At 45.1% G+C, this 67,190-nt stretch overlaps 2 protein-coding genes and 1 pseudogene across 3 annotated transcripts in view; 2 read left to right on the forward strand and 1 right to left on the reverse strand.

The window, feature by feature from the left end:
• The first annotated feature begins 673 nt into the window (after positions 1-673).
• Aldh3a2 (aldehyde dehydrogenase 3 family member A2) lies at positions 674-28,946 on the forward strand. Of its 2 annotated transcripts, XM_052757402.1 has the most exons (11): positions 674-993; positions 2,515-2,746; positions 3,655-3,740; positions 5,747-5,955; positions 8,180-8,297; positions 10,280-10,421; positions 14,240-14,406; positions 19,755-19,854; positions 24,016-24,248; positions 25,073-25,185; positions 27,423-28,946. In XM_052757402.1, exons 1-10 carry the CDS (start codon positions 841-843, stop codon positions 25,151-25,153), a joined length of 1,521 nt encoding a protein of 506 aa, XP_052613362.1. In that variant the 5' UTR covers positions 674-840; the 3' UTR covers positions 25,154-25,185; positions 27,423-28,946. The 2 variants fall into 2 exon arrangements, with proteins under 2 accessions (XP_052613362.1, XP_052613363.1); XM_052757403.1 differs by lacking the exon at positions 25,073-25,185 and having other exon boundaries at positions 676-993.
• Positions 28,947-37,315: 8,369 nt separating this feature from the next.
• LOC128123544 (uncharacterized) lies at positions 37,316-37,427 on the forward strand (annotated as a pseudogene).
• A 25,825-nt stretch (positions 37,428-63,252) lies between these two features.
• Aldh3a1 (aldehyde dehydrogenase 3 family member A1) overlaps positions 63,253-67,190 on the reverse strand; it is a 5,920-nt gene continuing 1,982 nt past the window's right edge. Inside the window, exons 3-10 of the mRNA XM_052758221.1 lie at positions 66,976-67,061; positions 66,491-66,699; positions 65,587-65,704; positions 65,167-65,308; positions 64,317-64,483; positions 63,768-63,867; positions 63,361-63,491; positions 63,253-63,267 (exon numbers count right to left, since the gene is read on the reverse strand). Coding sequence (XP_052614181.1) covers positions 63,253-63,267; positions 63,361-63,491; positions 63,768-63,867; positions 64,317-64,483; positions 65,167-65,308; positions 65,587-65,704; positions 66,491-66,699; positions 66,976-67,061 — 968 coding nt within the window. The remainder of the gene's footprint in view (positions 63,268-63,360; positions 63,492-63,767; positions 63,868-64,316; positions 64,484-65,166; positions 65,309-65,586; positions 65,705-66,490; positions 66,700-66,975; positions 67,062-67,190) is intronic.

Raw genomic sequence — 67,190 nt, forward strand, 5'->3', positions numbered from 1 at the left:
ACATATATTCTGAAGTTAAGGTCAAAGAGAGAGGAAACACTGAAGGAAGTATGTTTGGTGGAGAATAAATCAAAAGTTCTAATAAACTTAACGGTAAGGCGCCCATTATAAGTCTAAATAGGGAACGACATATAGTCATTCCAGAAGATGGGAAGGACAACCCTGAATGACCACCATTGCTGAGCAGCCCCAGACGGGTCCGGATGCCCACCATTACTAATTAGTCTGGAGAGGAAATCTGGGGAAACCTGGGTGATGCGGGTTCCCTCTCTGAAGCAGTAATGTCAGAAAAACTGGAGGATTAAAAACGAGGGTGGACGATGACAACGCTGGCGTGTGTACACTGGAATCCACCTCCGTCGTGGGCGTCACCCGCCTTGCCCCACCCCTGCACCCGGCGGGCAACTTTGCCTCTTGAGTCTGAGGCGCCGGGGGGCGAGGGGGGGCCGCTTCCGGCCTGGCGAGCATCTCCCGGGCCTCAGTTCCTCCTCCGAGAGGACGCTCGGCCCTTTTCCGTGGCCAGAGCCATCCTTCCGCTCGTCCGCGGACCAGTAGACACACCTCTTCACCAGCCGCCCGCGGTCAAGAGTCCAGTGGCTCTGACCGTGGCCGGGGGCGGGGCCTCGCAGTCACGTGCAGCAGCCCGACCAATGGGCGCGCATTGCGTCATTAGCTGCGGAGACGGCGGGTTTGGCTTACGTGGGGGCCTGGTCTGGGCTGGTAGGCGAGTGGGGAGGGTGAGCCGAAGGTGGCAGTCAGCGGCGGCGTCAGCCCGATCCGCGCGTCGCCAGGACTGTGCGGCCACACCTGCCTCACTCCGCGTTCTCCTCAGGCCCGGCCATGGAGCATCAGGTCCAGCGGCTTCGGCAGGCGTTCCGGTCCGGCCGATCGCGGCCGCTCCGCTTCCGACTGCAGCAGCTCGAGGCCCTGCGGAGGATGGTGCAGGAGCGCGAGAAGGACATCTTGGCGGCCATCGCGGCGGACCTGAGCAAGGTGAGCATGGGAGGTGGGAGGGACCCGGCGCGTCCCCTTTTTCCTGCGCTGTAGCAGGGTGTTTATCCAGTAGTAAAGAGGAAGTAAAGTTACTCCGGACTCCAACCCTGCTTAGAGCCCAGACCGTTTTATTTGCACTTACGGGTGCTCGCAGCTTCTCTTCCGCGAATGCTGTTTATAGGACATTTCTATTGCATTTGTAGTCTCTTTTCTTACAATGTGCCCTCAACTCTCTGGATATTCTGGGTGTCAGTGGTTTGTCCGCTTGGTAGATTTCAGATATTTCATTCCCTGTCTTATTTCTTAACTTTTAAAAAGTGGGTTCTAATTGTAAACAGTGTTGTTATTTTTTCCTAAGTAATCTTCAACACTCATATTTTCCTTCATGACGTTGTATATCATTACATATGTGTTGCTTAAACTCTAGTACACTGACAATCACTCTGGGGACCTGTTAAAATAAAAATCTTAAGTCCATCTGAGACAGTGTCTGAGATTTCTAATGATGTCCCAGGTGATATCATATGACCTCTTCAGAAGCAAGCTTTGAATACCAAGGTTTTGAGTAGTGTTTGAGATAGAACTATATTCTCCGGTACTCTCTAGTAATATTGTTATTTCTTTTTACTTTCTATCTGTATCCCAGGCATAGTAAGACCTTTATTTTCAGATTTGCAATCCTTCCTTCCCCAATCAAAGACTATTTCAAAACGTGGTAACAGTAGTTTTAGTAGTAATGATAGTAGTGGCTACAAACCTCCCTTCAGGGTACTTTTGATGAAGATGGGCTGTGATAGTAAACAAAGATAGGATAATGACTGTTAAAACTTTATTCTGCTAGCATCAGATACTTTGTGTATGTCTGTACATATATAGGGTTACTGAAGAAAGACAGAAAGTCCAGAATTTTAAACCAGGCTGTCAAATAGAACATATATAGATAAAATGTGACTGTGGTTATAAACCAGTGTCCTAAAGATACAGCTCAAAAGCAAAATTGCCACAGTATCTAAACTGTGACTGAGGCAGGCTGTTACTAATCAGGGAGCTGTTGCTGAAAATGTTTAACCCTAATTTTAAAAGGCTTGGATCAGTAGAGAAGAATTCAGACACATTGACTATCTTAGAGAGGAAGAGCCAGCAAGAGTATCCAGGGTGTGTCTTATTGAGAATTTGGAGGTTAAAAAAAATCTGATAGCAAACTGAGGGGAGGGCTGTCTAATAACACCAGTTGTCACTGCAGATATACTTGGTCTGAACCTTGTCACATCCTAAGCCAGTGGTTCTCAACCTTCCGAAGGCTGCCACCCTTTAATACAGTTCCTCGTGTTGTGGTGACCCCAACCATAAAATGGGTTCATTGCTACTTTGCAACAGTAATTTTGCTACTGTTATGAATCATAAATGTAAATACCTGATATGGCGGTTATCTGATATATGACACCTGTGGGGTCGTGGCCCACAGGTTGAGAACCATTGTCCTAAGCCCAGTAGACAGATGAACTGATTTTTCTTTTCCAGAGTGAACTCAACGCATACAGTCATGAAGTCATTACCATCCTTGGGGAGATTGATTTTATGCTGGCAAATCTTTCTGAGCTGGCTTCTGCTAAGCCAGCTAAGAAGAACCTGCTTACCCTACTGGATGAGGCCTATGTTCAGCCAGAGCCTCTGGGGGTCGTACTGATTGTCGGAGCTTGGAACTACCCTTTCGTCCTTATCATGCAGCCACTGGTCGGAGCCATCGCTGCAGGTCTGGTGCCAGCTGATGTCTGTATTCCCGTGTAGAGGGTCGTACTGTGTCATGTCGGCTGGGAGTTAAGTGTCTAGTTAAATACATGTACTTTGCCGGTTTTCCTTGGCTGACACCAGTTTATTGAGAGTTCACATGTGTACTTGTATTTATGAGTGCTGAAGTACCTGGAGATGAATCCATGAGAGTCAGAGGCATCTGAGTCAGTAGTCCCAAGATCTTAGAGCCAGGCATCCATATTCTTTTTTTTAAAAAATAATTTATTTAAATTTATTTTATGTGCATTGGTATGAAGGTGTCAGATCCCCTGGAACTGGAGTTATAGACAGTTGTAAGCTGCCATGTGGGTCTGGGAATTGAACCTGGGTCCCCTGGAAGAGCAGCCAGTGCTCTTAACTGCTGAGCCATCTCTCCAGCCCAGGCATCCATATTCTAATGTAATTTTAGTTGCTGGCTCTGCCTTTAGAAAACAAACCACTTATTTTCATCTAACTAGTTTCTTTATTCAAATAAAGGTATTATGTGTAATGCTAGCTTGAATGTACAGCAAATCTCAACAGATTATTTCTTACGATGTCAACAGCTTATGTTGACATAGCCTGTTTGCTCAGTGATTCTAGGGCAGAGAGAGAAAACCGTGGTAGAACTGCAGGAAGAGATAGAAATCTGGGGAGTGGGAAAAGCTGGGAGAGCCTATTGTTAGTGACCTGGAGATACCGAAAGCTAACGGGTTAGCACTTGGGAAGGAAAATGTGAAAGGAAAGAGGACATGTGATATGAGGTAGGGCAGACTTAAGAGCTGCAGGAATAAGTGAAACTTAGCCTGTACAATACACGAGTGTCATTTTGGTAGCTATTCAAGTTACTCAAATATTGGCTGATGTTGTTCTGCTATTTGCTTTATTTAGGAAATGCTGTGATTGTTAAGCCTTCAGAACTAAGTGAAAACACAGCCAAGATCTTGGCCAAACTCCTCCCTCAATATTTAGACCAGGTAAGAATATTTCAGTCCATCTTCAACGCATCTGTTTGTGGTGGAAAACACAGATTTGATTCTTCTGCTTGCTGGCTGCATATGGGTGTGGTTTCCTTAAGTCTCCAACAGTTGGTTTAATAAAGGAAGCCAGGTTCCAAAATACACTGTGGAAGGACCCAGCAACTGTGGCTGCACAGTGTGTTTAGGCCTGTGGCTTTATATGTGTCTCTTATCTTTTTCTACCATTTGGCACTGCCGAGGATACACTTTCAGACATCATCCATTTAGTGAACTAGTTATGAGAGGCTAGCATGTTTTTGTCACTGTCTTCTTTTTCCTAACAGAACATCATATGTGTTATTCCACGAGTACTCTGCGTTTCAAAGGCATGTCTGTGGCCTGGAAGAGAGGCCTTCCTGAGCTAGCACTCTGAGTTAGCGTGCAGGCACGGAGAGCATCTTCCTGATGAGGGAGAGGGAGACCCCAGCTTTTGGGTAGGGGATCAGATTCAGAAGTTCTCGTGACCTCTAGAGAGGAAGTTGATGGCTTTGTGACTGCTGAGTTCCACATGCAGTTTTGCAGGGAGATTATCTATTTAGCTTTCATCAAAAGGCAACTTTAAAACACCCGATTTGTATTGTGTTTATTAATGTGTGGCGTCCCTGAGACCAATTCTAGCTCTTAGAATAATTTTGTTCTCTTTATTGCCTTACCGCTGTCGTCATAGCTCACAGAGCAATTTGGTGGTTATCCAGTCTAGCAGGACTGAATGGAAGATGGCAAGGTAGCATGGATTGAGTAGGACTTGGAACCAGAAGATAGAGGATTAAGGTCTCGATTTGCCCCTCACCCAGATGTAAATTCTTTAATAGTTGACTATCCAAATGGAGAGGATGATAATGTACCTGCTTCAGTTAGCTGGTGGGTTAATTTACCTGTGGATTAAAGCACAGAAAATTTTAAAGTCCATTAGGCAGTTGAACTATAAAGTGAATAAGAACTAGTTAGCCTTCTAAAATCTAAAGAGCGAGCAATCAAATGAGGACTGGAGGTTGACAAGCCAGCTTATTCATGTAGGGCTTAGACGCTTGCAAAAATCTCCTCATATTTTCCTTGGCATTTGTTCTTAGTCATTACTTTTTGCCCTTGTGGTTATTATTGAAAGTATTTTCTCTCTGAGCAGCTACCTAATGGTAGCATAGTGCATGTGCTGGGTATTGTACAGCCCTTAGGTGACTTTTCCAGTAGCAAGTTCAGAGATTGCCTAAAGTCACAGATGCTAGTGAGAGGCAGAACCTAGATTCAATCCAGATCCACTTCAAAAGCAAGTACCCTTGGCTACGATGCCCTGTGTTCTGTTCATTGGGCAGATATGGACTTATTTACCTTGGGCTTAGCCCTCCTGTACTTTGTATTGTGTAGAGAGAGAACATTGGGATTAAGACATGTAACTTCAGGGATGGAGGTGTAGCTCAGGAGGTAGAGCGCTGACCTGTGTGTACAAGGTTCTGGGTTGGATCCCCAGCAATGTGCAAAACAAAACAGTAACAAAAATCCCAGCCGGGCGGTGGTGGCGCACGTCTTTAATCCCAGCACTCGGGAGGCAGAGCCAGGCGGATCTCTGTGAGTTCGAGGCCAGCCTGGTCTCCAAAGCGAGTACCAGGAAAGGCGCAAAGCTACACAGAGAAACCCTGTCTCGAAAAACCAAAAAAAAAAAAAAAAAAAAAAAAAAATCCCTCACAGTACCCTCCCCTCATCTTACCCATTTCCCGTGTTGAGTCCAACTCTTCACTCATTTGTGCTCTCATTGCCAAACTCGTGTAGAAAATATCAGACCCTGAGTCTTGTGTAGGTTGACGGTTCCTGGTCAGCAGCAGATCCTTTGTCCCCCGTCACCTCCCTGATCTGTCCCTTGAGGGAGATGATCCTGATCTTTTGGTTTTACTGATTTATGTTGAAGAATTGCTGATGTGAGGCAATAAGATTAATTTGACAATGGAAGACTCTGCTTCTCTTTCTTCGAGGACCTGTATGCGGTAGTTAATGGCGGTGTCGCTGAGACCACAGAGCTCCTGAAGCAGCGCTTTGATCACATTCTCTACACAGGAAACACTGCGGTTGGAAAAATTGTCATGGAAGCTGCTGCCAAACACCTGACCCCTGTGACCCTGGAACTCGGGGGGAAAAGCCCATGTTACATTGACCGAGACTGTGACCTGGACGTCGCTTGCCGGTGAGGCTGGCTTTGGTTTCCTGAGGTTTTTCCCAGCAGGTGCAAGTTTTTGCTAATGGCTCCTTTTCCTTTACACTTGAACCTCACAACTTACGGCTTCAGGGTTCAGACTTCAGTGGTTGATGTGCCCAAGAGCACCTGGAGCCTCTCAAACTGTCTTCTGATGCCACTGCTGGAATAGGAAGCCACACATAGGTCCTGCTAGCATGGAGTTTTCCTTAGGAAGTTTGGAAATATTCTTATGGATAAACCTGGCAAGAAATTTTGCCCAGGGTTGATTTTTTCCCCCCCAGTGTTAGGATCAATTATGGTAAGCCTGTGCTCCGCATTCAGCTACTCCCTGAGCCTGTAGCAAGAATTCTAATGTCCTGCTGGTTGATGAAATAGATAATCCAAAGGGTTGTGTGTATTAATAAAAATTCTCAGTTGAAAGGGTATTATGTTCACTTCTTAGCTGAGATCCTTTGTTGACAAAACAGTGTGACAGATATTTTTAATAGCATTTGGTAGCTGGGAACCAGAAAAGAAGAGTTCAGCGTCTCTTTACTAAGTTAGTTTGACTACGAGGAAGTGAATGCCTCTGTGCCCTGGGTGCCGTGGTTTTTCTCTCCCCCTCAGAGCTGTGGTGCTGAGGAGGTGGGGAGCTGGGTCCGGGTTGCTGCTTGGCCTCTTTAAATTGAGTATAACTTCCAGAAAAAAAGAGACCAGCAGGGAATGCTGAGGTTGTGGGCTTTGTCTGTACGTAGGAAGGGGAAGGGTCCACATGGAGGAGCATGGTAGAGGACGCTGGCTGTGCCCTCTCTGTACCCACACAACACAGCCTGTCAGCAATACTACAGCCTGGAGAGCCGGAGTCTGAGCCATGTGCTCGTCATCCAGAATGACCTTTGGCTGGATTAGGAAGGAAGGAGTGTTGGGAGGCTGCTCCCTTTCTCTGCAGGCTGTGTCTTCATAGCTGTCAGGTACTGTTTGCCAGGCTGACTCTGAGAATTTTCTTGCTATGTAGAATATTTTTTTTTTTTTTTTTTTTTTTTTTTTGGTTTTTTCGAGACAGGGTTTCTCTGTGTAGCTTTGCGCCTCTCCTGGAACTCACTTGGTAGCCCAGGCTGGCCTCGAACTCACAGAGATCCACCTGGCTCTGCCTCCCGAGTGCTGGGATTAAAGGCGTGCGCCACCACCGCCCGGCTGAATATTTTACCTCAATTGAAAATGCGTTCTAAAGGCTGGTGGGATGGTTCAGTGGTAAAAGTACTTGATGTACAAACCTGACAATCTGAGTTTGATACCAGGAACCCATGTTTTAAAATAGTCAGATTCTAGCTGGGAGGTTGTGGTGCATGCCTTTGATCCCAGTACTCGGGAAGCAGAGGCAGGTGGTTCTCTGTGAGTTGGAGGCCAGCCTGGTCTACAGAGTGAGTTCCAGGACAGCCAAGGTTACACAGTGAGGTCCTGTCTCCGAAAACCAAAAAAAAAAAAAAGCCAGATTCTGAGTAGATGGGAGGCCTCGAGTATACAGCGAGCACACAGCAGAAGCAAAAGAGAGACCCCACCTCAGCAAGGTAGAAGGAGAGAACCGACTCCTAAAATGTTGTCTTTTGGCCTACACACACATACACACACACACACACACACACACACACACACACACACACACACACACACCCCAAATCAAAAAGAAATCTGAAAATGCATTCTAAGTTGTAACAAGATGATCTACAGCTCAGAGGTTTTTTTTTGTTTGTTTGTTTGTTTTTGTTTTTAACAATTACTAACTAAATATGCAAGGCCACTCCTGTTGGCATGACGATACTCTTGGTTGTCAACTTGATGGCATTTAGACTCACCATGAAAACAAATCTCTAGACATGTCCGGGAGGGACTGTCTAGATTAGGTTAAGTGAAGTGGGAAGACCCGCCCTAACCCTGGAGTTCTGGGTGAAAAAAAAAAAAAGAGTCAAACTGAGCCTAAGTGTGGTGCTCTCCCCTCTCTGGCTGGGGGTGCCATGTGACCAGCCGCGTCAAGTCCCTGCGCCCATGACCTCCCCCGCCATGATGCCGTACCTTCAGTGTGAGCCAGAGTCCCCTCTTCCTTAGTTGCTGTTGCTAGAAGCCTTGTCACAGCAGTATGTAAAGTGCCGGAGACGTTGGGAAACAAACAAGATAACCACGGAAAGGTGACGGAATTATAAAGGTATTCTGTGTTTTTTTTTTTTTTTCTCCCCAGACGCATAACCTGGGGAAAGTACATGAATTGTGGTCAGACCTGTATTGCTCCAGACTACATCCTCTGCGAAGCCTCCCTCCAGGATCAGATAGTGCAGAAGGTTAAGGAAACGGTGAAGGTCTGTATTCCGCAATTCTGATCCCACTGATGAAAGTCCAATAAAGCACTTTCAGACAGCATCTCTGTTCACTTTTACCCCCAACCCAGACAATTCCAGAACGTATGTGACTGAATTAACTTACTGGCTAATTAAAACACTGTGCATCTGTGGGAACAAGGCAGGTCCATTTAAATTATGTAGTTGATTTGTCGAGGCATATACTTAAAAGTCAAAAATGTTTTCTGTGGTTTTGAGAGAGTGCTTCCAAATCACTTGAAGAGAGCCCTTGCCATATTGGTTCTTGCTGAAGAAGGTTATCAGTTGTCATGTATGTAGAGGGCTTGATGGCCCGTAGTTTGAAGGAGTGAAGTAAAGATCTACTTAAAGTATACCCTGTAGAGCAGTGGTTCTCAACCTCCCTAATGCTGTGACCCTTTAGTACCGTTCCTTGTGTTGTGGTGACACCCAACCAAAAAATTATTTTCATGCTACTTCATAACTCTGATTTTGCTACTGCTATGAATTGTAATGTAAATCTCTGATATGCAGACTATCTGATTTACCCTTGTGAAGGGGTTGTGACCCACAGGGTGAGAATTGCTGGAGAGGGTTATCCATCTTTTAGGGTACATAAAGGAACTAATCAGGGTTGTGTCTGGTAATAAGCTAAGGCTTGATGGAGATGTGGGATTTTCATTGTTAGTGAGTGTTTGACCAGGGGTACTGAGTTCAGTGGTACGAAGACTAATAAGCCATCTTTCTGAGATAACTTTTTGTTAATTGAGCACCAGAAAGGATGGAGAATACCGAAGTGTAATTTATGAAGAGAGAATGAAAACTGTATACCAGGAAGTGGAGAGAGGGCAGGTGAGAGTAGAATTAGTGATGAAGACTGAGGAGCCAGGAAAGGAGAGCATGAAAGTTGTCTAGATCCAGGAAATGTGAGTGGAAGAGAGGGTCAGGGTCGCTGTGAGACTGAACTAGTTGGGAATAGAGCTGTGCTTTATTGAATATGATAATAAAATCCAGAGGATCAATGGCCCCTCTTCCTACCTTTAAGGAGTTTGTGCTATGACGTATGAGTTCTCACATAACATGCTGGAATAATTAGGGAGCTATTTAAAAGTCAGTCTAGGCCTTATCTTCAAAGATTGTGATTGATATGGTGTGGTCCCTACCCCCAGCTTGTTATTCTGTGATTCAATTGGCCAGAAAACCTGGCCTTGGACTTGGACAGAACATTCATTTCACCAGGCTGCCTGGGTGATTTCTGCTGCCCAGACCTTTGAGTTCATCTTGGTAGGTTAGTGGCTAAGACTTTTTGTGATTCAACATTAGTTCTCACAAGGCTGTCAAGCTTCCCAGCAAGTACATGTTATGTGCGTATTTATGTGATAAATATTGGTTATCCTTCTTGAGGTTGTTTTCCTTTGGAAAGTTAACAAGGCCATATCTTTATGCATAGAGCAGCTTTACTGTCACCAGTGACTGGTGAAAGTACCAGTCCAGAGGAGACAGAACAACAAAACAGAGCGAAGGCCAGCACACCTCTGTGGTAAAGGCTAGATGAGAATAAAAAGGTAGGATTCAAAGACCAAAGAGTTTCTGCAGCAACTGTCCAACTTCCTTCTGAGAGAGGCCAGCTGACATTTGAACTAATGACCTCTTCCCTGACATCTTCTTTCAGAAAGGGCTATGAGGAGACTCTGAGATCTGTAGGCACCTGAAGAAAAGTATAGGCAGAAGGTGTGTGAGTGTGTGAGTGTGAGAGAGTGTGTGTGAGGGTGTATGTGTGTCTACTTTATTTGTTAATTCTTGACTTGTCTAAGAACTCAAAGTTATTAGTACTGTACTATTACTAAGTTATTTGAAGAGTGGGTGTTGGAGTCTGTGACGTCATAAACCAAGTCAACTTTTATACACCAGCAGATTTTGAACTTATTAAAGAAATTGAAGTATGGGTTTTGTGGCAATTAAATAACTCCTGTTGTTTTTAATAGGACTTTTATGGGGAAAATATAAAAGAGTCTCCCGATTATGAAAGGATCATCAATCTTCGTCACTTTAAGAGGTTACAAAGTTTGCTTGAAGGACAGAAAATAGCTTTTGGCGGGGAGACTGATGAGGCCACACGCTACATAGGTAAATTCTCTCCTTAAAATTCTGTTTATTTTGTGTGTGTGTGTATGTCCATATGCATACAGGTACCATAGTATCTTAATTTTCTGTGGCTGTGATAAAGCACCATGACTAAAAGCCACTCGAGAAGGAAAGGGTTTATTTCATCTTACAACTCTTAGCTCACACTCCATCACTGAGGGATGTCAGAGCAGGAACTGAAGCAGAGGCCATGGATGGGTGCTGCTTACTGACTTGTTCCCCATGGCTTGCTCAGCCTGCTTTCTTACACAACTCAGGACCATCTGCCTGGGGTTGGCGCCACCTAGAGTGGTCTGAGCCCTCGCAACACCAATCATTAATCAAGAAAATGCTCCACAGGCTTGCCCGAGGGTCAGCGTGATAGGGGCATTTTCTCAGTTGGCAGTTCCCTTTTCCCAAATGACTCTAGCTTATGTTAAGTGACATAAGACTAACTAACACTGTTGACCACTTGTTAGTTTTGATGTGCGCGCACACACGCACACACACACACACACACACACACACAATTTATTAAGCCATAATATTTCCCTCCTGGTTCCTTTCCAAGATCTCATTAATGTCAAAGTCCATGGTCTTTAAAAATTCAAACACATTAAGTTCAGTCTCATTAGATATCCAGAATTTCTTTAAAATTCAAGTCTTTCTAAAATGGCAAAGTTTCTCCAACAATCCAAGGTCTCTCAGCTGTGGGTTTCTGTAAAATCAAAATAAATCGCATACTTCTACTCCAGGAGGGAAGAACCAGGGCACAGTTATAACCAAAGTTCTACAGTATAAAGCTCAGTGTCTGGGACCCACACATGATCCTTTGGGCCCCAAAGGCCTTAGCCAGCTCCACCTCTGCAGCTCTGCCATCCACAGCACAACACAGCCCGTTTCAGGATTAGGCTGGTATTTCCAAGTTCACACAACAGCTCGTTAAACTTTGAGCATTCAATGGCTTTTCCAGCCCAAACTCCTTCCACAGTCCTCCCACAACAGACCTCCAGGTCTGCCACTGCAATATCCATGATCATAGTACCAGTTTCTTGTAGCTAGAGTTTTCCTGCCTGGCCCATAGTCAGGACAAATCTCTGTCACCCGCCAGTCCCAACCAAGTAAACACAGAGACTTATATTGCTTACAAACTGTATGGCCGTGGCAGGCTTCCTGCTAACTTCTTATATCTTAAATTACCCATTTCTATAAATCTATACCTTGCCACGTGGCTTGTGGCTTACTGGTATCTTCACATGTTGCTTGTCCTGGTGGCGGCTGGCAGTGACTCCCTCCACCTTCCTGTTCTCTCAATTCTCCTCTCTGTTAGTCCCACCTATACTTCCTGCCTGGCCACTGGCCAATCAGTGTTTTATTTATTGACCAATCAGAGCAATTTGACATACAGACCATCCCACAGCAGTTTCTATCTTAGTACTTTTCTGCTGCTGAGCTAAAACGTCATCACCAAAAGCCACTTGAAGAGGAAAGGGTTTATTTCATCTTACAGCTCTTGGGTCCTACTCCATCACCAAGAGAAGGCAAGGCAGGAACCTGGAGGTAAAAACTAAGCAGAGGTTATGGAGGACCAGCACTCACTGACTTACTCCTCATGGCTTGCTCAGTCTGCTTTCTTATCCATCCTAGGACCACCCGCCCAATGTGGCACAACCTCCCTATTTGCTGGGCCCACCCACATCAATCATTAATCAAAAGACTTGCCTCCAGGCAATCTGATGAGGGATTTTCTCAGTTGAGGTTCCTCTTCTCAAATAACTCACACAGTGTGGAAGTCAGGACAACTTGAGGGAGGCATTGTTGTTGATTGTTTTTGCTCTTTTGGGGGCCGCCACCCAGCTCCCAAATAAACCACACATGGAGGCTTATTCTTACTTATAAATGTTTGGCCTTACTTATTTCTGTAGCATGAATCTTTTTTTTTTTTTTTTTTTTTTTTTTTTTTTTTGGTTTTTTTGAGACAGGGTTTCTCTGTGTAGCTTTGCGCCTTTCCTGGAACTCACTTGGTAGCCCAGGCTGGCCTCGAACTCACAGAGATCCGCCTGGCTCTGCCTCCCGAGTGCTGGGATTAAAGACGTGCGCCACCACCGCCCGGCCATGCGCCACCACCGCCCGGCTGTAGCATGAATCTTAAAGAGTCTTATTAATAAAATCAAACCTGGAACCAGGTATTGGTGTGAACACTGGAAGATCAGAGAGACAGAACAAGCCACAGCTAACCTCACCTGGCCAACTTCTCAGCTGGTCTTGTTTCCTCAGACTGGAAGCCCCTGTGTCCTCATATCCGAATGGCTCTCAGCTGAACTGTGCTGCTCAAAACCTAAAATCTTAACCAGCCAAATGCTTCTAGTTTCTGGTCCTCAAGCCTTATGTATCTTTCCTTTCTACCATCACTCCCTGGGATTAAAGACTCACTTTCTGGGATTAAAGGTGTGAGTCACGCCGGGCGGTGGTGGCGCACGCCTTTAATCCCAGCACTCGGGAGGCAGAGCCAGGCGGATCTCTGTGAGTTCGAGGCCAGCCTGGACTACCAAGTGAGTTTCAGGAGAGGCACAAAGCTACACAGAGAAACCCTGTCTCGAAAAACCAAACAAACAAAAAAAAAAGGTGTGAGTCACCATGCTTGGCTGTATCCTTGAACAGATGGATTTCTGCCTCTGGAATGCTAGGATTAAAGGCATGTGCTACCACTGCCTATCCTCATGTTTAATATTGTCCCTGTTCTGTCTCTGATCTCAGATAAGTTTATTAGGGTGTACAATATTTTGGGGAACACAATACCACCACATATTTCTTTCCAGCTTTTCTTATCTTTAAATTACCCTGTCTACCTTTTGCCTTTGGGCTTTTCCCATTCTCTTACTTCTGTAAATCTTATCTTACTCCATGTCTGGATGTGTAGCCAAGTGACTGGCCCCTGGGTCCTCCTCCTTGTCTGGATCTTTCTTCTCTCCTCCCAGATTTCTCCTTCTATATATTCTCTCTGCCTGCTAGTCCTGTCTATCCTTTCTCCTGCCTTGCTATTGGCCGTTCAGTTCTTTATTAGACCATCAGGTGTTTTACACAGACACAGTAACACAGCTTCACAGAGTTAAACAAATGCAACATAAACAAAAGTAACACACCTTAAAATAATATTCCACAACAAAGTATTTCCTTCTGTGAGGACTCTAGGGGTTGAAATAAGGTTATTGGGCTTAGTAGTGAGTATCTTTACTTGCTGAACCATGTCACTGGCTCTTACTTTGATTTTTAAATAAAATTTTTAAAAATAACCTGTAAGATGATGGAAGAAATACAAGTACATTTGGTAGGCAAAGAAGCTGCCTCCAAATTAATTTACTTATCTTTTCTTATCAGCTGTTAAAAAATTAAAAGGATACAAATAATTAGAAATTCATAGAGATTCTCCTGGGTTGGATGGTTCAGTGATTGTTAATACCATCAAAAACAAAACAAAACAAAAATCCCAATTCTTTCATCTTGCTGCTCTTCCCATCTCCTTGGTGGCAGTGTGACCCATTTCTAGGTCAGTCAAAGAAAAAATGAAGGAAGAGCTGTCGAGATTAGCTTGGTCTAATTAGGACTTCTCCCTGAGCTCGACAGTGGATTTGGAAGCAGATTTTGTTGGGTTGGGGGGCGGGGGAGGTTCCTGTGAACCAAGCTAGGTCTGGCACACTGTGAGAGGACAAAGCAATAGGTGTGCCTGGTGGGTGGTTGACTCAGGGAAATGAAGAGAAGATGAGAGTTTTAAAGAGAAGTCTTCAGCTTGACCATTCATGTTATTTTATTTTATTTTTTAGCCCCAACCATACTTACTGATGTTGATCCTAATTCCAAGGTGATGCAAGAAGAAATTTTTGGACCAATTCTTCCAATAGTGTCTGTGAAAAATGTAGATGAAGCCATTAATTTCATTAATGATCGTGAAAAGCCCCTGGCACTCTACATATTTTCTCATAACAATAAGGTAAACTTTATAGAGAATAATTCACTCTCAAGAGCCAGATTTTTCTATTGCTGTAAAACATAGATGGTTTATTTATATATCAAAGTTGACTGACTATTCATAGCTGGCTGTCTTAGGTAATGGAGCCTTGGATTATCACTGCACCCTTTCCCTTACTCCCTGGAGTTAGAGCTAAATCCACAGCGGGGAATGTCACAGGACTTTTGAATAACAAACACCTCCTGAATAATTAGAAAACTTACATCACTAGCATGTAGTGCTTTTTGTGACATGGATCCATAGAGCCTGCCCCTGTGACTCAGATGGTCTTCATAGTCACTCAGATGGGGCTGGGAAAGTCAAAGACTCTGGCACATCCTATAAATGGTCATGAGAACTTGGGTTTTGGGTATCACTGGGCAACTAGCTCTGCCTCTTCCTGCATGCTCTGTCATTCATGTCACTAGGTGATATGCTACTCTTAGCCAGATGATGGCTTCCTCGGGAATTGTAGGTTCAGGATCCTTCTGGAAAAATGAAAATGAGAAAGGGGAAGAAGGGACCAGTCAGTGTGAGACGTTCACTGGCCAGGTGCTGTGTGTACTTTCTGATGATAAGGTGCTGTAGTCACGTAGTGGCTTCAGGAGTCTGCAGTGCTAGTGAAGTTCTCATGGCTACAGGTACTTGAAATGAGATAAGTGTGCATAGTTCACAAAGGTCTGCTAGTGGCATGCAGCTGGGTGGAGAGTGCCCCCCTGTGGTCACTGTAGTCCCATTTGACATCCACCATGAATTCTCAAGGCTTATTAGTACCTAAGTGAAGTGATGTTTAGTAGTTCAGTATTATTGAGGCTTTTTTGATCTTAGGCCAACTAGCTCTTTGTTTCTTCAAAAATAGGATAATTCTGACATCTTTTGCATTTCATACCTGTTAATCGTATGGTATAATTTAGATCAGGGATTGAGAAATTCTTTTGTTGTTGTTTTTGTTTTTTTGTTTTTCAAGACAGGGTTTCTCTGTGTAGCCCTGGCTGTGCTAAAACTCACTCGGTAGACCAGGTTGGCCTCAAACTCAGAGATCCACCTGCCTCTGCCTCCCGTGTGCTGGGATTAAAGGTGTGTGCCACCACCACCCAGCTGAGAAATAATAATTTCAATATACTATTTTTATTTACTCTTTGAGAATTCCATGCATGTGTACAATGTATTTTGATCACATTCACTCCTCAGTCTTCCCCTTAACTCTAATTTGCCTGTTTACTAATGGGTATGTCTCAAAAATTATTATGGTTCAGCCTTAATAATCTTCTTCCCAGGGGCCCAGAAGAGAAGCTGAGAATGATGCATATTATTTTTGGGAAAAGAATCTAGGTACACAGAGCTCTTTGTCCATCTACTTTATTCCTCTGGGATAAAATTCCGTCTACACAGCTTCTATTCTGCTCTCATGCCTAGCTCCTTTGTTGCCTGATTTTTCTCTACATTATTCTGCTGTCCCCTCTAAGTTCTATCTTAATTCTCTCGTCTTAGTTCTGTCCCATCTAGGTTCTTGTCCATCTAGTTTTTTCCCATCTTAGCTCCTCTCCCATCTCCTTCTTCCTCATCTTGTTCTTCCCCATCTGGCTCTTCCTCATCTTCCATCTCGTTCCTCTAGTACTCTCTTCTAGCCCTTCAATCTAGTTCTTCCCCATCTCAGTTCATTCCTCTCCAGTTCTTACCCATCTAGTTCTTCCCTTCTCTTTTCTCTTCTCCTCATCCTCCCAATTCTCTGAGGTTTGCAGTTATATACCCATGCAATAGCAATGCTCTGGTTAAAGCAAGGTCACCAGACTTGAATTCCCTCAGGGTCAAAAGGAAGGGCAATAAGATCCACACAAAAGAGCAGTAATTGCCAGCCATCATCTGCAACTCAAAAGGGAAGTGACTAATGGGGAATAGAATCAACTGAGGGCTAAATCTGGTTAATATCTGAGCAAAAGGGCATTTTATATGCTCAACTATGTTCTTAGAAGTGGTTAGTTAAAGTGTTAGGAGTCTATCAGTGACGAGTGAAAATAAAACTGCCTTATTTTCCTTTAGCCCCTTATCTATCCAACCTATTTTGGCTACTACTTTCTGGCAGGCAGGGCCTGGGAGTGTACTCGGTGGCTGGGCAGCCTGAGTTAGCTTGATGTACCTGTAAGGAGAAACCCTTTAGTTCTGAGTTAATAGTTAAAGGTAGATCTAAAACTAGAGATAAGACTTTGGAAAGGGAGAAAGTTAAACTTAATTAGCACATCCACCAGGCCTTCTCAGAGAGAGAGAGAGAGAGAGAGAGAGAGAGAGAGAGAGAGAGAGAGAGAGAGAGATTGGAACATGTTTTTAATTTTTACCTGAGATAAGCTTTATCAGAGACAGATTATTTTAAGGGACCTGTTTCCTTTATTAGTTTAGCATCCAGGAGAGACAAATGATTAATTGTTGAGAGCATTTAGCAGTAATGGATTTATATTAAAGTATGTTTTTGCAGAGCCCAGACACTTTTAGGTCTGGGGATGTTTCTTACCACCTGGATATATCTGATGGTCCTTGGACTCTGGCTCTCTGGTGATCCTGTAACAATTAACTGAGTAGTAAATTAGAAGAGGGAACCAGGAAGGGAAAAGCTTGTGGGGTGAGACCTCCTTCTTCTGGAATTGGAGACAAGGCAGAGAGCAGGGCCCTGTCTGTGTCTCTGTGCATGGAAAGCACTGCTGACGGGTCTGGAGTGAGGCACATGGAGGGAGCAAATGAAATGAAAACTCCTACCTTAGCTGGAAAATCTCTTCCCATTAAGTAACTCTGAAAGTACAATTAAGTCTGCTGAGGTGGGAAGGCTGTCCCCTACCCCGACAATAGGGAAACGAGAAGGAGAGGTAGGACCCCAAAACTTCCTCAGGACTGAGTGAGTGGCTCGGTGTCCCAACAGGAAGGAAACGGATCGCCCCATGCTGCATTCTGGGGTCCCTGGGAGCTGTGGCCTAGCCTAGGAGTCTGCTAGAGGTCTTTGTCCCCATGCCGCGAGGTGCCTGGGGGCAGTCAGCTGAGCAGTTATCTCTCTAGGTGACACTTTGAACAAGGCTCAATTGGTGGCCTGGGGAGGGGCAGGCACACACTAGCCCATGTGGCCTCCTCTAGCACACATTTAAAACAGGGACCTGGAAGCCCTTATGCAGCTGCTCAGATGGCGTGTGCCAGCATTTGGCAATTCTGTTCACGGACTTTCTCATCTCTCCCATGCTACCTTAAATGTTACAGCTAAAACTTCCACCTATAGGGTCAGGAGCCTTGCTTTCCAGATGCTTAAGTTCAGCCCTGATGTTGGGAAGCTCTGGGAAACAAGAGACGGATTTTATTCCGTGTCTTTTTTTTTGGTAGTTTGGTGGTTTGAGGACAGCTTTAGGAAGATGTGCCAGGAGGCAGGATGTAAACTGATCTCTAGCTAAAGAGCCATCGGGATTATTATCCCAATGTGGGTCCTGATTATAATGCATCCTAGCCTGCTTCCAGACCTAACCATGCTTAGCTGCCTGCCCGGTACTGGAGAACAGAAAAGATAAGGTTCTTTGGAGTCAGAGATTACTTAGGTTCAGGAATGCAAGTGGGCAGGAGAGAGAGAGTTAGAAAGGGAGGGTTTAGAGCTTAGGTAATCGTGTGGGGATAGGCTAACTCTTTTCATTTGCCCATTCGCTGGCAGAAGTTAGAGAATTCCTGTGAAATACCAGGGTCCAAGCAGCCGTTGCATGGCCAAATTTACTGGTATCTGGGGATATTTAAGGTGTTTGTCAGAGGAGGAGTGGAACCATGAGGAGGAAGCCTCCATGTCCCATGACTGCAGCCGAGAGAAAAAAAAAATTAAAAATTAAAATAACAGACAGGATCCCAGGCTCCTATCCCAGGCATCCCCAGGATAGACAGTCTGTGGACCGGCATCAGCACAAGTTACCCGAACCGCCATCATGGAAGGGCCAAGGGCTGTGCATATGTACTGGAGGACTCCCCGGAGTCCAGACAGCATTCAATACTTTGTCAAGAGAGAACGTGTCATGGTACACAGCCGAGGACACCCCCCCCCGGGGGGTCCGATATGAGAAATATATCTCAGGCTACAATTGTGGGAAATGGCAAGGGATCAGAAAGGGGAAACTCACCAATCTTGGCAGCCAGTGTGTTGTGCGTAGCGGTCCCGGCGGCTGGGCAATTGAAGAGTGGAGCAAACAGTCGCAGGTCCAATAAACCTCAGTACAAGGTCCCAGATGCAGAGCAAGAGAGCCTGTCAAGTCACAGCACCAATGTTGTTTTAAAAATGATAAGCGGCGCTGGTTACTGTGCAGAAAGGTCATGAGGCACGAGCCACGACAAAACCCAGTATCAGAGCTTTATTAGGTGGAGCAGGGGCGGGGAGAGAGACAAAAGAACCGGGCCTGGGGAAGAAGCACATGCAGAGAACAGAGAGAGAGACAGAGGTAATGGGGGGAAGAGAGAACAGAACAGAGAGGGGAGAGAGTCTGTGTCTGGCTTTTTAAGGATTTCCGTGAACATGCGCAGGTGGGCTTACAGAGCTATGCTGTGTGCACGTAATCACCAGCAAGCACTGATGACATAAGTCACAAGACCCCTTACTTAGCTGCTGAACTGCACATGTGGGGTCATTCAGCTGGAGTGGCGGCAGAGTCCTAACCCTCCCTCCATCCCTCTCTCTAATAGTCTATGTAGCACCTCCTGGTACTGTAAAAGCTATTGAGCAGGGCAGAAGTCTTCTGGTCAGTACCAGCTTGAGAGAAGTAATAATTTCTAAACTGTCTCTTGTTGGTACTATTTCGGAGTGTAGATCTTGATGGTGATCAAGGAAACAGACCCAAAGATTCAGGGCCACCCCTCTTTATCTGCAGACTGATGTGCTGGGGACCAGAAGTGTTTAATATTTCAGATTTTTAAAAGGCAATATCTCACTGTATACCCTAGGTTGGCCTTAAACTCATGCTCCTCCTGCTCCAGCCTCTCAAATGCAGAGATTCAAGTATGTGCTACCTACCACCCAGCTTGACTGCGAAATTTTTTTAGATTTTTGGAATATTTGCCTATAAATATTTGCCTATAAATGAGCTATCTTGGAGATGTGACCCAAGTTTAAGCATCTTCTGTGTTTCATGAGGCAATGTACACATAGCCTGAAGATAACTTTATACAAGTGATTTTTGGCATGAATTTTGTGTCTCCCCAAACTTAAAAACTTGCACCAGGACACAAAGCCTGGATGCATGTCCTTAGAGCCCGCAGTGAGTACACTCCAAGATGCAGGAGTGACAGGACATCAGCTCTGACCTGGGTGCCTTTGGTCTATTCCTCAGCTCATCAAACGGGTGATTAATGAGACGTCCAGTGGCGGAGTCACAGGCAATGATGTCATCATGCACTTCACTGTCAATTCTTTGCCCTTTGGAGGTGTGGGTAAGTGAGACTTTCTTAGTTACTATTCTATTGCCATGATGAGACACCATGACCAAGACAACTTAAAAGAGAAGCATTTAATTAGGGACTCGCTTACAGTTTCAGAGGTTAGTCCATCATCATTGTGGCAGGGAGCATGGAGGCAGGCAAGCAGGCAGGGTGCTGGAGCAGTAGTGAGATTGTTTATCTGATCCGCAAGTTGCAGACAACGAGACTCAGACTCGACCTGGAGTGGGCTTTTGAAACCTCAAAGCCTACCCCAGTGGTCCACCTCCAAAAAGACTATACACATTCCCACAAGGCCATGTCCTTTAATCCTACCCAAATAGTTCCACCAACTGGGGACCAAATATTCAGATGTAGGAGCCTATGGAGACCATTCTCATAGTCCCCAAATTACCGCAGTGACCTTTTCCTGAATAGAAATGTGCCAGAAGCATGATTCCTGGATTTCTTGTATGGGCTGTTGAAAGTTGGGCGCTGATTTCTTTTGCAGGTCACTGTGAACTTGTCCTCCTCTGAGAACCCCCCCAGCTACCCAGCTAGCAGTAGTTTCCTGATTCCCTGCCCAGTGCCATCTCCAGTGAATCACTCTCTTTGTCCTCATTAGCACTGACCACAGCTGTAGTGGCGGTCTTCACTTACTCTCCTTACTTATGCTACCATATTCGGGAGGCTTAAGGACCAAGAATCAGGTTTCAAATTAATTAGTACGATCTCTCTTTTTAAATGAGGTACAGGAAAGAAAGGTTTGAATGCCAGAAACAGAGTATTTCCTGATATCCCTTCATTTTCTACTCAAGGTGGTGTTGAGGGGTAGTCAAGTGCTGCCTGCACCGGCTCCCCAAGCCTTGTGGGGAGGGGCAGCCTTTCTTTGTGTGTTCCTTGATTTGAGGAGAGCGAGAGTCCCCTGTTCTCTAGAGGATGGGCAAAGGCATTTTGTTCTTGGGGAAGCATCATGGACACAGTCTGGTCTTTCCTACTACGGTCACAGCTTTAGCTGGCTCCTCTTCTCTCCCACTCAGTGTCCTCAGGCTTTCTCTCTGGTTTCATTGTCTTTCCAATGAATCAGTCTTGCCTTCTGAAATGACCCCCTCCATCAAAACAGTTAAGTCAGCTGTGGCCTGGCCCCAGCCAGCTGTCCCCTGGCTTCCAGTCATTCTGCCTCTGTCATTGCGTCATACATGCCATTGCCACTGCACAGGACATTGTGCACCTGCCAGTCTGTTGTATGCGTTGTGAAGTGTGCAGGTGTGGTGTTGTTTGGATTAGATGGTCTTTTAATAAAAAACCCAGAGCCAGATATTAGGGTGAAAGCTGAAAGGTCAGAGAAGCAGAGCAGCCAGCCACTAGTTCTTAACTCTACTACAAAATCCTCAGCCTAAGGAGAGTGAGTTCCTGTTTCCTCTGCCCTGCCATATTACTCTTGGGATTAAAGGCGTGTGTGCTTCCCAAGCAAAGGCATGAGATTTCAAGGGCTGGCATTAAAGGTGTGTGCCACCGCTGCCTGACCTCAATGTCAAATCTAGTGGCTGGCTCTGTCCTCTGATCCTCAGGCAAGTTTATTAGGGTATACAATATATCACCACATTTCCCTTTTTTTGTCTAAAATAATAAAAGAAGATTATAACTAAGAAAAACTATATACAATAAGTATATACAATATATACAGTCAAGAATTACATTAATAATGTCCAGTCTATTAACATTTGACAGATTCATAGAAAATACTCTATTATTTATCCTATTTTGATGAGTCCAAAATGTTATACCTAATTCATGTTCTATCCTCACTTGTATTACCAACCCAAAACTGTCTTTTGATGTCTTTCAAACTTACTCACTTTACACCTCTTTAGTGAGTTTCTTTTCTGAATTTGTTAACAAGGAAAACTATAACTATCTAGTTTTCAAGTCCCTCAGAGACCTGAGAAGGAAATAATACTAACCGAGTAAGCAGGAAGTGCAAACAAGTGACTTCCAAAAAATGTGAGAAATGACAGAAATAGCTGGCTGCCTGGACAGTCACCCAAGGTTTCTCTGCAGTGTTGGGGCATCCATCTTCAGCCTACAGGCTTAGCATATCTGACAGACTTACCTGTGAAGCAGGATTTTCTAAAGGGCTGTCATACCTTGTAAAGTTCAGCAGTCCTTTCTTTTGTGTCCTGCTTGTCCATTTTGGACAGCATACTGTCAGCAGTTGAGGCAAGGGCACTTTCTTGCGCAGTGGCTAACTTTTGCCACAAAGAAAGTAAATTCCATATGGAGTTTCTTTGATGCCCATCATCTTCTCTGAAGTAGATTGGTGCTGCCAGGAGCAGATACTTCTCATTTTTATCAAAAAGAATCTGTGTTATTAAAACATCTTAAATGTCATATTCTGTAGCTCTCTATAGTGTTTGAAGATGACCTGTCTATCTAAAATATATTTGTTTGACCTTGAAAACATACCTAATATGACTACAAGCTTGATTGTAATAGGTGACTAAATACTAACTTGCATTTCTTTATGTCCTAATTAGTTGGTAATAATTTTCAGGGACTAGCAATTTGCATTACATTGTTAAATGAGCTGTATAGGTACAATACCTTGAAAAAGATTAGAAACATATGTACAGTATTTTCTAACAAAATCAATCTCAAATTTGTATCAACATATATAATTTGTATACAATATACAAAAATCCAATGTAAAATATTTACAACTAGTAGTTGCTTTCTAAAAGTAGATTTAATAATCTACCTTTTTTTTTTTTTTTTTTTTTTTTTTTGGTTTTTTGAGACAGGGTTTCTCTGTGTAGTTTTGGTACCTGTCCTGGATCTCACTCTGTAGACCAGGCTGGCCTCAAACTCACAGAGATCCACCTGGCTCTGCCTCCCAAGTGCTGGGATAAAAGGTGTGTGCCACCGCTGCCCAACACAAGCTACCTTTTTATCTTATCATATCTATATCCTCCCCTTTTTTTTCTTTCAGAGTAGATTCAATAATCTACCCTTTATCCATCATTTCTATATTTTTTTCAGAGTAGATTCAATAATCTACCTTTTATTTTATCTATATCCTCTTTTCAGAGTACATTGAATAGCTACTTTTTATCTTATATCTATATCCTCTTTTTTTTCCTTTTTCTTTTTTTTCAAACAAGAACCCTAAATCTAGTCTCCTTTGTTTAGCCTTTTTCCTGACTGTTAACAATAACCAGTTGTAACCAACCATCCTAAACGATGGCAATTATCCATAACCCATTGAAAGACCAAAAGCCACCCATCCCACCTCTTGGGAATGTGGGCATCATGTTCTTGAAATTGCTTCCTGCTGTCTGGGGGGCCGGGGGAGGCATCTTTAGGGGATCCTGAAAAGAAAAATTTTGGGTTCATTGTCAAGTCCTAAGAGAGGTAGCTGTATCATTTGTTGTCCAGTCTCAGCATAGTGGCAAAGTACAGGGCTTGTCTCAGATTCTTGCTTGAGTAGTCTGTGAAGCTGGATTATCTCGGCTAGCCATCTTGAAATTGTCCTGAGCAGTTTGCAGTCTGTCCTCTGACCCTCAGGCAAGTTTATTAGGGTACACAATGTATCACCACAGTGTGGCTTCCAGGAAGGCAGAGATTTTTACTTGCTTATTCTTACCTGGCTGTATAACTTTGTTACCCTGTTCTTGGTTGTTCTTCAAGGACTTAGAGGAAGCAAGTGAGAGGAGCCATGGATAAATAAGGCCCTGTGGACGGATAGGAAAAGCACACACATTTAGCATCATAGTAATCTGGGTTCACATTTTAGGTTCCTCCTTTAACAGCCATGTGACCTTAGGCAGACCATCTGGTTCTGTAAACTCCTTTTTCCTGTCTGGACACTGAGTTGGAGGTATAGACCACTACAGGGCTGGGGTTGGAGTGTCCCAAAGAACTCATTGAAACTCTGAGCACACGTTGGCATAAAGGCCAACACAACCCTAGAAGGGCTGCAGATCCTGACCCTGTTCATGGAAAGCACCCTGTCTGAGAGGGTGGATGACTGTGCTGGGCGGCCAAGTTGGGAAAGGACTTTTGAGAAGAAAAGCAAATAAGTTGGGTGTCTATACCCCAAGCAGAACATACTTTCTCGGTCAGTTGAATGGGAAACACCTACAATGAAATTTGTTTTATCTGTTCCATTTATTTCAGGTGCCAGTGGAATGGGGGCTTATCATGGAAAATACAGTTTTGATACCTTTTCTCATCAGCGCCCCTGTTTATTAAAAGGGCTAAAGGGAGAAAGTGTTAACAAGCTCAGGTACCCTCCCAACAGCCAGTCCAAGCTCGGTTGGGCAAAGTTCTTCCTGCTGAAACATCTCAGCAGAGGAGAGCTGTTGCTGATGCTCTCAGTCTTGGCCGTGGTTACCGCTTTATTAGTCAAGGTGAGTGTCCGTCCCTCCTGAGGTACCAGTCCTTCTGGCCCTTCCTTCTGTCGGGGGGCTGCTGTAGCTACATGAGTCCATCTGTCCAGACACTCCATCAACTTCTGAAGTCCCAGCCTTGATGGCCAGCTACTTGTTTTTGTAAACAAGTTGTTTACTTACTGTCTTAGCTGCTTTTCACTGCAGTGTCCAAAGTTCAGTAGTTCTGACCAAGGCTGAATGACCTACAAAGTCAAAATTATTATAGGAGTTTGCCAACTTTTTTAAGAACCTAAAATACTGTAGAGCTTGCTAGAAGGCTCCTGAGCCATTTAGGCCTCTGCTCCTTTGGATATTGGTCTTCACTGTTCAGGTTCAGTTTGTTCTGGAATGTGCATGAGGTCGTCATGGTGTTAAGGAATGGTGGTAGCAGAAAGAAATAGGCAAGGGGTAGAATTTTTATTAGGCATATATTTCCTCCAAAGTGGATTGCCAGAGAAAGGTTGTCTTGGGCCACAAGTCATCATAGAGGTGGGCTTGCAAAAAGGCCCTGTGATAGCCTTCTCTGGGTGGTGTGTACATCTCTGGGATGAAGAAGGGAGTCTGTGGGAATGAGTGTCAAGAGGGAATGGGGAAGGGTTTCCTCAGACAGCTAACCAAGGAGGTGTGTGACAATGTCTGTGAAGAATGGGTGTGGAGGAGAGGTGAGAAGCAAGCACTTAGTGGAAACACCATGTTTATGTGTCATGTGTCCTGGTTAAAAGTGAAAAGTTGTTCATCTCACTAGCACCATGCTGGTGGACCTGTGATAACAGCTGCATCTGAAATCATTTGGGTTTTCTCAGAAATACCAAGGTCTGCCGAGGGGGAATGCCCTGTTGGCTTCTCTGATAGTTGACAGACTGCGCTGGTCCCGTAAACACTGATAATCAGATCTCAGCTGTCTGTTGAGAGTGAGGTAGGAGCTTCCTGTTTTCTTTCTGTGTGTGAGGTGGGCCAGGTTGGGTTCCGTTTGGTTTTAGCTGTTTCTACAGCTGAAGGTGTAGGGTTGCTGACAAAGGATGTTTTACTTACATATATTGTCCTTTGACCTGGAGCTAATCAATGTTAAAATTCAGTTTAGGCATCGTTTGAAAGGGACGGGGAGGGGTACTGATAATCTGGGAGAAATGTATAGGAGTAACATCTAGGCTGGGTCTGGTGAAATCTGCATCCTTCCTAAACGTGGGTGGCTACATGTTGAACCTTGCTGTTCCCTCTGTCAGTTCAGGAGGATGTACCAAGCAATTCCAGTCCACAGTCACCATTTAGACTTTCTATTTCATAACTTGAGAATATTTTTTAAAAGTCTCAGAGTTGTTTCATTTTAATTAAAAATAAAACCTTCCAACTTAGGAATTGATGGTGGCAGGGTTTTCCCTCTTTTTCATCTTTCTGAGGCTGGAGATTTGGTTGGAGGTAGGCTTGGGTCTCTGGTCAGTAGCCTTTTTTATCTGACATTGGTCCCTTAGCCTAGTGTGCATATTTTTGGTTGGGGTAGACTTTCTCAACCTCTAGGGTGACACGGAGGACCAGGCTTGCCTTGTCCTCAAGAAGGCCCACCCAGCTGGTACCACATGCACCACACAAGGGTTTGGCAGACGGGTCTTCCTTCGCCAGTCTTTGGTGGGAATGAGGGCACATGGCTTGATCCTCGGATTGGTTATTGAATGGAGATTTTGGCAAAGCCTCTCCTGAGCTTTTGCTTGAATCCCCCTGCAAAGTGTGGAGGAGTTTGCGGTTTCCCAGGCCGCTTTCAACTTCTCCCATCTCATTGCTATTGGCCAGTACATTCATTCATTTCTTTTTTAACCAGTGTGTGGTATTGCTATTGACCAGTACATTCATTCATTTCTTTTTAAACCAGTGTGCGGTATTGCTATTGGCCAGTACATTCATTCATTTCTTTTTTAACCAGTGTGGGGTCAGGTAAAGATCTGGTTTGGGCCCTTTGCTGCCTCTTTATTCTCTTCCCTGACCTTTTATCCTCTTTGTATCAAATCACATTTTACTTTAAACAGTGATTCAGAATGTAGATTGTGTTGCTCATTTGGGTCTTTAAAAACATTCTGAAAACATTTTTGAAGGCTTTTTTTTTCTTTTGGATGTTTTTGTACATGCTCAGTGAGCTCTGAGCATGTACATCCGACCTGTATCCCGAAGCAAAATGAGCTTAGTTTGAAAGAAACATAGTGATTGTGACATGCCATGGGATGGGCGGGTCAGGGTCAGGGTCAGTGGCACATGTCACTTGCTTTCTTGGCACTTTGTGTCTATTTTGAAATAGACCGTTACTTGCCTCCACCTACTCATTGAGGAGCCTATTATAATTACAGACATTTGTCAAATTGGCTTCTTTGCACCTCATGATTGCCTTACATTGTCAGATGTTTTATTAGTTTACTGGAATTAGAGTGAATTTAGAATAAAGGCTACAAAGGAAAGTTCCAGCAAAGCTTGTAAGCTACAGAAAGTGTTACAACTGGTCTGGGTTATTTAGATTTATGTATTTTTGTTTTGTATGTATGATTGCTTTCCCTGCATATGTACTACATATGTTCCTGGTACCCACAGAGACCAGAAGAGGGTGTCAGATCCCCTGGAACTGGAGTTACATCTAGTTGTGGGTGCTGGGAACTGAACCCTAGTCTTCAGTAAGAGCAACAAGTGCTCTTAACCATCTTCTGTCCCCTGCTTAGGGTCTTAAAAGGTGGAGAAATATCAAGGTGGGTTAAAATTAAGAGATACCATGGGCCTTCACATGGAGGCCGCTGCAGCGCCACACAGCTTAGCAGGCTGCATTGGCTGCATCGCTGTCCTTGAACTTTAGAAATAAATTGTCAGTTTTTAGATTTCATGCCTTCTACTACAGTGCCAGGATGACACACATCTCTGCTCTTACCTCTTGGTTTTGGACAGTGCGGTCTGCCCCCACCTGTCTCTCTGTTATTATTAGGAAAGGCATAATTCTTCATTTTCCATTGAAACTGCACTGTGGCTTCTTAGGGACACATAGCTCTTTTTTCTATTACGAGTTTGGAGTCTCTTAAGAAAGAAAGTATTTGTGAGAGTCTCAGCCCCAGACTTACGTTCTAAGGCTGGTGTGGGTGGTTTTCTCACAGCAGAGTAACACGAATCCTTTTCTCTTCTCTCCAGGAGTATCTGTAATGACTTCTTCGTAGCCTCTACCGAATTGTTCATCTACTAAATGGTTAACAAACCAATACCTTTAAAATCGTACCCAAACCAGGAGATTACAAGCATACTGCAATCAAACCTAAGCTGTTGCCACTTACCACTAACGAAACTCACTGTTTGAGCCCGATCCAGCATTTGTCAGCAGTGAAGGGACTGAAGGATGGAGACTGTGCTGGGGTGAGAACATGCCCCACTGAGTCCCAGCTCCGTGGGGATGCGTCAGGGAGACTCGGGAGCTGTTCTGTCCCTTCTCTGCTCCAACTCATAGCACTTCCCACTCCTGCATCTGCTGCTGCCAGGTGTCAGTAAAGCTGTCAAGGGTCAGCACGGCCCAGGCTTACCAGCTGGCTGGACAGGTGAGGTCAGGTCTTCCCAGCTCAGCTCCCATTAGGGGTTGAGGTACTAAAACTGGGGAAGTGGATATGTCCACCTCATCCATTGTGACGAGACTCTGACCTTCAGGAACTGGCTCTCCATTTAAACATCCATTCTTGTTTGTTGCACATTACCTGAAGTATGTGTGTTTGTGACAGTCTGTTGTGACTGCTGTCCACAGTGCCTTTTTGACGACTACACTGAGCCTCTTGCCAAGAAGCAATGCTTTCTTTGTGACTACCACTGAGAGCATCTTGTAGTCACAGCTGTTCCAGAGGCTGAGGCTAGAAGATCCCTGAGTCCAGGAGTTTGAGGCCAGCCTAGGCTACATAGTGAGGACCCCCCATTCTCCATAAAGACCCCTTGAGATCCTAGAGTTGAATGTCACATAGATCTTTGAGGATAAATCTTTTCTTGTTTACATAGCACAATGCAAGGAAATTTCACTTTTTAAATTTTAGAGAGATCCCTTTTTGAATAAATTTAGCCTACAGATCTTAAATCGTGGACCAGCTCCTGTCATGAAAAGGGAAATGTTAGGATCTGAGGCTTCAGAACTCATGGGACAGAGACTGTTGGAGAATGCTGTGAGCTGGTGGAACGTGCTGAAAGGGATGGTAGGTAAGAAGAGCTCCTGAGCACGTGGGGCATTATTCTCATTCAGATCCTAATGTCACCGAGCAGGGAAGTGGCAAAGGAGATCTGTGTGGAACTCAGCTCCCTGCTGCAGGGCCTGGCTGTGCCCGGAGCTCCACACAGCTGAGCCCCCACTGCCTTCCTGGGATTCAGATTAAACTTGACCTACTCGATGAGAATGTAACTTGCCTAATTGAATGTATAGCCATCTTTGCTGAATAACCTGTTCCATTGTTGAGGCTGTCTGAAGGGTATTGTCTCTACTAAAGCATGAGGTGTCAAGAACAGCATTGGCCTATTTAGTAAATAGTTGCTTAAGTAGCAGTTGTCATAGACTAATCATCAAATGTTTTGCACAAAATTGCAATGTAGAACTTGCATTTACTATATTAAATTATAAATCATAACTTCGTTGGGCTAGAATACTTACACACTATACTGATCTTCAAAATAAATATATTTCACAAATTATTCTGAGTGTTAATTTTAACCTCAGATATGGAGAAAAATCCCTTGATTACAAAGTTTCTCTATAATTCCATTTTCCATTTTATCCTTCAAAGATGATATTGCTAACTCTGGTCATCATGCTGCTTCATATCAAATTCTTATCCCAGGAAACTTCTCAGACTTCACGTTCTGCTCTGGGAGTTTTCGTGATGGCTGTGGGGTGCCATGTCTCACCTTGGAGCCTGGAGCTGTTCACTAATCACAGGCCTGAAGCAGCCAAGAGTTTGAATCACTGCCATGATCATCCTGTGGCTGTGTGACCAGACAAGCTGGGCTTTGCTGCTCTGGCTCACACCATCTCACTGCTGAAAAGCAGAGAGAGCTACACAGAGCAAATGCTTCTCAGTCTGAGACCGAAATGGGGCGGAAGAAGGGCCGCCTGGCCGGGCTTCCCACCTGTGGCCAGCAGGTGCCCAGTGTTGCCTAGCTAGGGCTTGCTGGTGCTTCTCACAGCTCCATGAAGACTGGCAGACTGTGCCAGGGAAAACACGAATGCTTTTACCAGTGCTTTTGAAATTTTGTTTCATTTTAAATTTTTTATATTCTTGAGTAAGACTAGCCATTCCTAGATTCTCACTCTTCTGATAGGCTAATGTTCCAAAGAGCAGAGTGGGTCAGAGAAGGAAAAGCCAGTTTGATCACAGCATAATTGTCACTCCGTGCAATTCAGATCTCTAAGAGTGTCACCAACAGGTGCCACATAAAGTATGCAGGGTCCACCTGCCCTTGATCTCATGTAAGTGGAGCATAGGTGTCTGTTGGGATGGACACCAGCTCCTTTAGTGTCTAGAAGACTCTGATATCAGTCACCCAACTTGTGGGCTGATGCTGTCCCTGGGGCAGCCCCCAAGCGTTCCCATTCTATCTGCTGGCAGGATGTAAAAGGATATGGGCTGCCTCTGGAGCACGTGACCCTCAGCGCTAATTTCATCGTGAGGTTAATTCTGGAGGAACTGTCTCAGGCACTGCAGGAGTAAACAGTAAACTCCACAGTGCAGGGAACAGGGAAAAGCTTCAGACCAGACAGCGGGGAGGCTAGGTATGGTTTGCTGCACTGGCTAGGCCATGTATCTGGTCTCTGTCCTCAGCACCTCAGGAAAGAAAATGCCTGGCGGAAGAGCATCTTCAGACACAACAGGACTGATGCCCATATGAACTCACAGAGCTGACAGCATGCACAGGACCTGTACAGCTTCAAAGCAGACAATCCCGGCACTGAGGAGTGGGGGACACAAAGTCCCACCCCTAACCAAAAAGCTATTTGCAGTTGATACCTGCTGGGGAAGGGAAAATTCATTTTCTCCAATGGAGTGTCATTGAATATTTCAGCCACACTCCAGGGTAAGCCCTATGCTCAAGAGTAGCTGGCTGACACAAAATGAACTCTGTGGGTTTTTTGTGCACTTTTGGTACTTTTTGTCTTACTGATTTTTTTGGTGGGGGGAATCTGTTTTGATTTTTTAGGGTTTTTTTTAAAATTGGTTTCTTGTTTTTATTTTTGTTTTGGAGAGAAAGAGAAGGAACGTGAAGTTTGGTGGGTGGTGAAATGGGGGGGGACTGAGAGGACATGCAGAAGGGAAGAATACGATCAAAATATATTGTATAACAGTTTTTAACTACAAAATTTAATGGGTGGCAGTGGTGCATGCCTTTAATCCCAGTGCTCAGGAGGCAGAGGCAGGCAGATCCCTGAGTCTTGGCCAACCTAGTCTACAGAGCAAGTTCCAGGACAGTCAGGGCTACACAGGAACCCTGTCTCGAAAAAACAAAATAAATAAGTAAAAACAAAATAAATTAAAAAACATAATACTATGACAAAAAGGGAAAGGCCTGATGGATAGGAATGTGCCTTCTTTATTAATTATTAGTGGGACTAGAGAGGACGGAGGAGAGAGTAACTGCAAGTTTTTAATTCCTAAAATAATTTTATGTGTGTGGGTATTTTGCCTGTGAGTATGTCTGTGTACCACACTTATGCAGGACTCTTGGGTGCCATAAGAGGATGGAGGGTCCCCTGGAACTAGAGTTACAGGCAGTTGCAGCCTGCCACATGGGTGCTGGGACTCAAATCTGGGCCCTTCAGAAGAGCAGCCATCTCTCCAACCCCATAGGTTCAATGCACAGATAGTACATACTACTAATAATAGGTCCGGTGCAGAGTGCACCTGTTGGAACCTTGCCAAACCCAACATCCACTATGTTTTCAGAACCACATAATGTTCATGTGATACCATCTGCGATAGTTGAGGCCCCCAGCTTTAAGGAGTGCTCTAGTTTGCTATTTTACTGTTTGTTGGGAGTAGCCTTAGCTGCAGTGAGACTGTAGAAATGGACGTAGGATGACCTTTGACCTGCTCCACTTGCACGCCTACCACTAGACTATCTCTGTACATCAGGCTGGGCCATTGCTTTATCACATAGATGTTCAGTGTAAGCCATGGTATGCGTGTCTACTGAGGGTAGGAAGTGGTAGATGGGGAAGTGCCCCACATACACATGCCCACCAGACAATTACTCAAGCCAGATCTTCCTGAAAGCTGGAAACCAAACATGGCCTGGTGTCCTGGGCCTTTAAAACACAGGATAAAGCTGGGCATTGTGACACACCCCTTTAATGCCAGCACTCGGGAGGCAGAGGCAGGATATCTGAGTTTGAGACCAGCCTGGTCTACAGAGAAAATTCCAGGACTGCCAGGGCTATACAGAGAAACCTTGTCTTGGAGAAAACACACACACACACGCACACACACACACACACACACACACACACACACACACACATACACACACACACACACACACACACACACACACACACACACGATAAAGCAGTTTGAAGCTGTTTTCGTAGTTGGGGGTTTTTAAACCTGTATTCAGTTTCCTAAGTATCAAGAGTCAACCCTATGTGTTTAACATTCCTGGTTTCCCTAGTGTTATCTGTGAGCACAAGAACCTCTGCACCCCCAACAAAACACTTCCTGGAACACACCACAGAAACACACATTGTAGTGTTTGCCTGAATACCTGTGACCCTCCACAGGACCTACATGAGCACCCGGAGTGGCCTTGGCAGTGATGGACAGACATTTCATTGAGGGGTCCTGCCGAAGTCTTCTTCCCACTGTCCCACCCACAGTGTTAGGTTTTGAACTTTGTGGGTGTGAGTAGTGGAGAGGTATGAGCCCAGAAGTTCAGGTGTCTCTTGGTTTGGGACAAAACAAAGATCCTTTTAATGTGGAAAAAAATTAGAAGGGAACTAGCAAACTGGAAAATATTTTCAATGTGTGGTAAAGAATTACATTATTAAATGAGAATTATAATGATGAGGGGAGGAAGTTCAAACCACTCAAATCAGTGAAGGATATGGACCACTCACAAAAGGAAAACCAGTGACCTATCAACACATAAAAACAATTTAGTTTTATAAGCAATAAAAGTACATGTTAGAGTAACTTATTTATAATCAGGAACATTGTAGTAAGATAAGCAAAAAATTAGTAAATGCCACTCAATGCTAGTGAGGTTTTGCTGGTGGGTAAGAATCAACACAATTTAGGCCGGGCAGTGGTGGCACACGCCTTTAATCCCAGCACCTGGGAGGCAGAGGCAGGCGGATCTCTGTGAGTTCAAGGCCAACCTGGTCTACAGTGCGAGTTCCAGGAAAGGCACAAAGCTACACAGAGAAACCCTGTCTCGAAAGACGAAAAAAAAAAAAAATCAATACAATTTGACGTTGAGTCAAAGGCTATTAATCAAGAGACTCTGCTGCCAATAGTACATCTGAAGGAAAGTATCACAGAAGAGCAGGGAGATTTTCCATAAGAATGTTACTGCATAGTTTGTGGGCGAAGCTGGGGCCTTTTGCCTGCGAGGCAAGCCCTTCACCACCCGGCTACACCCCACCCCACACCTCACACATTTCATTTTCAGGAGTGGATATTCTATATAGGATGCTAGGTAAGTCCCAGAGTTGTCATTATGAGAGACTTTTTTAAAAAAATTATTTAACTTTATGTGTGTTGGTACAAAGGTGTCATCCCCTGAAACTGGAGTTAGAGACAGTTGTGAGCTGCTGTGTGGGGCTGGGAATTGAACCTGGGTCCTCTGGAAGAACAGCTAGTGCTCTTAACCACTGAGCCATCTCTCCAGCCCCAGTATGGGAGGCTTCTTAATCATATTAAAAAACTAGTCGCATATTTCAAAGACACTTGCAGAGGACCCAAGTTCAATTCCCTGCACCCACACTCAGCAACCCACAACTGCTTGTTCCAGAGGATCTGGTGTCCTCCTTGTCTCTGTGGGTGCGCGCGCACGCGCACGCACACACACACACACACACACACACACACACACACACACACACACACACATATATACACAATTAATAAAATGAACTGAAAAGTTTCCTCACTCCGATATTAAGTCTCTCCACTAACACAGCAATCCAAATCAGACCTAATCAGACCAAATTAAGAAAAAGCCCAGGTTTAATGGGTAAAGTGCTCTTGGGTGATCTACACACACACACACACACACACACACACACACACACACACACACTGCCCCCCCAGAGGAGCTTGGGAAGAGAGACCGAAAAACCATACCTCTGTTTTCTGGAGGGCAGTTTAAATACCCTGTGGGAGTGGTCTTGAGCACCTCTAGGGGAGGGGCCGCATTTGGCAAGCTTTCTGAGATGATGCAGGGTTTGGGGGGAGAGAGATGGGGGAGGGGGATTGAGGCAGAACTTCCACCAGAACATGAACCTTTTAAAAAGAAAATTATAGGCCGGCCGGCAGTGGCGCACACCTTTAATCCCAGCACTCGAGAGGCAGAGCCAGGCAGATCTCTGTGAGTTCGAGGCCAGCCTGGTCTACAGAGCGTGATCCAGGAGAGGCACCAAAACTACACAGAGAAACCCTGTCTAGAAAAAAAAAAAAAAAGAAAATTATAATACAATGTACACCTATCACCCCCACCTCAACATGTGTGTATGTATATCCTTGAATAGAATTAATTCTGAAAAAATATTATAAAAGGTCTTTTTTCTGGGTGATGAGATTAAAGGTGATTTATAATCTTTCTGTCCTATGCTGTTATTCTCCAATAAACATATTTTTACAAATGGAGGGAGGGGTGTTGCCCATGATCCTTTTTGGTGCTGGGGATGGAAGCAGGGCCTTGAGTGTGCTAAACTCACACTCTACCTATAAGCTACCCTCGGCTCTAAGGGTCTTTTCAAAGCTCCAGTTCGTACAGGTGAACCAGAGCTCCGTTTCTGGCCTGAGCAGCCAGCCACCCTCACACCACAGGAATTCACTGCAGGCCAGTGCTCCTGCACGCAGATAGGGAAAAAAAAGCAGAGCCGGAATTCAGGGGAGTCATGATGTTCTCAGCAGACAGGAAATGAAGAAGCTCTGGAGTTGACTGTGCCTTAGGCTGGAGCTGGACTGGAGTCCAGGTCCCCCTGGCCCTGCTTTTGAAGAAGAGCTTCACCAGACTCTGCAGATCTCTGGCCAGGACAGTTAAAACTCAGGGTTACGGCTTCCAGATGCAGAAGCCAGAAGCCAGGGCCCAGGGACAGACCTCCCCAGCCTCATGGCTACAGAGCTGAAATCTAGAGTGGTGTGTAATTTGTAAAACCAAACCAAACACCCACAATAAGACCCTATATCTTATATATATTTAAAAAATAACCAAATGACATATACATAATCTATGAACAAGGCAACCTAGCGAGAGGATGTTTCCGTAAGTCAGTGGACATGGCTCAGTTGCCGGTTTCCCACGGAGCTGGTGCGTGCCTCATTTCTTCAAAAATCATGGACTATGTCCGAAAACAGACCCACGTCCCTTTATGCTCACTTTTCTCATTAAAATTGGCCATCTGCCTGCCCCCTGCTAGTCATAGCGGGAGCAGCGTGTTGCGTGGTGGTGGTGGTGTGGTGGTGGTGGTGCTTCTCCCCCCTCCCCCACTCCTTTAGGTCACCCAGCCACATGCCTGCTCCCCTGACTTCTGCCTGAAAAGCTTCAGTCTCTTGCACCTGGTTGTGAGTACAACTATAATAACTCCCATTTCTCAGAGAGGTAAGTAGCTTGCCCACTGGCCCAGAGCAAATGGGAGCAGAGTGTGGGTCATGCAAGACCCTGTGTTGGTGCAGGAGGGGCTGCTGCCCCGTGGTCCTAGCTGCCCCCTGCTGGGACTCCACTGTCCTTCTGCAGCATTCCTGTGAACAGCAGTGACCCCCTTGGGAAAGCAGCCCCCTTTTCTTCTTACTTTGTCCAGCAAGGTCCTCTCTTGCCCCACAGCCATCTCTGCTCCTTCACACTCAGGTAGCCTGTGACCCCCAGTGACAGGCAGGACAATGGGACACCATGGAAGGCTCATAACAACACATTGCTTAAGCAGTTTCAGTCTGGAAGAAGGAAGGATAAGTAAGAGGGGACATGGGAGGGAGTAAGCAGGACAGTAAGGAAGGGTTGGGCCCTGGATCCACTCCAGCAGTGGAGGTGTGAACAGCAGAATTGAATGACAGGTCGAGAGAAGGAGATGAAGAGATAGATAAAACATGACTGCAGATGCACACTACACCCATGGTGCTCCGCCCATCCTACAGTTGCCTTGCACAAGCACCCATCTCCTGGTTTTGTATAAAGCTCCAAAATGTTCAGGGGTGTTTGCAGACAGGAGATCTGGGTGGTGCACATTCTTTTCCTTGACCAGAGGTGGTCTACAACCTGTGCACGAATGATAAACTAAGCTTAGCCTTGGCCCATTGTTTTCCTCTGTTCTAGGTGAGAGGATGGCAGGGTTGCAGCCATCTTAGAGAAGGGTCAGACTGGGGGCAGCATGCCCTGGGAAACCCACCAGAGGATGTGCTGCCCCTAGACCCAGACAATTGAGATCACATAAAAAGTGAGTTCCAGACATTTCCTGTCATCACCTAAAGGACATGATAGATTGTATGCCATAGCTGTCAGAGGGAGCAAGTTTCCTGCAGATAAGAAATGGGATGTCTAATTGTCAGAGAAAATGGTCTGCTGATGATATAGATGTGATGACATAAACTGCTAGAGGAGATGGCAATTTCCTTGCAGCTGCAACTCTCCAATCAGTTCAAACCAAGCGTCTCTAACCTGAAGTAAGCACCAATCCTGAGCTTGTAACTATATAGAGTTGGAATTTCCTCAGAAACCCTACCCTAACCATTATAGAAACCCTGCTTCATTGCTACTCAGGGTCTCTCCTGCTCTGCTGCTGCATCAGATAGACGGAGAGACCCAGGTTTGAACTCATAAATAAAAAGACTCTTTGCTTTTGCATTCAGGTCTGTCTCTTGGTGATCTTGGGGGGACTCTGGGTACAACACTAGGGAAGGGACTCTACAGTCAGAAGTGATGTGACCAGGGAGGATATCTCATTGAGCCAGTGTTTGTCCTACGGGCAGCAGAGTTAGTCAGAATCTGGGATCAGTTGTAATGAGAATAGTTTTTCACTGCTTACACCAAGGTAGAAGCTACTCAATGTGAAGGCTGCCAGTTGGGGTCAAAACACAACAGGATGCTGTTCTGGTGGAAACTCCACCTCAGCCCCTGGCACCCTGGCATCCATATACCCAAGAAGTCTGGAATGTTCTGGTGGAAAATCCACCTCAACTCCCCTCCCTCATCTCTTTCCCCAAACCTGCCCCCTCAAAGCCTGCCAAACACAGCTCCTCCCCCCAGAGATGCTCAACACCACTCCCATAGGGTATTTAAACTGCATCTGAGAAAACAGATACGTGGTTTTCCTGTCTCTTGTCCCTGTCTCCTCTCTGTGGGGCTGGAGAATCACCCAGGAACGATTTACCCATTAAATCGGGCCTTTTTCTAATTCGGTCTAATTTTGTCTGATTTGGATTGCTGCATTGGTGGAGAGGCCTATTGGGGTGCAAACACTTTTCAGGTGCTGCCCCGTGTGGGGCCTAGCAGGCCAGCTCATCTTTCTAAGAGCAAGTTCTTAGCTAAACATCCTTTAAAAAATCCATTCCCACCAACAACCCCCATGAGTTGTGATAGGACAGATGCCTCGCCACTGTCTGGGGCAGAACTCTCCCCACAAGCTTTCAGAATTTTAAAACCCAGACCTGGGTGGGTAGAACCGGGGGAGGAGGGGACTAACTGGCTTCCGATGGAATGCAAGGTTTCTGCCTGGGGCGTAGGCATGGAAGTGGGAAATGCATCAAGGATGGGGCCATGGTGCTCTCAGTAACCAGCTTTTCCCCATCTGGAAACTTGCTAGTTGTTTTGGCTTCTCTCCTGCTCCTCTGCTTTTGGTGGGACTGGTAATTAACCTGCAACCAACTAACCTGACCAGGTTTCTTTCCTGTTAGGGGCCTGATGTGCAACGGGAAAATAGCAGCCTTCGTGGGAGCACATGCAGCCCATTGTTTATTGGAAACCATTTTCTGGTGGATATTGATGTCTGATCTCAATGGTGTACCCAACCTAGGCTCCAGACATTTATGTAGGTGCCTCTGGGAAGCCCCAGGGCAGAGTGGCTAGGCTTCACATTAGCCAGCTTATCTGTCCATTTGCACCAAGCTGTGGAATAAGGAACTTGTGATAAAGACGCTACATAGAGCCAAGTTCAAGTTCCCTGACTGCCAAGGTTCTCATCTCTAAGAAGTAGAGCTTCATCAAGTTTAATGTGGATGAGTATGAAAACATGATATCTGAAAATGGACTCATCTCTGATAGCTGTGGGATCAAATATATCCCCAACCAGTTCCTGCACTCCTGAAGACTTCAACTATGCTAAGTTTATACCCCACCAAATCATGTTCAATAATAATCTCAGATCGGGGGAAGGGGGCGAAGAGCAAGCAACCTTAAATTTCGAACAAGCCTCTGCCTTGCCTGGGAGTCTGGAAGTCGTTTACTGCCCTGAAGGACGTCCATCCAACCCTTGCAGTCTTCTGTGCTCTGTGGTGTCAGGTACACAGCAGAGACTGAATGCAGCTCACTTCTCATCAGCGAGGCCTGTGACATTGACAAGCTCTCCCAGGTGACAACGTTCCCAAGATCTGTATTTCTACAGGGCACGTGCAGTTCTTGGATGGAAATAGTAGAAAGGAACTTGAGATGTTGGCAGAAGATGGAAGGGAGTGGAGGGGAAGAGATGGGCAGGGAAGGGGACATCATCGTGGGTGGTATAGACAGCTGAGCAGCCAGCCTTGGGAGAGATCTAAGCAAGCAGCAGGAGCCCATGAGCTGACACAACTCTAAACAGCTCGGCTTCCCTTCCAGATTCCTGGAAGCCCAAGATGAGCTGAACTGTGATGGGAGCACAAGGCCGAAGCGTGGGAGGAGGAAGCCTGGACCCACCTGGAGTTGCTCATCGTGATCCCTCTGGAAGATAGGATGCTGTGTGGGTAGAGTGCCTCATGGTGGCAGTGGCATGTGCCAAGAGGCATGGGCTAGATGCCAGGAAGTCATTATTACAAGGCTCAGCAAGGAAGGCCGGGCCCATTGGGGGAAGGGCCAGGTACCTACCCCTCAAGTAACTAACTTGGGTTCTGACATGTATGATCTTCATGGAGTCTCCAGCTGATGAAGATGTCCCTAGTAGAGTCTCCTGGTGTCACCCTTGTCATTTTTGTCAACCCCAGGATTTTGTGGCTTTGGGTCTTCCCTGTGAGGGTCCTGGGCAGGCCTAAGTTCTCTCTACTGAGTTCGGGGGTCTTTGTCTACTTGGTCCTTGCTCAGAGCCAAAGACATGATGAGTAGGTTTTAAGGAAGGGAACAGAGAAGAGCATGGCAAGGGAGAGAGGCAAAGGAAGGCACCATGGTAGCCTGAAGAAGCTGCACCTCTCACCTGCTCCTCCCTCAGAGAGGCCAAGGTGGCTCCCTTGTCTGTCTGGGCTAGCCCTGTGAACAGCTGTGGTCAAACGAAAGGGCAGACAAGAGGGCTGACTTCTTAGTCTGTGAGCCCATTGCATGCTTGAATACTCCATCTTCAGTCCCAACCCTAAGAAGCCCATGGTTAATAAAAAGCCGACAGACCAGTAGCCAGGCAGGAAGTTTGGCAGGAAATCCAAACAGAATAATAGGAAGAAGGAGGGCAGAGTTAGGGGAGTCACTGGCAGATGCAGAGAGAGCAAGACAGACATGCCATACTGAGAAAAGATACCAAGCCATGTGGCAAAGCATAGATAAGAAATATGGGTTAATTTAAATGTAAGAGTTAGGGAGTAACAAGTCTGAGCATTTATAAGTAATATTAAACTTCTATGTCAGTTATTTGGGACTGGTGGCCAGGATTGGGAAAGAAACATCCGCCTACATAAGGTGCCCAAATGTTTGGCAAGGATTTCCACATAAAACCTGAGAAAGTAAAAAAAAAAAAAAAAAAAAAAAGGTTCTAAACGCACAGAAACAGAGACAAATGCAGCTTCCTAGTCTCATGCCAGCTGCAGTGCAGATACTCATCTCCCAAAAGCTGTCTGTGAGATGGAGCCATCCACCAACCACCATGAGCTAAGCAACATGGCAGATTCCAGCAGTCTCTCACACAGGCCAAAGTACAGAGATTCTTCTCCCAGCTGCTGCCTGTAGGCTTACGCTACCAGTGCAAGCTCTACCCACACACTGCATGCATGGTTTTGGAGTTTTGCTCATTCAGACAGAAAAGATTACAGATACACAGTAAAGACATATTCAGATGAAAAAAACCTCTAAGCAGATTATGGCATGTTTAAAAATATATATAGGCTTGGGAGAGAAAGAAAAAGGGTAGAAAAAGTCCTTAAAAGAGGAATAGAGTAATAAAAAAGTAATAATCCATGTAAAGACAGAAAATACACAGAGAGTCTGGATCCTGTATGTTATTGTATTGTCGTTGAATTTTTTGGCTGCTAAGAGACACTTGATTATAAAAACTGCTAGATTCAACCAATCTATACATTTAAAAAAAATCTTGACTTCAAAATTTAAGTCAAAAGATATGTTACTGTGGGAGAGAGGTTGTGCTTTTATTTTCATAGGAAATGAGAGGCTGTGGATTCATTCTGCATTAAAGAAAATCAGGTTTGATCAAGGAAGACTCCCTGAAAATCCTGGCTACAGACATAAAGAAATAAAACTAAAATAACTACAAGACATCTGATGTATACTTTACCTGCTCGAACACTTAACAAAAAAAAATCATCTTTGGCTGACTTATGTACAATGCACAGTCTATGCTTGTATTAATGCAGATATGTATGTTACCTTTAAAAGTTAATATATTTTCAGAGCAAGGGGACCAGACACCAATGAAAATGGATGATCCAGGTGAGCTAGCATCCAGAACAGCTACCAAGCTGCTGACTGAGATGATCCAGCCTCACAGAATACTACAGTCAAGACTTAACAATTATCCTAAATTTTCTCAGGGTCAACCAAAGATTACCAGTGCCCCCAATCAACAGGAAGTAGTCTAGAAAACTATGCCCACATTCCAAAAAAATGGATTATGGATATTTATTTTCATTTAAGGGGGGGTGGTTACAAGTTGTCATTGGTAATGGTTAGGAAAAAGGCTAAACAAAGGAGATTAGATTCAAGGATCTCTTTCTGAAAAGAAAATGGGATATAGAAATGATAGGATAAAGGGGTATATTATTGAATCTACTTTAATCCAAAGAGTACCTATTAGTCTTAAATATTTTACATTGGTATAGATTTTGGTTTATTGATACAAATTTAAAGTTAATTTGTTATAATGTATGCATATTTCTACTCTTGTTAAAGGTATTGTGTTTATGCAACTCATTTAAAAATGTAATGTATAGCTGAGTAGCAGTGGCGCACACCTTTAATCCCAGCACTCGGGAGGCAGAGCCAGGTGGATCTCTGTGAGTTCGAGGCCAGACTGGTCTACAGAGCAAGATCCAGGACAGGCACAACTACAAAGAGAAATGCTGTCTCAAACAAACAAACAAGCAACAAAAAAAGAAGTAATGTATAATTTAAAAATACAGATTAAGCCGGGCGGTGGTGGCGCACGCCTTTAATCCCAGCACTCGGGAGGCAGAGCCAGGCGGATCTCTGTGAGTTCGAGGCCAGCCTGGTCTCCAAAGCGAGTTCCAGGATAAGGCGCAAAGCTACACAGAGAAACCCTGTCTCGAAAAACCAAAAAAAAAAAAAAAAAAAAAAAAAAAAAAAATACAGATTAATAGTCATCTATAATAGTCAAACTTATAGTCATGTTAGGTATGTTTTCAAGGTCATACACAGATATATTTAGATAGGTAGATGGCCTTCAAACACTTAAAAGACCTACAGAATATGGCATTTAATATGTTTAATAACCTAGGACTTTTCACGACAGTGAGACACATCTGCTCCTGGCAGCACCAATTACTTCAGAGAAGATGTTGGGCATCAAAAAAGCTCCATATGGAGTTTGTTTTCTTTATGGCAAAAGCTAGCCATGTGGGCAAAGAAACTGCCCTTGCCTCAATTACTGACAGTTACTGTTCAAACTGGACCAGCAGAATGCAAGAAAGAAAGGAGACTGCTGAACTTTGCCAAGACAAGATAGGACAGTCCCTCAGAATTCCCTGCTTCACAGAAAAGTCTGTCAGATATGCTAGGCCTGTAGGCCAGAGTTGGATACCCCAACATTACAGAGGAACTTTGGGTGACTGTTCAGGCAGCCTGATGTTCCTCTCACTAGGTAAAATTTCATCCTTCTGGGGCCTTTGATGGAATTGAAGATTAGAGAGTTATAATTTTTCTTAGTTATGATAAAAAGGTAATGTAGATATAAAACTTTAGACTCACCGAGATAAGATAGATAATTGAGTATTTTCTCTAATTTTGCTAAATACAAATGGACTGGATACTGTAACCATAATTCTTACTTAATAACTGTTTCTCTTAGGGCAGGGCCTCTCTGCTGCAGCCCGAACATGCACAGCCAGCCCAGGGGTTAGAACTTTGTTGCTTGTTTGCTTAACTTTGGTTTAAATGTCTTTTTCCCCCTCAGAATGGGAATAACTTAATATTTAAGATCCCTCCATGGGAAATGTTTTTTTATTTTTTCCCCTAATAGTGAGAATAACTTATTATCAATGGTCCCTTCATGGGAGAAAGAAAAAATTTTAAACAAGCCCCACTTATAGTAAAAAACCAATTATAGTAAAGGTGTAAAGTACTACGTCAATGCTCTCTAAATTTCCAGAGGTATTAGTCATTCGTTGTATAGAGGATGTTCTCTTCTCTTGATTGTCCAGTTAATGTTTAAATGAATATTTAATTTTCATAATAAATGAACTAAAAGAACAAAATTAATGATTTTAAACTATTATTGGGTATGCGCTTGTCATTACTGAGAATTTGGCTCTGCTTTTAAGTTGCTTTCTGAAAATTCTTGGTTAAATTCTATAAAAATGTAACACCTAAAACAGAATGGGTTGTTAGCTTATTAGATAATGTAGTTACTGAGGCAAAAGTTCATAAAAAAAAAAATCTCTTACTGATAAAGAGCCTACAAAAATTACTTTTCCGCAAAATAAAATACAGGTAAATTGTTTGATTCACACTGTTAATAACTGGCAAGCTGCATTAACATGTTACTGGTGATCTATAAAAAGAATCCTCTTTTTAAAAAATTTTATAAAAACACTCCATAGTATTACCTGAACTTACCTCTCAAAGTTCTATAGAGATTGTTTTTAATGCTTTTGTAGATGGCTTATGTGAAAAGGACCATGCAAATGAAAGCTGGTGATAGAACTGCCCAATTGTTATTACTCCCACATTGTGAAGGCAAAGCAGGACAGGAGGTTTTAAAAGTACGGGAAAGAAAGTATTTTGACAAACTGTTATTAATGATAAGAGGCCAAGGCCAAAATTACAAATAAATGACACTGAGATCTCAGACCTACTAGACACTAAAGCTGATGAATCCGTAATTTCTCAAGAATCTTAAAATCCCAACTGGCTTTTACAAGAAGGTGTGAATTGTATAACGGTTAAAAAAAAAAAAAAAAAAAAAAAAAAGGCCCTTTACCAAGCTAGAGTCAGTCAGTTCACCAGAGGCTGACTCCCCTGCAGCTGGAAAGGCTAAAAATCATCCTAGAATGCCTCTGTTTCTTCTTTCCACGGACCCGCATGATCCCAACATGTGATACAACAGGGGAGGCTGAGCACGCAGGAGTTGCTGGACTCCTGAGGCTGGATGCCTTGGCATTTGGTGCAGAAGGCCTGGAAGACTGCTAAATAACCATTGGTCTTTGAGATACTTTAGAAGGTGGAAGAAGATGGGTTCTGATGCCCAAGAACGATGGCAGCCACAGGGTAGATGAGCTCACCAGCAGGAGTAAAGGCACACAGACAAAAAGCTTTCCCCTTGGGTGCCCTTATGTCTGGGGCACCTCTGGAAAGTGAGGCCCACATTTAGTTAGGGTAGGCCCTCCCAGTTCGGTGAACCTGATCCAGAAAATCCCTCACAGGCACGCCCAGAGGCTAACCTAATCTGATGATTCCCGAAAGTGTGCCCATAAGCCTGTCTCACGGCTGGTTCAGGCTCCTGTCTAATGACAGTCCGTACTAACCATCATGGATCTATGACTACACTAAAAGCCATTCATTGTATGCCTGGAAAAGGTAACTGTGATGTATGAATTCTATCCCAATAGCAGTCTAAGAAATGGGGGGAAGGGCTTACCTCCCAGGTTGTGCACGACCACAAAGGACAATGTTGGGACAGTTCCAGGCCCAGTAGGTAAGGTGGGTAAGCTGAGGCAGCCTTACTCATTATGGAGTCAGGACAGTCATCCCTTTGCCCTGGCTGAGTCAGATTCAGAGTCACAGGGACCAGCAGGTGTGTTGGGAAACCACAGAAGACGGTGAGGAAGGACCTTCTAGACCAGCCAACCAGGAGGATCCAAGGACCAGCAAGCAGGGGTGTGTGGGTGACAGGCAGATTTGCTTAGGGGCAGCAGGAGGCACTTCACCTGCAGGGACCCTAGAGGCCAGACCCAAGCCTTGGAATGCTCTGGGGCCCGGGAGCCCAGAGTAGTCTACTCAGGTCAATATGGTAGCATTGGCCTTAGGTCAGTTGCCCTTGGGAGAAAGGAAAGAAAGGAAGAAGGGAGGGGGGTAGCTATTTTACTTACCCTAAGCCAAGATCACCACTTCCCCCTCAGTGTTCCAGAACCTTCAAGGCAGAGCCTCTGAACCCAGCTTCCTCCTTTGTCCCTCCATCTTGTCTTCCAGGTTAAGAAATTTCTGTAGAGGCTAGGTTAGATGTAATGAAAAATTGTTCTTCTCACAGTTAGGAAGGTTGGAAGTCCGAGAGTGAGGCTCTGGTGGCCAGCGAGTGTAGCTAGAGTTTTCCTGCCTGGCCCACAGTCAGGACAAATCTCTTGTCACCTGCCAGTCCCACAGCCGCTCAGACCCGACCAAGTAAACACAGAGACTTATACTGGTTACAAACTGTATGGCCGTGGCAGGCTTCTTGCTAACTGTTCTTATAGCTTAAATTAATCATTTCCATAAATCTATACTTTGCCACGTGTCTCGTGGCTTACCGGCGTCTTCACATGCTGTTTGTCATGGTGGTGGCTGGCAGTGTCTGCTTCACTCAGCCTTCCACTTCCCAGAGTTCTCCTTTCCTTGTCCTGCCTACTTCCTGCCTGGCCACTGGCCAGTCAGTGTTTTATTTATACCGAACGATATCCACAGCAAGCAAGGGTCCTCCAGTCTGTCACACCATGATGGATAGTGAGGGGGGGGGAGAAAGAGGGTATAGAGGGGGAGAATTCCCCTTTCAGAAGGAGCCCACTTCTGCGATGGCAAGCCCAGTGTCCTGAAGATCACACTGATCCATTCGTGAGAACGGGTTCTCATGACCTAACTGTTATGATATGTACATAGGAGTCATGCTCAGCGGAAGATCTCAGGAACCTTCCTTGAGGGAGCTGAGAAGGCAGGTTGTAGCAGTAGTGTTCCAGGAGCTTGGGGTGGGGGTGGGGGAATGGCACACCAAATCAGGAGTATAGAAGCCATGGTGGCATCTGCTGTTTCTCTGGAGGTCAGATGGGAACAGTGAATCTGCAAAATATACTTGAAAAATAGGTGCAGTCAGAAATGGGCTCTGGAGATTGTTAGTTTTCATCAGACCAGATTTCTTGATACAGTGGCAGAACTTTCCCCCAGGAACCTGTAGGTATCTGTAAGACAGCTGGAATGGATTTACATTCATAGCAAAAGGGTTAGAAATCCATAGAAATTTAAGGACTCTTTTTTTTTTTTTTTTTTTTTTTTTTTTGGTTTTTCGAGACAGGGTTTCTCTGTGTAGCTTTGCGCCTTTCCTGGTACTCGCTTTGGAGACCAGGCTGGCCTCGAACTCACAGAAATCCGCCTGCCTCTGCCTCCCGAGTGCTGGGATTAAAGGCGTGCGCCACCCCCGCCCGGCCAGAAATTTAAGGACTCTTAAGAACTCTTTGTAGTCAATGTTCTATCGGTTTATCAAAGCTGCATTTATCAGTATTAAAACTTTGAACCTCTGGAGTTATATCTGAAACCATTCTATCCTGTACCATGAAGTCTGTGAATGAGGCATATCTGTCTGTAATTTTAATAGGAAACTTGTTAATGAGCTGCTGTCAGTAATCTTGGCATTGGGGCTATTAAACTGATACACCCTAGTCATCAAACATCTGAGAAGGATAAATTTAAGAAATAAGACATCTTTCCATCTACCTAGACAGCAATCCCAAGTCTCTCCATGGTCGTTGGAGGACAGACGCCCCAAAGGTGGCACTTGTTCAGCTGACAGGCCTAGAAGATCTGACAGATTTTTTTGTCTGTGGAGTAGAAATTTGGGGAGACTGACCCAAATCTGACATTTGGCTGGGCCAGTCCACATCACATAGACAAGAGTCTCTGCTGACGTCTGTAGCAGGGAAAACACTATAGGTTGTGGTCCACAACTGCTGCTTTGATGTTTCTGCCAGGCTGCTGAGATATAGACTAGAGAGGAGAGTTAACATTTTATGAATTTATTTGGAATCTTTTGGCCCATGGGCTTAGTAATTGGGAAAGGGAGACCAGGAGGGAGAGAAACACCATCCTCAGGAATAGACATGTGAGGAAACGCATTTATCTGAAGCTCATTTGACCTCTGTGAAGTGGATCCAATGGCTTCTTTTGATATTCCAAGGCTTCTATGAATTTTATTTTATAAAAGGAAATAAAATTTTTAGACAAATTAGTATTATCAATCAGTACTGAAATCCTTATCATAGAAGAGCAGACAATGGGTGTCTGCAAAATAGCAGTAGATTCATACCCTTGAGTTCTAGCAGAATTACAGATTTATGTTAAAAAGTATGTATGACTGTTATTTATATCCTGACTCATTTATCAAGAGACCTAAAAACTGCTCCCAAGGAAAGGTTCAAGATCTCTCAAATGTCTTCTTGTAATATCAAAAATAAAGTACATGGCATTATTGTTGCTATATTATCCTGGCATAGGAGTGTTCTGCCCCTGTCCACAACTGAGTGAGGAAGTGACTTTTTGCTGCCCTTAGTAAAGATGACAGTGAGGTCATGTGACCTGTCCACTTTGACCTTAGCAAAGATTACATCTGCCTGACCACGCGACAGCCCTTATCAAATATGGCGACTGACCACATGGTCATGTGGATTTTTTTTTCAAAATAAACTGAAAATGTAAGGAATAGATAATCTGAGGCATTTAAAAATCAGTCAGAAAGAAATACAGATGATCATATCAATCATACATTTCCATTCGCACATAGGAAATAGATTTTTTGAAAGAAAGCAGGAGAAAAGGTTTTCTGGGAAACTTTTACTGTTAATGAACTGGAGCTTGGAGGTGGTGCTGTGGAGGGGACCGGGAAATGAGGTAGCAGTGCAATGGCACCAATGTTATGATATATCACACGGGGGACCCCCAGCTGGCCGGGCCAGGGTATCCCACACACAGGGAAAACATGCTGGCATGCTGGACAGATGCAGTGGCGGGCGACGGGCGAGACACACCATGCAGGCATGGTGGCAGCGGTGGAGGCAGACATTCATTCACAACCCAGGTGCTGCATCTGCGCAGAAAGAGTTTATTATAATATAGAGATAAAGAGACAGAAAGGAGAGAGAAGAAAAGAGGAAAAGCAGAGGTGTGCGCACCTCATGGTAGGAAAGAAGAGAGGGGAAGAGAGCGAGAGGAAGGGGAGGAGTTTTTCCTTAAAATGAGGCTTTTACCTCAGGATGCAGGACGGCCCCAAGGGGCGAGATTTCAAGGGGCAGGTCAGAATATTATCACTAATCACCCTGTAAAACTCCCCCTCTTTGCACTACTCTGACTGCAATTAAATTTCAGTAGCACTCTAGCTGAGTCAGAGAGTAGATGGGGTTTCTCTAGCCTAGCCACTCTGCTTAGTTGGCCACAGTGTGCTGCTGTACAATATAGCCTCACAATAGACCTCAGATAACTCATCAGAAAAGTATATGGTGAGCAACTAGTGATGCCTGCTACGGGCATGGGATGTGGTGGACAGGTGTGTGTGCTATGTAGGGGCCTCTCTACTTGCATTAGAGAGCTTAGTTAGGAGCAAAAAAAAATGTTTATTTTGTCTTTCTAGCAGCTTTGACCTGAAAAAGAACTCAATGCCTAGATACTCTGTAAGGCCTAGCTCTTCCTCCAGAGCTGCTAGCTGAGGCCAGAACTTCTCTGGTACACACCCTTGGCCTTCCCACGGTAGGTGACTGGAATGTCTTCCAGTTTCCAACCAGCTAAGTCTCCAGTAGCCACGTGAGACTTTGGAAACAAAGCTGTGTTTCTCAAGCCAAACAGTTACCAACAATGACATTCACTTCCTAGAAGGTAGCATGAGGTCACATTTAGGGCCTGTTCCCAGAATGACACCCTGTGATTATAGTGCCTGGGACCAGACCTGAGCATCATTCCCAGGAGGACAAGAGCACTAACTCTGGGGAATTTTGATGCTTACTCCAGCCACTATCACTGTGGGGGAGAAAAGCTGTGAGTTTTCTCCTCATCCTCTACTTAGAAGCTCCAGTCAAGGCAGAGGCGGCCATCTCCCCACCTACCCCGTCCTCTCTTGCACCAGGGTGAAGTGCCTCCTACTCCTGTTCTGCTAGAGGAGCAGAGGTAGCAAACCCATGCCCACAGTGGGTATGCGTGGATGCTGCCCATACACTGCACAGCTCACCCATGCCAGACCCTAGATCTTGGAGGGAAAGTGGCCCAGTGAGAGACTGCCAGCTGCTACCCACCCTTCCAGGCTGGCTATGGGCCTGGGCAGAGGCTTTGCATGTGGCTGCTTGGCTTGCCCAGACGATTCCTGTTGCCTTGAGGATTTAAGCAGCTTAGGCCAAGCCCAGTTGATGTTTTCAGAACTTCCTATAAACAAAGGGAAATATGTGGCTTATGTAACACCCTGGCCGGATGGCTCCCATGGCATGGGACAGCAGCTTGTCCAGGAAGTACAGGCAGATATGGGGGTCTCAGCTGTCCCCGGTCTGCCACTGAGCCACCCTCTCAGGGCCATTCTTTCTAAGCCTTCTGCAAGCTTTCTACCCACTGAGTGACCGTGGGGTCTCTTCCGGAATAAGAGAAACTGCAGGCGTATCCAAAATAATCGCTAGGCAGGAGTCAACAAAGGAACTCACCTAATCCACATGCCAGCACTAGGAGGCAAGCATGAGCACTATAACCGATCGTGGAAGATGTAGACTCGGAGTTGAGCAACACCTTTCCCTGTTCCCCAAGTGCTGAATGTGATCCACACAGCACCCCCTCCCCTAGCCATCCCCGCTTCTGCTTACAGCTTTCTCAGCATCAGTGGCCAGAAATCCTAACATTTCCCATACTCCCTTGGAGCCAGCACATTATGCAAGAATTAAGGTCTGCCCTTCAGAGAGACACTATGTGAAACCTGGCTGCTTTGATGGACAGGGAATGGAGTTGAGGCGGTAACCTGTGTCCAGTCACCTATTTGTTAGGAGTCAAAGGCAACTGAACCAGTTCCCTGGCCCACTGTCTGATCCTTGGGATGAGACCAAGACCTTGAGCTCTTGAATACACAGGTCCTGAGGGGACCCCTCTTGGAAGCCTGGGCAAGGGCTTGCCCCACCAGCTCTCCTGGTGCTTCTGCAGTCTCAAGCCTCTCCCTTCTGACAGTTCAGACTGGTTTACTTCAGGTGCTGGCCTGGCTGGTGCAGTTCCAGAACACACATGAAGCAAGGCTGAGTTCTGCCTCCAAACCCTCCCTACCATCTTTCCAATTAGATCTTCTGGGAGAAGACACACCCAGTCACCCCTAGGGAAAGCTGGGTCACCTTTACTGTCTTATTTATGAGACAGAGTTTCTAGCCCAGGCTGTGTTTTAACTCTCTCTGTGGCTGAGGATGATTCCGAACAACTGATCTCCCTGCCTCTGTCTCTCCAGTGCTAGGATTACAGGCATGTACCACCGTGAGGGTTTTACACAGTGCTGGGAAATCAAACTCAGGGTTTCATGCTAAGCAGATACTCTACCAACAGAGCCGAACTCTCCAATTGATTTTTCTTACACGTTTCCTCAGACGCTGTGAGTTTTATTCTCTTCACGGCATCGCTGTCTTGGATTTTTCTTACCTGTTAATTTGTGTTTGTCCTTCTCTGTCCATATGGTAGGCACCCTTGTTGCTCACAAATAACTGTTGCTTCCCCATGCTTCCAGCATCCTGTCAGCTCCAGGAACCCTGGCTCTGGACATTTGAGCGTGAGTAAGGCTGGTCTGGTGCATTTCCCTGTTCCCTCCTCCCCTGCTGGGGTGAAAGTGGAGCCTCACACCAACTTAACCATCAGGATTTTGAGGTGAACTTTCTCTGGTAGCAAAAGCTAGTCTCTTCAGACCACATACAGTGCGACTCCCTTAAAAGCACAGCCCTGCTTCTTTCTTTCACCATGATCTCTGGAACATTCCACCCAATAAATATGAGTGAGCAAACAGGGAATGAACTCTTCCTTCCTGTCCCATAATAAGACAGGAGTTGTCTATGGAGTCAAGCTGTGCAGTGTAGACATGGCTTGGGAGTGACCATGATTGTGGGGTCATCACAGCCAGCAGGAAAATGATCCACATGAGGTTAAGAATGAAACTCAGGGGTTGGAGAGATGGCTCAGAGGTTAAGAGCACTGGCTGCTCTTCCAGAGGTCCTGAGTTCAATTCCCAGCAACCACATGGTGGCTCACAACCATCTGTAATGAGATCTGGTACCTTCTTCTGTGTACATAATAAATAAATAAATCTTAAAAAAAAAAGAATGAAACTCAGGTCAGCATGACTTTAGCTAGTGCTGGACCCAAAACTTTAAGAGTCTGACCAAGCAGTTTACTTTCCTTACACATTTAAATTCAGCAAAACTTTGGGGAAAAGTTTCCACATGACAATTATCACAACAAAGCGTTGTGTTAGGCATGACTACATGGAAACTCCCTGGCAAAGTACATCTCTTTAGAGAGCACCTGTGTCATCTACTGTAAGAATGGATTCTTAACTCAGGGAGACTGTTCAGGGCGAGGACCGAAGGAGGAAGGATTTATAAGAAGCATAAGGATAGTTTCTATTAATTGAGACTGCAAAGCCATGGAACCTCTTTCATAGGAATGAGTTCTATTCACAGAGAGACAAAGCCCAGGATTAAGGCCTAAACAATGCTCAGGATTTGGGGGGATCCAGGTGAAGGCTGGGTCCATAGACAGATCACCAGGTTGTTGGATAACATCCACTCCAGCCTTCTGGTGAACAGGCATCATTCACTTCCTTCCCTTGAAGAAAAAGGCATGCGTATTTATTTAACAGTTCTGGGTTTTCTAATACTTCTGTGAGCTGTGCCTTCTACACACAATTACAAAGACAAAACAAAACAGAAGACATTTAACCTGAGCATCTAGACACAAAAGGCAGTGAACAATGGGCTGGGGGAGATTTGCTAAGGTTGTGGCTCCTGGCCAGTGCCTTGCGTGCTGTGGTGGACTGCTTTGGACAACCCAGAGATGCAGCTTGCTCTCCCTGCCAATGCATGAGTTTGGAGAAGTCTTGGCTGTTTACGTGCTGGATAAGAACGCTAGTTGGAAGGACTGACTCATAATTGTGCAACTGTTTCAGATTAGTACCTAACCCATGTAATGGAAAACATAGATTGGATTAAGATGTTGGGCCTCGACTGGGGTGGGGAGTATCTCATTCTCCAGTTGGTTTGCATTAAGATCTACTCTAAAAGTACTGCTAGTCAAGAACTGGTTACCTTTGGGGCTTTATAATAAAATAAATTTTATTACAAAATTTCTTAAACCTCTGGGTATGTAGCGAAAGAAATCTAAGTCACCATATTACAGAAACACAAGCGTATATAGCATATCACAGAGACATCAGCATATACAGCGTAATAGCCAAGATAAGGAACCAGTCTAGCTGCACAGCAACAGATGAATGGGTTTACATCTACACAGTGGAATCTATTCGGTCATGAAGAAGAAAGAATTTATGTCATTTGCAGGAAAGTGGATAAACTGGAAACCATCATGTTGACAGAAATAGGGCAGACTCTCATCTGTAACATCTAGGTTCATCTTAATTGTCTTAATTTTACCTTTATTGAGAACGAGGGGTACACATGCATGCATATGCACGCATGCGTGAGCGCACAAGTGCAGGTCAGAGGACATCTTGCCGAGGTTGGCTTTCTTCTTCCATTTTGTGGGATCTGGAGATAGACTTCAGGTCATCAGCTTTTGAGGCATGTGCCTTTACCTGCTGAGCCATCTCACTGGCCCCAGAATCTAGGTTAAAAACAAACTAACAGGGGTTGGGGATTTAGCTCAGTGGTAGAGCGCTTGCCTAGCAAGCACAAGGCCCTGGGTTCAGTCCTCAGCTCTGAAAACAAACAAACAAACAAACAAACACAGAAAGAAAGCAGACAGAGGCTCTGTATGTGGGGGAGCAGGTTTAAAGGAGGTAGAGTGATGGCAGAGGAAGACAGCTACAGCGTGTTTTCTCTCATATGTGGAACCTAGACTACTCTATATCCTGTTTTCCCACATGAAAGCCCAGGGGCTATTCAGCAGGAGGAAGGCACCCAATGGGAGGGACACAGGGAGAGGGATAGAGATGCATATGAATATAATAGAAGTATGGAGTCTCCATAGTGAAATATATTTTGTATGCTAAACATTTAAAAATTATATTAAGGTAATAACAGTTAATAGGGAAAGGAGGAGAGGAAGCAATTATGATCATCATCTGTTTGCTCTCATACATCCCTCCAGAACACATATCTGGGGTCCCCACACCTCCCTTTCTCAGTCAAGTGTTTCTTCCTCTCTTAACAGCAGGTCATGTACAGGGGCTGAGGATCTAATAACAGACAGATGCCCTGTAGCTGACACAGTGACAAGTGGTGTTTTTTGCTGAGCCTCCCTTTGATTCCTCATGGATAGATGGGTTCATGCCAAACGACAAAAAAAATTTCATCTCTTATAGACACCTGATGTAACCCAACACGTTTCCTGGTGAAAACTGACTAGTCCTCAGGTGAGAGGACTCCATGACGTCATGGTCAGAGCTCATCCTGACTGACATGGGATGAATGGCATGTCTGTCCACCAAAACAAGTAATGAAGTCTTAACTGCCAGCAACTCAGAATGTTCCTGGTCTTGGAATCTTCTAAGAGACTAGTAAGGTGAAGTCTCGCCAGGCTGGTTGTTACTGTAGCTTGCAGGGTTCAGGCCCGGGTAGGACTAATGATTACTTTTCTCCTCCTGTAGTTTATGGAGTGCTTTCCAGAACCATGAAAGCTAGATATAGGGATGAAGCCCCCGGGTCAGTGTCAGCTTGGTTTCTTCATGTTCTGTAACTCAAGTATGTGGTGTTTTCAACAATAGACTCTTACCACAAAGTTCTGGAGGGAAACCATAGCAGTGACAATGAATAGCCTGTAATGTTTGTAGACTATGGAGCCTCACCAGCCAACCACTCAAAGCAAGGTAACCTGTTCCTGGCATTGGGCTTTTTATTAGATAGCCTGTGATGTCTAGTATGGGCATTGACAGCCCATTATGGAATAACTTCTCTTTGATTCATTCTTGTTCTATTAATCGTCTTTTGAGAGACAGAGAGAGAGAGAGACAGAGAGAGAGAGAGACAGAGACAGAGACAGAGAGACAGAGAGAGAGAGAGAGAGAGAGAGAGAGAGAGAGACAGAGAGAGAGAGAGAATGGCTTTGGAAATGTGTTTAATGACGATCACACTCTAATTAGTTCAGTATCAAACCACACTTGCACATGATAGACTGAGTCATTCCAGTGTTACAGTACTTGGCTAATACAACTTGTTTTGTGCTTGCTTGACAAAACAAGAAGTAGATTATCCATTGCCACACAAGCTCAAACCAGTTCTAGGAAAGTTTTTAGACCTTGAGTCAAGGACAAAGGACTGTTTCATATTTTAAAACCCATTCACTGTATAATTGAAGAGCTTCCACCTAGCTAGCATTAGGAACTGATTAATGCACAATGCAACAAAGTGCTAAACTGCAGTTATCATAAAAAATAACTTGCTATAATTCTATAAATGCCTTCCAGTTGTTGAATATCAGTTAAATACCATATACTCGTGACTGACATCAGTATTTGGTAGTCCCTATTTAAAAGAAAATTTCAAAGAGTTGTAGCATGAATCTTAAAAGGTCTTATTAATGAAACAAACCTGAAGCCAGGTATTGGGGTGAACACTGAATGATCAGAGAAGCAGAACAAGCCACAGCTTCCTCAGCTGATCCTGTTTCCTCAGACTGGAAGCCTGAGTCCTCATCCAAATGGATCTCAGCTGAATTGCTGCTCAAAAGCCTAAAAGCTTAACCAGGCTCTAGTTCCTGGTCCTCACACTTTATATACCTTTCTGCTTCCTGCCATCACTTCCTGGGATTAAAGGCATGTGTCACCATGCCTGGCTGTTTCCAGTGTGGCCTTGAACTCACAGAGATCCAGACAGATCTCTGCCTTTGGAATGCTAGGATTAAAGTGTGTGTGCCACCATTTTCTGGCCTCTATATCTAGTGGCTGTTCTGTTCTCTGACCCCAGATAAGTTTATTAGGGTGCACAATATTTTGGGGGAATACAATATCACCACAAAGAATAAATAAGTAAATCTCACTACAGATCAGCTTTAACTGATGTACTTTTAAATTAATTTTAATAATCGACAGCACTAACATTGTACCTCCTATTTAACTGATGCTATCTCTACAATTTTTCTGTTATTAATAGGCTTCCATTTCTTAAAAAATATATTACATTATTTTAATATGCTTTGAATTTCATCAAAAGTTGCAGAAGGTTACATCTGTTTTGTTATGTGCTTTCGTAAGGTCCTTCCCTAAGGTTCCCTGGATTCAGGCTCTAAGCAAAGAAACTTTTCAGAACTCCTGCTGTGTGTTGTTGTTCTGTTCCCATAGGCTTTCCATTGGCTCTCCTTGCTTGCTATGTACTGAAATGAATACAGTGTCTGGGGCTGGAAATGTAACTCAGTGATACAGCGCTTGCTTAGTACGCACAAGGCCCTAGATTTGTTTCTGCATAAATCCAGTTGTGGTTCCTGCCTGTAATCCCTGCACTGGGGAGGATCAGAGGTTCAAGTTCATCCTCAACTACAAAAGGACTTCTAGACCAGCCTTGGATCCATGAGACTCCTTTATAAAAACACACAAGTAGGTATACACTAATAAAGCTTAAAAAGGAAACAATTTGCAGATCAGTAGACATATATGATATATCAGAAGACATGTTAACTTTTAGTAGTTGTCGTGGGAATCCCAGCCTTCGGTCCAATGACCAATTGGATGAAGCGTTTTTGCTTTTGTTTTTGTTTTTCTTTTTTGGGGGGAGGGGTGGCTTTATGGGCGTGGTCTTCTCTAGGATACGTGACATCTTAAAAACTGTGGGCTGGGGTGGCCTGCTCTTGGATGGTTGGAGCAGCAGTAAGCTGTGGAGAAACATAGCTTGCAGTTTGGTTCCCATCGCCCATGGACAGAACGGCCGAACAACGACAGTTGGATCAGCAGCAGCGTCTACTTTGCTCTGTGTCGTGAGTACACCTTATAGCTCCTATTCCTTAGTAAACATTACCTGGCCCATTGCATAGTGTCCCGCTTTAAGTAGTAAAGGCACTAATCTGAGGCAAAGCTCTCTAGGGCTACTGCTTAGGTTACATTGCTGTAATTCCTCATCGTCTGCCATAGCTACTCCATTTTTGTAGGAATCTGTGGCATCGTGTGCCTACCATCTTGTATTCTTTAGTGTTCCAAAGAAGCAGAACCCATAAGCTACTTTTATGGAGGAAATGAGACTCTCTCTAAGGCTTGTCTCATGCAGCTGTGGAGGCCTGACCAGTACGGAGTCTGATCGGGACACCTCACAGCCTAGAGATGCTGCAAAGGGTTGAAGTTTTAGGCCAAAAAATACCCTACTGTGGAACCAGGAAGAGTAAGTGTGGCCGATGAGATGAAGGGCAATCTGACGGATTCTTTCTTCCTTGGGGGAAATTGAGGAGCTCTCTCTCCAAGCCTGTTATCTATTGTATGAAATCTGTCTACATTACAGAAGGTAATATGCTTTATAAGAGTCCACAGATTTGCCGGGCGGTGGTGGCGCACGCCTTTAATCCCAGCACTTGGGAGGCAGAGCCAGGCGGATCTCTGTGAGTTCAAGGCCAGCCTGGACTACCAAGCGAGTTCCAGGAAAAGGCGCAAAGCTACACAGAGAAACCCTGTCTCGAAAAAACCAAAAAAAAAAAAAAAAGTCCACAGATTTCAATAGAAATCTCATCTAAAACCACTATCAGAAATATCTAAAACTGACCAGAAGCATTATGGTTCAGAAAAGCTGACAAATAAAATTAACCCTATGTACTCTCTGTTCTTTGACTTTTTAAAAGACACAACAGAGCTTTGTATATTCTCCCTCGAGGTACAATACTTAAAAATAACTTTCCTATCTTGCCAGTGGATAGGGTATTTTATAGAACTTTGCTGTGTATGACAAGTTTGGTTACATAGGTCAGGAGAACCAATGTGACAGGTCTTCAAACTACTAACATATCCATTTTGATTTCTTTATCTAGAAGCAGGAAGCTCACCCCTGAGTGAGTCTCTGGCCACAGTGTATTTACTCTTGAAATATACTTGGGTAAGTATGTCTTCTATTATCTGATGTACTTACCTGAGTTGGAGGCCAGCCTGGTCTACTGAGCAAGATCCAGGACAGGCACCAAAACTACACAGAGAAACCCTGTCTTAGAAAAAACAAAATAAAAATAAAAAATTATTTAATTTTATGCATATGTGTGTGACTGCATATATGTATGTGTGCCACATGGGTACAGGAGTCCTCAGAGGTCAGAATAAGGCTTCATCTCCTGGAAATGAAGTTACAGATGGTTGTGAGCTGCCATGTGGGTGCTGGGAACTGAACCTGCATCCTCTGCAAGAGCCATGAGTGCTCTTTTTTTTTTTTAAACTTTTTATTGATTCCTTGTGGATTTTTCATATCATGCATCCTGATCCCATTCATCGACCTGTACCTTTGTATCCACCCTCTACCCTTGCAACCTCCTCCCCTACAAATAAAAACTAAATAAAATAAAATAAAATTTAAAAGAAAAAAATCTGATTGAGGAAGTTGTAGTGTGACACAGTGAGTCACACAGCATCCTTTAGTCCACACATCTTTATTTGCAAGTGTTCATTGCAATGAATCATTGGTCTGGTTCGAGGCCTCTGGCTTCTGCTACATTATCAATACTAGGCACTCACTGGGACTCTGCTTGAATATCCTGTTATTTCCCTGTGTCCTGGAGATCCTGCATCTTTGGATCTGCCGGACCAGCCCCTTCACATGCTCCAGCAGTTCTTAGATGGGGTGGATGTTAGGGTGGGCTTACTCATAGCCCTGGTTCTGGGCCTGGATGGTAGCTGGGTTGGTCAGCCCACTAGCTTTCCCTTAGCGTCACCAGGACGAGCTCTCCAGCACTGCCCCATCTAGCTCACCCAGTGCCATGGGCAGCAAGGGGTGGGGCCAGTTCTCCTGCTTTCACACCCTTGAGGCTGGCTCACCCGCACCCACACCATCAGGGTCAGCTCTACTGTGCTGCCTCAGGGAGGTACAAGGCCGACTCTGCTGAGTGCTGCAGCTGGTGAGGGGCAGGACCAGCTCTCACACCCTCATGTCCCTAAGGTTAGCAATCCCTCCTGCCACAGGTGGTGAGGGGCAAGGGGGGAGAAGGCATCTTTCCCTTGCCCACGCCAACACATGGCATTAATCCTCTTGAAGCCTTTAAACAACTGTATTCTGTCTTCCCTCTCTTGAAAACCTCCTCCCCATGACCTCTTGGCTCTCGTGAAACCTTCCCTGATCTCTTTGGGTATTTCAAATGAAACATGCTTGTCCAAAGATTCAAAGCTACATCTACAAATGAGGAAAAACATGTGATGCTTGTCTTCCTGGGTCTGGGTTACCTCACTCAGAACAAGTGTTTCTAGATCCATTCACTTACCTATGAATGTCATAATTATGTTTTTTATTACCTTATAAACTTTATTTTATTTATTTTAAAAACTTGCAAATAAATGAAAAAAATCACATACCAAAATAAACCAGACATGAAGTCTCAACGAACTTCTGTACAGTTAGAATAGGCATTCAGAATGTACACTCTTCACATTAAATTTCACACTTTCAGTATTGAGTATACTTTATATACCTACCCACCACCAAAACAAACAAAAAATCCATGACAGAGTTAAAACTAGAAAAACAATTAGTTTTATATCTTCTTTCATAACTTGTGTCTATCACCTGCGTTCAGTCCTTCCTCATTCATTAATATTTAGCCTTTCTTCTTCTCTCTTTTTTTTTGTTGTTTTGTTTTTTGTTTAGTTTGGTTTTGTGAGACAGGGTTTCTCTGTGTAGCTTTGCACCTTTCCTGGAACCCACTCTGTAGCCCAGGCTGGCCTCGAACTCACAGAGATCTGCCTGCCTCTGCTTCCTGAGTGCTGGGATTAAAGGCGTGCGTCACCACCGGCTTCTTCTTCTCTTTTCTTCATGTCATACTGTACCCACATGCACATCTGTTTACATGTGTACATATGCTATTGGCTAGAATCCATCTTTCTGAAATTGTGTGATCTTGCTTAATACATATTCTAACTCCTCCATTTTGTGAAAATATTTTTACTTCATTTTTTTTCTAGAGCTGAGTAGTACTCCATTTTGTATATACATCAGATTTTCGTTACCAATTCATCTCTTGATGAGCAACTAGACTGATTCCGATTCTTTGCTATTGTAAATTAAACAGCAGTGAACGTGAGTTGCAGATCTCTCTGTGGTAAGGTATGAAGTTCTCTGGGTATAAGCCCAGGAGTTTAAATAGTTGGGTCATATGGAAGTCCTATTTTTAATTTTTTCAGAACTCTCCAAATTGATTTCTACAATGCCTATATTAATTTTCACCCCTACCAACAGTGAAAAGGGGGTGTCTCTCCACATCCTCTCCAACATTTGTTGTCAGACTTATTGGTGATAGACAGTTTGGCTGGGGTGAGGTGGTGTGGCAAAGTCATTTAAAATTGCGTTTCCCTGATAGCTAGGAATATTGGACACTTTTAAAAATGGTTATTAGCTATTTTGTTTCTTTTTTGGAATTGATCTATTCCGTTCATTTACTTGTCTGTCGATGGGCTGGTTCATTCCCTTGGTATTTAATTTCTGCAGTTCTGGTATTTAAGTTCTGTGCGTTAGCCCCTCGTCTAAAGTGCAGCTGGTTAAGGTTTCCTCCCATTCTCTGGGCTGTCTGTTGACTCTGCTGATGAGTCCCTCTGCTGTACAGGAACTTTTCCTCTTCACATAGTCTATCTGTTGACACTGGGGTCTGTTCCTGTGCCGTTGGTGTTCTGTTTAAAAAGCTCTGGCCTACCCCAGTATCTTGAGGGGTGTATCCTCTTGTGTTTTCTCTTAAGATTTCAGTGTTTGGGTTTTTTTTTTATTAAAGTGTTTGATCTATTTTGAAATAATTTTTGTACAAGGTGAAGGACACAAATCCAGCTTCATGTTCCTCCAGGCAGACGGCCAGCTTTTCCAGCACCGTGTGCCAGATAGGCTACCTTTCCCCCGTGGTATGTTTTCGTCTCTCAAGTCAACTATTAAGTGGGCATCGCTTTGACACCTTATTTCTGGGTCCTCTGTTCTAGTCTACTGGTCCACCTGTCTACCCTTATGCCAGTACCAGGCTGACTTCATCACTGTCTGTTTTCTTTATAGCTGTGAATGATATCCCGTTGTGTATATATACCACTTTCTGATTAGATTTGTGCCCTGCTCCATGAAATAGAGTCCATACCTGGCATTATTGTCAAGGCCAAGGACATGTGGCTACATAGGCCAGAGGCTCTAGGGGAGAACCTATTATTATTTTGCTAAATGGACATAGTATTAAACCAAACTAATGACATTTTCCTAGTTAGGGTTGCTATTGCAATGATGAAACACCATGACCGAAAGCAAGGTGAGGAGCAAAAGGTTTGTTTGGCTTACACTTCCACATCACACTCCATCATTGAAGAAGTCCAGACAGGAACACAAGCAGGGCAGGACCTGAAGGCAGGAGCTGATGCAGAGGCCATTGAAGAGTGCTGTTTACTGGATTGCTCTTCATGATTTACTCAGTCTGCTTTTTATAGAACCCAGGACCACCAGCCCAGGGATGTCACCACCTACAATGAGCTGAGCCCTCCCCCATCAATCACTAATGAAGAAAATGCCCTACAGGCTTGCCTACAGCCTGGTCTTATGGAGGCATTTTCTTAATTGAGACTTCCTCCTCTTAGATGACTTTAGCTTGTGTCAAGGTGACATAAAACCATCCAGCACACCCATAAATTAGTGAATCTCTCAACCCTCATCAGAGAAGTTTCTATTTGCAATAAGTGGTGATTAATATAGAGACCCACAACTGGTCAAGGTGCAAAGAATAAGAGACTGTGGAATGCCTACTCTAAGTGGGACATCTATATTATACCTGTGGGGTGCTCAACCCTAAGTGGGACATTTATATTATACCCATGGAATGCTCAGTCCTAAGTGGGACATCTATATTATACCTGTGGAGTGCTCAACCCTAAGTAGAACATCTATGTTATACCTATGGAGTGCTCAGCCCTAAGTAGAACATCTATATTATACCTGTGGGATGCTCAGCCCTAAGTGGGACATCTATATTATACTCCCTCCTTCAAAGACTCCAGAATCATTGTGGAAGAGGGAGCAAAAAGCATGTAAGAGCTGCCAGGTGTGGTGGTGCATGCCTTTAATCCCAGTACTCGGGAGGCAGAGGCAGGTGGATCTCTGTGAGTTCGAGACCAGCCTGGTCTACAAAGCAAGTTCCAGGACATCTAGTACCGTTATATAGAAAAACCCTGTCTTGAAAAACAAAACAAAACAAAAAAGAGTGTGAGAGCCCAAGACTGTGGATGACCACAGGAAACAGTGTCTTCCAGACAGAGCAGGGCATCAGCACATAGGAACTCACAGAGACTATGACAACATGCACAAGTCCCCATGCAAGCTCAAGAAAAACCAAATCCCAGCATGGAGAATTCCATAGCTGAGGAATTATTGGCAATGGATAGGTGCTGGGAGAGTGAGTCAGTTTTCTTTAACAGTATTGCCTCTAGTAAGCCAACTATGGTCCAGTGGAAGGCCACACATCCAGGAATATATGAGCAGCACAAATTGGACTTGATTGTTGTGGAACGATCTTTTTGTACACTGTGAATATGTGTTGCTATTGTTGGTTTAATAAAGGGCTAGCTGGCCAATAGCTAGGCAAGAAGAGGTTAGGCAGGAGAGCCAGATTGAGAGAATGCTGGGATAATGGAGGGCTGAGTTACCAGCCAGATGCAGAGGAAGCAAGATGTGTAGAAAATGGGTAACAAGCCATGAGCCACGTGGCAACACATAGATTAATAAATATGGGTTAATTTAAGTTGTAAGAGCTAATTAGTAACAATCCTAAGCTATTGGTCAAGCACTTATACTTAATAATAAGTCTCTGTGTGGTTATTTGGGAGCCAGCTGGCAGGACAGAGAAAGTCTACCTACACTTGTTGACTCACAGAAGAGCTCTTTTGGAGCAAGCATCTACCATCATCTGCAGACAACTATCCTCCATTTGAAAGACAGCTCTTGGTCTGCTATTGGGCCCTAGTGGAAACTGAACATTTGATAATGGGCTACTAAGTTACCATGCGACCTAAGCCACCCATCATGAGCTGAGTATTATCTGACCCACCAAACCGTAATGTAGTACATGCATAGCAGCAATCCATTATCAAATAGAAGTCGTATATACATGATTGGGCTCAAGCACACAAGTTACATGAAGAAGTTGCCCAAATGCCTGTTTTTTCTACACCCATTACAATGCCATCTGCTGCTAAGGATGCATCTATAGTCTCATAGGATGTGCCTTATCACCAGCTGACTGAGGAAGAGAAGACTAGGGCCTGGCACCGATGGTTCTGTATGATATGCAGGCACCATACAGAAGTGGACAGCTGCAGCATTACAACTTCTTTCTAAGACAACCTTGAAGGACGCCAGAGAAGAGAAATCTTCACAGTGGGCAGAACACTGGGCAGTACACATGCTCATACATTTTACCTGAAAGGAGAAATGGCCAGATGTGCAATTGTTCACTGATTGAGGGGTTGAAGCCAATGAATTGGCTGGATGGTCAGGGACTTGGAAAAAGTATGATTGGAAAATCAGGGAGAAAGACATTTGGGGAAGAAGTACATGGATAGATCTCTCAAAAGGGGCAAAGGCTGTGGACATATTTGTGTCCCATGTAAATGCTTATCAAAAGGTTGTGGGGAGCAGAGAATGCCTTGAGTGCATGTGTAAAGAGTGGGTGAAGTCCTGAGTGAATGTGTATTGTTGACATGCCCGTGTCAAAGCCCCAATGCCTCAGACCCATGGATGGAAAACCAGCCCCTCTCTAGGACTCTGCGGCAGATTGAGACTGCTGAGATATCCAGTCTCTGGACTGAACAACTACTGGATTCTTGACCTTTCTGTCAGGAGGCAGCCATTGTTGGACTAGTGGACCACAGCCTGTAAGCCACTCTAATAAATCCTATGTCCATACTTCCTAACATGACCATGCTAATTAAATCTCTTTGCTTTGCATTCTTCACTACTTGTCTTTAATTAGTGTGTTGGGATAGCAAATGGGCCTGGCCTAGTGTGCTGCTGTAGGTGACCCCTCTACAGTGTGGGTTACAATAAAGGTTGCCTATGCTGTCCTCCAGGGACTCAAAACTGCTTTTCTCGAAACCATACACTTGGGTCTGATGAGTGATCTTTAACAACAGGGGTCCAAAAACTACACCTTAGACCATGCTAGCCTTACCATGCACTGAGCATGCGTCACAAGAAGAGGCATGAAGCTTGATCACATATGCATAGACCTCCAGTCATCTCTCATGCCTTAATCACTCCTCAGAGAGGTGAATTTGAGTGTTAGGCTCCACCTCTGAGCTCAGCCACCTCATAGTGAACTTCCTCTTAGTGATTGGAGGACTGGGGAGTGGGTGGGACAAGCCTGGTTCTGTAACAGTGGGGGTTGTTGGTACTGGCCACCGTGCTGTCTCACAGGAGACCCCTTCCACAGGTCAATTCTCAGATCAACTCTGATTTGAGAAGAGTATCACCGCCTGGTTCCAGAGCCACTTGGTCATCAAAGCTCAGCCTCTGTTATTTCTTTTCATCCAGATTCCAGGAATGGAGCTGACATCCCAAACATTATATGGGGAAGATAAATGTCATCCCCAAACCATGGCCTCCTACCTCCTGTGAGCTAATGTTGGAGGAGAGAGCTTTCTTTATAGGCTTGTCAGGGTGACCAAACCTTGAAGGACTTGATATCAAGGTATAAAAAGAAGTACTGCAAGCATGACTTTCCTTCAGAAGGCTTTATTGATCTCTGTGTCCAGCAAAGAGCAGAATGTGGAGGGGTGAGGTGAGCCATCTGCGAGTTGAGCGCATGCACAGGGCAGCAGGTGGGTGAGAAGCCAAGACGAGGCTCCAAGAGCAATTCTCCAAGGACAGGACAGCCAGCAAAAATGAGTCAGGGGCAGTAGGTCCTCTTAGTGCCGGGGCATCTGTGAGGACAGGGAGAGGACATGAAACCCAAGGCTCCTGCTCTTGCCCTGTGCAGTCCACATTCTCCAATGCCCCAGGGCCTGGCCTCTCACCTTGGCTGGGCTTGGTGGGTATCTGCCCTTGTGGGTTTCTTCATTCAGTAGAGACCTCAGCAGGCAGGAGCGGCGGTGGGAGAAGGTCTCAAAGCTTTTCTTGCCATGGTAGGACCCCATGCCACTGTGCCCTAAATGAGAGGCCTGTTCAGGGCCAGGATTCCAGCCTACCTTGTACCCATAACCCTCATGAACTCCTTTTTCTGAGCCTCTCGGGATGGGGGGTCGGGGGAGGCCACTGTCAAACCATAGAGTGTCCCCTAGGCACCTAGGCCAGGCAGAAGAGTGCTCAGAAAGAGTCCTATCCCAGCCATGCCACTAAATGGCTGTATGGCCCCAGGCTTGGGAACCCTGTGAAAGGCCAGAGTAACCAGTGATCAGGACTAGGATCCCAGCACCAGACTTACCCACACCCCCAAAGGGCAAAGTGGGCACCGTGATGTGGACAATGACATCGTTGGCTGACACTCCACCACTTGATGTCTCTGCGATCATTTTCTTGATCACCTGTGCAAAAACCCAGGCAGCCGCCTTGCACTCCTGCATTCTCCCCACCCTTTCTGACCATATCTTGGAGCCTCAAGAACAGAGACTTGTGAAAGCAGAGCCCCAGTCACCAGCTCTGACATCCTCAGGCCCTGCAGCATCTCCAGCCCTCTGCAAATACCACATGAGCCTCAGCACTGTATGAGGAAACAGCAGGGATTCACAACCCTGTGGCAATGACCACCTCCTCCACACCACCTCCTCCACGCCTCTAGGAAGAGCAACTGTCCTGATCTTAGAGATAAGGCCAAGGAGGCTCCAGACAGGTTGAGAGATCTGCTCAAGGTCACAGGTGTAATGAATGAGGAAACTGCAAGCTTGACTCCAGGCCTGTGGATCCTTGGGTCCCCTTGCATGTGAATACTATGTCTGAGAGGCCAGGAAGCTGGGAAGGGGACACCTAGGCCCACCTTGTTGTTGTTGGAGAACACGTAGAGTGCCAGGGGCTTCTCACGCTGGTTGATAAATTTAATGGCCTCCTCCAAGCTTCGAACACACACGATGGGCATCACTGGCCCAAAGATCTCCTCCTGCATCACCTGGGACTGGGGGTCCACGTCCACGAGAATGGTGGGAGCTGAGGCAGGAAGTGAGCTAGAGTCTGTTTGTGCTGATCCACCCGCCAGTCCCCGACACACACACATACACACACATGCCAGTGCCAACATCTAGTTCCTGCTTCCATTCTTTTGCAAATGAAGCTGCTAAGCTTATGTGGGGTGAAGACAAGACCTGAAGTGATCTTCTCATGCCCACCTCCCTTCAACCCCCATGTCCTAGACTCTGTCATGACAGACCATGGAGACATCTATAGATTAGCCTGCATGGGGGAGCAAGATCTAAACATTGAAGGGACAGCCATTACATCTGCTGGCCCCATGTGTCCATACCAGAACTCTCCTGCCTCCTTGATAACTGGAGACCAAATGGCCTCCAACTGATGTTGCCCTAGCCAGGACACTGGGAGCTCCTCCCAGCCTGGCCTGCCTTGAACTCTTGGGGCCTCTGCTGTCTCCATTACTGCTCCCTTGCACAGATTGGAGATGGAAGTAAAGCCCTTGTCTTTGCCTTGTGGGAGAGGTTTCTGGGGCTGTAGAGAAGGCAGATACTGAGCACGACTCTTCAAAGGGCCCCAAAGCTTTCTGCAGGCCCACTTGGGAAAGCCTGCTTGCTGGGTATCTGTGCCCACTTTCTATATACTTGTGGTAGACCCTGGCAGTCCAGACAAACAGGCAGCATTCTTAATGGCAGAACAAATACCTATGTATCGCGAAGCTGCATCCCAGGTGCCTCCATGGGCTACTTTCTGGCCCTCAATCAGGCCTATGATCCGCTGGAAGTGACGGTCATTGATGATTCTCCCATAATCGCGGGACTCCTTAACATTTTCCCCATAGAAATCCTGAGAAGAGATGAGGTCTCAAGGAAGACTTGGCCCTGTCATCGCAGTGACTTCCCAGCCTCTAGGAAGTGACTGCCTTTGGGTGGTGGGAATCTGAGTAGAGCTTTTTCCCGAATTATGCTTTGTATCCTTCCCAATTGTCTGCAGTGTGAGCACATTATTTCTTTCATGAATAGAAGGAAAGTACCTAGTATTTCTCAAAGTCCTAGAAGTTGATTGAGGCAAAACACACCCCCTAGACCTTACAGCTCCCTATTCCCATCTCAGGTCATACTCACTTTCACTGACTTTTTTAGCTTCTCCACGATTTGGTTCTGAATGGAGGGGTCACAGAGGATGTAGTCTGGGGCCACACAGGTCTGACCACTGTTCATGAATTTTCCCCAGGCAATACGCCTGTGAAATTACAGTCTATTAATCATGGGAGTTCCCTTGAGAATATCCACACGCTCAGGGGCAAGGTACTGAAGGCTGAGTGATGGAGGACAGCCCATGGGCTGCATGCTGCCACGGTGGGTTCTCCTAAGCAACAGCTTACTTGCAGACACATTGATCAGCCCACCCAACACACACACACACACACACACACACACACACACACACACACACACACACACACAAACCACAGTGGTTCCTGCAGCCAGAGTGTTTAATGTCATGAGTGTCAGTGAGGAAATTCTGAGGATATCTGGGGTGGGTGCTCTGTGACTTTGATCACATTCTTAGAGCCTTGCATAGCCAGGCGACACCTCTACATACATCCTTCCTTATATATGGGGTACAGAAATGGCCAGAGGCCTAACTAGTACGGATGTGAGTCCCATCCTGGGCTGTGAGCAAGTGGCCCTGCTTTCCTGGTTGTGCTCTCCAGATCTCAGATGGGATCTCCTGCAGAGGGGCAATGGGGCTTGATAAAGATCTCCAAACCCTGAGTACCCCATGCTTGCTTTCCTTGAAGCATCTACTTGGAGCCTCACCCCTAGTGATGCCCACAGAATCAGTGCTCTCTCGGGAGGCCCCCTCCAGGAAGACTTCTGTGAGTGGTGTCCCCCCTTCAACTTCTCCCATTCCAAAACTATAGGCTCCCTGGGGCGGGGACCATCTTTCTTACTCGGTAGTCATCAAGCTTGGTACCATCATGTGTTGAAAGGTAGATAGGATCCCAAGCCCAAGCCTCCTCACCGGCAGGCCACATCTAGGTCACAGTCCTTGTCCACGTAGCAAGGGCTCTTTCCTCCAAGCTCCAGGGTGACAGGGGTCAGGTGCTTGGCGGCGGCGGCCATAACAATCTTCCCCACAGCTGTGCTCCCAGTGTACATGATGTGGTCAAACCTCTTTGTAAGCAACTCCGTGGTCTTGGGGACATCCCCGTTGACCACTGGGTACAGCTCCTTCCAGCAAAGAGACAGAGGAGGTTCAGCAAAACCAAGCCTTTCCTCACTCCACACATAGCGTGGGCACTAGGGGACTGGCAGCTTCTCAGCCCTTCAGCTCTGGACTTACCTGGGTACCCTAGCATGTTAAGTCATTCTCCTAGCTCAAGGGCTCCCTTTACCCTGTCTTTAGGAGCTGGTCTCCTCCCACCTGCTATAATAACCCACTGTCTCCCAAGCCTTAAGACCTGACCCTCCGTCATAGTCATTCTTGAACTCTAGAGGGCGCCTCACCTTATCCAGGTACTGAGGGACCAGTGTGGCTAGTGTGTCTGCCATGTTCTCACTCACTTCTGAGGGCTTGAGGACCACTGCATTTCCTGCAAAATACAAAGTCAGGGTCACTCTCAGGAGACCTCCTCAAAGGCTCGTCCCACCCAGTGACCAGGCCTAGAGACTCCGTTACGTCATCTGTACCTTTGGGAGGCAGTGGGAGGGGCTAGGCACGA

The sequence above is a fragment of the Peromyscus californicus genome, unplaced genomic scaffold (assembly GCF_007827085.1).
Source record: "Peromyscus californicus insignis strain IS unplaced genomic scaffold, ASM782708v3 Scaffold_3__1_contigs__length_106647218, whole genome shotgun sequence".
Classification (NCBI taxonomy): domain Eukaryota; kingdom Metazoa; phylum Chordata; class Mammalia; order Rodentia; family Cricetidae; genus Peromyscus; species Peromyscus californicus.

Excerpts from the sequence above, each read along its gene's own strand:
- Aldh3a2 (XM_052757402.1), top strand. The coding sequence starts at position 841 with ATGGAGCATCAGGTCCAGCGGCTTCGGCAGGCGTTCCGGTCCGGCCGA. Across the intron at positions 10,422-14,239 it reads TGAGGCCACACGCTACATAG|CCCCAACCATACTTACTGAT; the intron begins GTAAATTCTCTC and ends TTTATTTTTTAG. Across the intron at positions 14,407-19,754 it reads TATTTTCTCATAACAATAAG|CTCATCAAACGGGTGATTAA; the intron begins GTAAACTTTATA and ends TCTATTCCTCAG.